General features: G+C 48.8%; 2 protein-coding genes and 1 long non-coding RNA gene across 7 annotated transcripts in view; 2 read left to right on the top strand and 1 right to left on the bottom strand.

The window, feature by feature from the left end:
- The window catches only part of Rtn4rl2 (reticulon 4 receptor like 2), a 15,914-nt gene extending 2,344 nt beyond the window's left edge, over positions 1-13,570 (top strand). For both annotated transcript variants that reach the window (XM_034495828.2, XM_034495830.2), the window contains exons 2-3: positions 3,814-4,295; positions 12,180-13,570. In XM_034495828.2, the coding sequence (XP_034351719.1) occupies positions 3,814-4,295; positions 12,180-12,929 (1,232 nt within the window). In that variant the 3' untranslated portion in view covers positions 12,930-13,570. The remainder of the gene's footprint in view (positions 1-3,813; positions 4,296-12,179) is intronic.
- Positions 13,571-21,192: 7,622 nt separating this feature from the next.
- On the bottom strand, positions 21,193-54,707 carry Slc43a1 (solute carrier family 43 member 1). 4 transcript variants are annotated; one of them, XM_076928987.1, is made up of 15 exons: positions 54,521-54,707; positions 52,988-53,154; positions 41,862-42,039; positions 41,710-41,765; positions 41,505-41,581; positions 38,736-38,828; positions 36,780-36,913; positions 35,646-35,824; positions 34,370-34,516; positions 34,220-34,255; positions 33,868-34,021; positions 31,598-31,739; positions 31,262-31,335; positions 29,708-29,831; positions 21,193-21,892 (listed from the first exon to the last, which is right to left on the bottom strand). In XM_076928987.1, the coding sequence occupies exons 2-15, from the start codon at positions 53,139-53,141 to the stop codon at positions 21,746-21,748; spliced, it is 1,695 nt and encodes a 564-aa protein (XP_076785102.1). In that variant the 5' UTR covers positions 53,142-53,154; positions 54,521-54,707; the 3' UTR covers positions 21,193-21,745. The 4 variants fall into 4 exon arrangements, with proteins under 4 accessions (XP_076785102.1, XP_034351718.1, XP_076785103.1 ...); XM_034495827.2 differs by lacking the exon at positions 54,521-54,707 and adding an exon at positions 54,331-54,465; XM_076928988.1 differs by lacking the exon at positions 54,521-54,707 and adding an exon at positions 53,498-53,625.
- LOC143441357 (uncharacterized) lies at positions 53,643-55,198 on the top strand. Its single transcript, XR_013108674.1, has 2 exons — positions 53,643-54,257; positions 54,359-55,198. It is a non-coding gene; the product is annotated as an uncharacterized LOC143441357 (long non-coding RNA).
- The last annotated feature ends 1,099 nt before the right edge of the window (positions 55,199-56,297 follow it).

Raw genomic sequence — 56,297 nt, 5'->3', positions numbered from 1 at the left:
TACGTCCATCCTGTCCTGTCCCCACCCACCCTCTAACCCTGACCCTGAACAGCCGAACAGCTAGCATTGTGATTGTCCCAAGACTGAGCATCTGAGCACAGTACACCTATGTTCCCTTTACCTCTAGGCCAGCATCTCATATCCAGAGGGTGTGATGGGGGAAGGGGCTCTGAAGGAAAGGTCAGAGTGGGTCCAGCTCTAGATCCCACATTACACTTGGACTTCATAGTGAAATCTTCCTCCCTTCCTAGAAAGGTTGGGGCCTTTGTACTATTGATCTCCCCTGGGGCCATGATAGGTTGGGTTCTGTGGATAAAGAGGGCGGCATGCATGAATGGAGTGCTAGCATGCAGTAGGTGCTCGATAGCAGATCGAGTCCTCTGGTCCCACACTCCATTCATGTTGGGGGGCTTAACAGAGGGTGAGGGAGGCTTGCAGAAAAGGCTTCCCTCTGCCTTTACTGCAAGGCAGGGAAGAAACCAAGGATTCTGAGGACAGAAAGAGGCTTTACCAACCAGAAGCCCACTTTTTTGCTTTCCAGCCCTCGGTAATTTCCTGACTCACAAAGCTTTGTTTTCAATGGTGGCTGAGGATATCCCAGTCCACCTCTGACACACTGTGCCTGCCCAGGACATGCATAAGGGAACCTAGAGTTTAGATGTGGTCCTCGGGAGGGCCTGGAGGGGCTGTGAGGAGGCAAGAGAAGCAGGCCTTAGGGGAGGAGATGTGGGAGAAGGAGAATGGTGTAAGGGGCGGCGGGGGGGGGGGGGGGGGACACGGTGCTCTCTCCACCGCCTACCTTGCCTCTGCCTGGAGTGCCCACTCCAACCCAGCCCGGGGGCAGAGAAGCCCAGAGCCCACCACCTCCCCCTCCCCCTTGCCTCCAGTGAGAGCCGCAACCTGAATTATGGATGAAGCTCCTTGGGTTACAGCTGCTTTGCACGGCAGCGAGGGCCAGAAATGGCATCAGAGTCACTGTTACGCAGCAACTGCCTCGGAGCCCCCCCACCAGGGTCCCTCCTCAAAGGGCCTGAAGGGAATACCACTGAGAAGGAGGGAAGTGAATCCCGCTGAGAGAAAGGCGTGGACGGGAGAGCAGGGAGGCAGGGAGGGCAAAGAGGAGGAGCATTGAAGGAGTGAGGAGTCAAACAGGGAGTCTGGGCAAAAAAAAAAAAAAAAAAAAAAAAAAAAAAAAAAAGGTGAGGGAATTTGCCAGCCCCTAATGAGCTTGACCTCAGCTTGGGACCTGGGGCCAAGGGAATAGCATTCTGGGTTTGTAGCCCTTCCTGCTTTCTCTCCTCGGATAGCAGTCAGTCAACCAGCGGGAGGCTGGAGGAAGAGCCCCATAATCCTGGGGGATGGGGAGGTTGACCGCCATGCTGCTGACACTGTCGAGCTTGTGCATGGGGGTGGGATTAAGGGATCAGAGAAGGATCTGGCTTCCTTTGGTGTAAAATCCTCAGTGAGGCAGAGCTCATAGGGCGACTCTGACAGGAACAGGAGTGCCCTACTGGACACCAGGCCGATCTTTTTCTGGTCCTTTTCTTGTCCCACTTTGTAGTGTGTGACCTTGGATAAGTTGTTCGCCTTCTCTGAAATACAATTGTCATTCCCATAGGCCTTATACAGCTCTGAAATTTCCAGTTCTAAACCCCAGCCCTCGGTGCTGGGGAAGCCCACCCAGGGTCCCCACTCTGGACTTCCACACCCCACTCCTTCCTCGTTAAGATCAGGGGTGAGAGACGTGCTCCTCCACCCCACGTGGCTCTGAAAAAACTCAGAAGAAAAGTAATCGTGAACCGCCGCACGGGGGAGGGGTGAGAAGGACCGAGAAACGCGGAGGTGGTGTGAACGAATGGAACAGCCGCGCTGTGTCACTGAATATTACATCACACCCAGCCTACACACGCACGGGGCCCAGCACTCACACACGCAGAGGACCGCCAGCACATGCTCGCTCACTCAAGCACCAGGAGGGGCCATCGACACACACAATCAGGCTGAGTTGGCCTTGGGAAGTGCCTTAAGAGCTGGGGGGGGGGGGGGGGAAGGCACCCTGCCCAGGGGCCCAGGAAACTGTCAGTGGAGCTCCCTGAGAAGAGATACAGGGATGTGTGCCTGATACAATGTTGCCTACCAGGCTGCTAGCACCTTCAGTAGTGAGCACCTGTCTCACACTGTCCCCCGCTAGATCACAGACACCTCAGAGCACCTGGAGACCTCACACTCAAACCTCAGCTGGCAGCCTTAGAGATCTGGCACTCAAAGTTACCCATCTCTCAGCTACACCTCCCCACCCCAGCCATGGGGACCTCCCCCCCAAACCAGGCCTTCCTTTCTCTGACTTCTGAGGTCAAAGGAATGGCTCCTAGCCTTGTGGATGCAAGCTCAACTCTCCTCATGGGGAAACTTCCCAGGAAAATCTCAGACTTTCTGAAAATTCTGATAGAACTAAGGTCAAGAGGATTCATTCCAACTGGAGCCTCTGTCTGCAACATTAAGGGCTAGGGCTCCGGGCTCCTTGGTGGGGCAGAAAACACAAGCACCCATTCTGGACACTAGTTGTTTGTTTATTTGCTTGTTTGTTTTTGCTTTCCTGACTGTATTGTAAGAAGAATAACCCATGCCCAAACTCCAAAAGTTACTTTGGACAAAGAAACGTATTTAAAGACTTTGAATGAGGAGAGCCTGAGTTGATTCTGCAGCCTCACCCTGTAACCACTTCCTAGGTGGAAAGGCTAAGATTCTTCCAAGGCCTTCAAGGAGAAGGAGGAGGGTGTGGGTCACCCTGCCACCTACAAGCCTTCTAGCCACAACGGGTCTCAAGTTAGTGTCTAGCTTTCTCGTGTGGGCTGGTGTTGCTCCCAGAGGACATGTGGCAATGTCTAGAGACATTTTGATTGTCATAACTGGGGGCAGGGTGCTACTGGCATCTGGTGGGTAGAAGACAGTGCTGTAGTTTAACACCCTAAAAAGGGTTGTCCCTATCCCAGAGAACCCCCGGCCCGGCCTCAGTATTAAGGAAAGAAAACCCTGACCCTAGTCTTAGACTTTTGACCCCAACTCTAAACAAGGTCAAGCACGCAACAATTAAAAAGATGCCTGCTCCCCAAACAAGTTTAGACATTTCCCAGTGCTGTCTACAAAATCCACCAAGTGTTTGGGGGTACAGGCCTACCTCTCCCCAGGCAAAGCTCCCCAGGCAAACCTCAGGGGCCTTCTGGGGATCCTGACAGAGGGAGGATGTTCTGTCTTTATCTGCTCTGTTGAGAGGTAGAGGACAAAGGACAGGAGGGGTGAATGAAAGAGGAGCCCTCACTCTTCGATGCTAGAACACAAGTGTCCAGTCTTGCCAAACTCTAGCTCCCAAAAGAGAGGTTTGAAACCTCTCTCTGTCTGTCTCTAACCCCTGTTTGCCTCTGTCTGTCTGTCCCTCTCTGACTTGCCTCCCCATTGCATCTCTCTCTGCCTTGCACAATCTCAGTCTTGTAGCTGATTGTAGCTGAATTGGTGGGGTGCCTGCCTCACATGCACAAGGCCCTGAGCGTCATCTCCAGCACTGCATAAACTAGGCATGGAGCACACCACTATAATCTCTGCCCTAGGAAGGTAGAGGCAGGAGGATCAGAAGTTCAGAGTCATCCTCAGCTAAACATTAAATTGGAGGGCAACCTGGGCTACATAAGACCATCTCAAAAAGAAGAAAACACAGACATGAACACACAGAGAGAGAAAGAGAGAGAGAGAGAGAGAGAGAGAGAGAGAGAGAGAGAGAGAGAGAGAGAAGTAAGCCTCACTCTGTTCTCCCCACAGGTCCTGCCTCAGCCTGCCTACTGCTGACACTCCTGGCTCTCCCTCCGGTGACCCCCAGCTGCCCTATGCTCTGCACCTGCTACTCCTCTCCACCCACCGTGAGCTGCCAGGCCAACAACTTCTCCTCAGTGCCGCTGTCCTTGCCACCCAGTACACAGCGACTCTTCTTGCAGAACAACCTCATTCGCTCGCTGCGGCCAGGCACCTTTGGGCCCAACCTGCTCACCCTGTGGCTCTTCTCCAACAACCTCTCCACCATCTACCCTGGCACCTTCCGCCATCTGCAGGCCCTAGAGGAACTGGATCTCGGTGACAATCGGCACCTGCGCTCCCTGGAGCCCGACACCTTCCAGGGCCTAGAGAGGCTGCAGTCACTACACCTGTACCGCTGCCAGCTCAGCAGCCTACCTGGCAACATTTTCCGAGGCCTGGTCAGCCTACAGTACCTCTACCTCCAGGAGAACAGCCTGCTCCACCTACAAGTGAGTCTCGGCCATCTCCCCTAGGCCTCTTTCACCTCTTTCTCTCTGGACCTAAGTACCCCTCCCGTGTTTCTTTGTCTTCTTTCTCAGTGTTCGTCCACCCCTCTTTCTCTGTATCTCTCTAACCCCCATTTGCCTCTGCCTATGGGTCTGTCCCTCTCTGCCTGTCTCCTGACTCGCCTCCCCCATATGCACGTCTCCCTCTGCCTCTTCTGTCTGTCTCCCTTCATGCACCCACTCAGCACACTCCCCAAAGTCTGTAGAGCTCTCCTTTCTCCAAGAGCCTCAGCCCAGAGGCCTTTGCATGATCTTTTCCCATCCACCCCCAAGCCCTCCCACTTGTCATGCAAGCTGGACAAAGGGTGGAGTCACTGCTATGGAGGGGGTTGTCTCATAGAAGTCACACTCTTCCCTGATCACACTGGGGAGTAAGAGAACAGGGGAAAACCTCACCCTTTCTAGATCCAGTTCCTTAAACCCATTGTCTCCGGTAAAATTCTGCTACATAGCTGAGGGGTGAGGGGGTGGGAGTAAGAAGGATAATTGTTATTCATTGTTATTATTATTGATCTCATTATTACTTACTATTGTTGTTATGCTGGCTGTCTGGCAGTTAAACCCTCACCTCCCATTTCCCCAGGAAGCAGAAACATGCCCTTCTAACAAACACCCAGGAAGGTATTTCCCTAAGAGCAGAGGCTTTGGCTAGAAGCGGGTACTTCCCACCTGATGCAGAAGGCCCTGCCTTCTCCCCAACCCGGGCTTGGTCATCAGTGTGCCTGATGCTCCTCATAACAATAGTGATGGCAGTTTATCAATGTATTGAACATCCATGCTGTATTCAAATGAAAAAGAGAAGGGCAGAAAAATGCATAGTGACTGGAATAGTATGTCTCATTATTGCTGAAAAAACAACAATCAACTTAGCAGGCGCATAAGTATACATTTTGCTGGGTTCTGGGCAAAGCACTTTATAGACATCAACACTACCATTTATAAGCATGTGGCAGTTTTCAAGCCTCAGTTTTCCTGTCTGTGAAATGGGAGTAATATGAGCATCCGTCACCCAGGGGTTTTGTAAGCACTAAATGCATGAATAATTTGTAGCACACTTAGAATAGAGCTTGGCATATATAAGAGCTATATAAATGCTTGTTAAAATGCCATGTTTTTTTTAATGAGCTTTATTTAACATTGGTCTCAGGGATGTGCCCCAGCTTGAACTTCATCTTAGAGATCTGGGTCAACTCTAAGGATTATTCTGAGGCCATGGATAGGATCCAAGACACACCTCCTATTTCTCTTCTTCCTGAATTTGTTGGGAACCACGGTTACAGAGCACACTTCATCTCATGCCTGGAGGCCTTTCCAGGCAGAGGTTTTCACCAGAGTGCACACTGGGGAAGTATGCACTGGGGAATCCCATGGGTGTGTGGAACATATGTCCCTGAAGCCACTGTCCCTGTGACTGGGGCATTACTAGTCTCCCCACCAAGCTGAGCTTCAGATTGCCTGGCAGCAGGGACAGACCTGGCTCCAAGGACAGAATGGAAGCTTCTACAAGTAGTCAGCTGGGGAAGGAGGAGCTGACACTTGGCCGGCCTGATAAGCCATACTTTCCAGGGCCAGTACCCCGAAGTACAATTGAGTAGGCTAGGAGTTTCTGCTAGTTTGCTTAGGTTTTGTGTCTGTGCGGCTGGTTGATTAGCTTCTGTTTTTGTTTTAAGATGAGTTTTCTCGAATCCCAGGCTGGCTCTAAACTTACTATGTAACCAAGGATGGCATTGAACTTCAACTTCCTCCTCCTCTTCCTTCTCTTCCTCCTCTTCCTCCTCTTCTTCTTCCTCCTCTTTCTCCTCCTCCTCACTTCTTTCTCTTCTTTTTCCTCTTCTTCTTCTTCCTTCTCTTTTTCCTTTCCTTCATATTTTTATTTTTTTTGAGATTCATTTTTATGTGTATTTCTCTTTTTTGAGATTCATTTTTATGTGTATGGGCATACATCTGTGTACAACATGTGCACAATGTCTGATGAGGCCAGAAGAGAAAGTCAGATCTTCTGGAGTTGGCATTACAGATGCTTGTGAGCTGGTCTATAGGTGCTAGGAGTCAAACCTAGGTCCTCTGCAAGAGCAGCCAGTATTCTGAGCCATCTCTCCATCCCTGACCTTGAACTTCTTAATCACTCCTGCCTCTGCTTCCTGAGTGCTAGAATTACACATTCATACCTGAATGCCTGGTTTATATGGCAGTGGATGGGACCCAGGTCTTGGGGTATGCTAGGCAAGCATTCTACCAAGTGAGCCATATCCCCAGCCCTGTGGGTTTGTCTTTAAAAGCACTTTCCAGCCTCTCATCTTTTCCCTGGCTTTGCACACACTATTCTTTCCATCCTCTCATCTACATCCCTGAGTTGGCACCTTACTGATGTTTATCTAGATTGTTTATCCGTATTAAATGAAAGGCATGTAGCACAAGCTACACTCTAAGATGAAAGCACCATAATTGTTGCAGGTTGAGCACCCTGATCTGAAGAAGTGGAGATCAGATGTGTTTGCTTCAGAATTTGGAAGATTTGTATACACATAATGAGTTATCTTGAAGGCAGGACCTAAGTCCCAGCACATAGCTCACCCATCTCTCCTATATACTTGTCCACATAGTTCCTCTGTATCTCCTATACCTCTGGCCTCATAGCCTAAAGGAGGTTTCATACAAACTTCATAATTCGAAACAAAGTTTCCTGGTGGGGAACTCTCCACTAGTGGTGACAAGTTATTTTGCTGCTCTGAAAGCTTTGGATTTTAGAGGATATAGGATTTCAGACTTTCTGATACAGGGTGTTGGGCCTTTGTTTTTAATTTTTAAATTACAGTTTTTATGCTTGTAGCTGGTAGTAGGTACATATGTCATGGCTCGTACATGGAAGTCAAAGGACAACTGGGGGGGGGGCGTTGGTTTTCTCTTTCCTTCATGGTCTCTCTTCCTTCTTTCCAATTATTGAACCTAGGTCATCAGGCTTGGTGGCAGACAATTTTATTGGCCAACTTGCTAGCCTTGATACTGTTTTAATTACTACTCCTAAGATCCTGACCTCTGCCTCAGTATCTAGACGGTATTCGTTATTTGGCTTTAGGGAAGGTACCTTCCCTCTCTAAGCCTCTGTCTCCGCTTCCTAGTGGGGAGTCACATAAATGATGCCTTCCACAAAGACAGGCTGTGAGATGCTAGTAAGTCAAGGTGTAGAGTACATAGCTTAAAGTTTAATAAATTACTCTTGACCCTCGGGCCACAAGCACTGCCTGTGCCTGGAGTCAGCTAAAGCCCAAGTCTAAGGAACCTTTAGGTGGTCACTGGGGTCTTCTGGATTTGGATCCGTTTTTCTTTTCTGAACAATGTTGGCCTGAGCAGCACCGGGTGTCATAGGAAGGAAGCCTCTTCACACCTGGTCCTTTATAGAGAAGGAAAGAGACAGCCTCTGTCTGTGAAGTACCTGATGGAACTAGGCCAGGAGATGCCACAAGCAGGTGAGGAAACATGTGGCTCAGTGAGATCCTCAGGAGCAGGTGTGACCGATGGAGGATGGAGCCCAGCCTGCCTCAGGAGGCTTCTGGAGGAGGCCCACTGTTAGGATGTGGCGGGTGCCCGTTGGAAATGGCGGAGTTTCTCATGGAATGTCTGCTGAGGGCTAGGCGCCGTGCCAGGCCAGTTCATTCACCAGCAGACTCCTCACTGAGCACCTACTGCACGCCAGGCAGCATGCAGGGTGCCAGGGATTCCAGGGCACAAAAACAGTATCCCTGCTCTGCCGGAGCCTGTTGGAGGGTGGCCAGATGGTAAGGCTGCTTCTCTCCTTTGGTTACCACAGTGGCTTACTTGGTGTTTGCAAGAAGTGTTTGAGCTCAGGCAGACCTGAGTTCTAATCTAAGCACTCTCTAATTGCTGTGCCCTCCTGGTCCTGGTCCCATCTATGACGCTTGGGGTAGGAAGAGCTAAAGGAGATGATAACTTGGAAAAAAATACGGGAGCAACATCACTGAATTCACCAACCTTAGTGTTGCCAGGGTAGAACTAGCCCAAGTCTATTAGGTTCTGCAGCGCAGGTGTTGAGCATTCTGTCTCTGGAGTTCATGCCCATGTTAGATGCTGGGTCTTAGACAAGCGGCTCCCTTTCTCTGATACCCTCTCTGTTAGTCTCCAAATAGAGATAATCATAGCATCTGCCTCATAGTGTTGATGATTAAGATACTATCAGGATCTGTGCCATACAGGGTTTGGCATTCAACGAGAACTTGGCAAATCACCTGCTGACGCCGATGATTATGACACCTGCCATGGATGGGCAAGCACCATGAGCGGGGGGGGGGGGGGGGTGCCTAATGCAGCGTGCACACACAGAACAGCTTTGCTGAATGAGTGAGATCGACTCCCGGGCTCACTGAGTCAAAATTAGCAAACGCTTAGGGGACCCAGGGGATCAGCCACTCCAAATCACTTATGGCACAGATTAAAAAAAAAATCAAAAACACTGAGGCCCAGAGAGGTGCCTGGAGCTGCCCAAGGTCACACAGCCTGGGTGGCTGAGAAGATCAGTACCAGTGCCAGGTGCTGGAAGGTTGGAGGAAGGCAAGGTTAAGAATAGGATGCTCTCAGGCACGGTTGGGAAAGGGTAGGGATGCTGCATTTAGATTCCAAATGGATACAGAAAGCTGTGAACCGGCCAGGCAGGAGGCAAGAGAAATGCGGTTTTTGAAATGGAAGAGAATGACTTTAGCAGATGTTCCAAGCCCAGAGGGAGGGGGCGTGCAAGAAGGTGATGGGGGAGGGCAGGGTCTGTGAAAGTCAAAAGCTTATTAATGCACAGAGAAAGGTTTTAATGGCGGAGAGAGGAAGGAGCAGGAAGGACCGGATTTGAGAGCTTCAGCCCAGGAAGTGGTGATGAGATTTGGCTATAACTTGGGTTGGGGGAGGGGAATGGACCCCAAGGCTGAGTCTCAGAGTCAGGAGGAGCAAGACTTTTAGCCAAGAAACACAACACAGAGGGAGGAAGGCTGGAATACAAAACTGGGCTGTGGCTGGAAACATCTGGGCTCCCTGGGGCGTCTGAACCCCCAAGTCTCCAAAGATGTGCCGTTCTCCTGTCTCCCCACACTGATTCTCTGAACATACTTCCCTGGGTGTGACCTCCTATTGCTGACACTCTGAAGAGAAACCCCAAGGGAGGGGTTAAGCAGAAAGGACTCAGGCTCCATCTGAGCCTGGCCAGGACAGGAAAGGAGAAACTGGAAGGGCACACCAGCAAAGCTGAGGCTCCTGGGTTGAGCAGGTCAGCGTCAGCGGGGGACCTGAACAGCCATTCCTGGTGAGGGCTTCAGAGGGTGGAGACCACTGTCCTGGTGTTAGAGGTAGCAAGAAGGTTGAGAAGGACTGATCTCAATGTGGCCAAGAGGAGGGTTCCTGGCAGATTCAGTTCCTGTAGCAGAGAGGGCGGAAGGCGTATGGGAGGAGGTGCGAGCACAGAGGAACACAGGAAGGTGGAGGCTTGGATATGAGCTGGGACTCATATCCACCCGCCCTCCTGAGACTTTCAACCAGGTGCCCAGGTAGCATGAGGAAAGAACCATCTCCCCAGGTACTGGGAGAGAGAGAGACAACCAGGGTTGGGGAACAGGCCCAAGGTGAGCTGGCTTGGGCAGAGAAGGGGGCTCTTGTCCTATTAAATCACAGCTTCTGGAATCTACCGATCACAACAATTTGGGGAGGACCCTAAGGTTGTGGGGTAAGAAGAATGGGGTTCTGGCTCTTTCTACAGCATAGCCTTCATCTCTGAAGCAAACTGTACTTTTAAGGGGTAGATCCTAAGTTTTAGCTCCCAAATCACACTGTACATGGGTCGGAGCCCAACTCAGGCTCTTGACCATTGGTTGGCAAACATTCTACAACTGAGTTACAGCTCCACACCAGCTCACCACCAAGGGCTCCCTGGCAGGCTGGTTAAAATACAGAGTCCACTCCCCATGGTCATACCTACATCTGTACTCCTGAGCCATAATCCCATGGTTCTCCCAGTGATGGCTCCTGAGATGTCTCCCAAGGTGACTTCTCCACCCCAGGGACTGTCCCCACACTGTAAGAGGGACAGTGATACAGTCCCTCAGGGACTTCGGCTTCTTCCCTCCTTTTCTATGTCTGGAATGTGGAGCTGACACTGGACCCTGGGTAACTCTGCCAGGAGGACTGCTAGTCCCCAAAGAGCATCTCTCTTAGAGGAAAATGGATGGGATGGGATTCTAAATGAGCCCCTGCTGTCATGACAACCGTGAATTATGGATGGTTGACTCTGCTTCTGTTAGCTGCTGTACCCTCAACAGCATCATAACATCTAACCTTGCTTCAGTCTGTTGAAGAATCTTCTTTCCTTTTATACTGAGGAAACAGGGTCTCAGTGGGGCTAAACAACTTGTCCAGAAGCTAGGAAAAGGAAAAGCTGGGGTTTGTGTTGGTGCTTTTACCTCCAGAGCCTGTGGGCTTCATCCCTGGACCAAAACTCTATCTGCAGGAACTGTACCCAGCACTCCACCCCATGAACCTTATGTGAATGCTCTTCCTGGGTCCTCAGAACAGACCCAAGAGCTAGAAACACTCATTTCTACTTTACAGAGAAGAAAGCATGCTTAGAAGTAACTTGGCCAAATTAACAAACACGGCTAATTCACATGATGTCTGCCCACGTTAAAATCCAAGCATCTTAATACATGCTGCTCCATTTCTTCCCCACATTTTACAGGGAACGAATCTGAGGCACAGAAAGAGAGAATGACTTTTCCCAGGCATCTCAGTCAGTTCATGACAGATCCATGATCTGACTCTCAAACTCTAAGCATCATCTTCAGGCAACTTCATCAACATCTCTCGGGAAGGCAGACTTCTCAGGCTTCCCCCTCACCTGCCAGATGGCCAGCACTGGGAAGTTACTGGAATCTGACAGGGACTGGGATACACTCTAACTCTAAGAATCAGGCAGTTGAGGTGGCATTATCCCTCTGCAACGGTTAGTATTGACTGCCATCTTAACAGGATCTAGAGTCACCTAGGACTAGCAAGATGGCTCATCAGAAAAGTAGTTATTACCAAGCATGGTGGCCTAAGTTCTATCCTGGAAACCTTTATAATGAAAGGAGAGGACCCACTCCCTTGTGTTGTGTACGTGCATGTGCGCACGTACACACACACACACAGAGGCCGGGATACGTTAAATAAATAAGTAAATTTTAAGACCCAGTGATATAACCGGGTATTGTGTTACTGAGTCAAGCTACTGAAGAGGTTGAAGCATGGGAATGACAAGTTCAAGATCCACCTAGGCTAAACAGCAAGTTCAAAGTCAGCCTGGGCAATTCGATGAGACTCTGTCTCAAAATACAGGTGTAAAAAGAGCGCTGGGACTGTAGTTCAGCGGTAGAGTTCTTGCCTGGCATTGTTGTACTGGGTTCAGTCCCTTGTGGCCCTGAGCAGCCTGACCCACTGACCTCAAGTTGTGTAGCTTTTTTCCATAGGAAATAGATTAGAAGATGGGGGTGGGGGGTGGGGTTCAAGTTCAGGGCTCAGACTCAGTTGATATGGTGCGGTCTAGCTTGTTCGAAGCCCTGGGTTTGATCCCCAGAACCACATTAAACTGTTTTGGTAGCACAAGCCTGAAATCTCCGGAATCAAGAGGTGGAGGCAGGAGATTAGAAGATCCTCTTGGTTACACAGCTGGGATACGGATGCAGATGCGTCAGCCCTTTCCCACTCTTCCACCCTGCCATTATGCCTTCCCCTAGGTCCTGGAGTGGAGTCTCCGACCCTGTCTCAAGCCACTCTCTTCTGTCTCCATCCCCCACTCAGGATGACTTGTTCGCGGACCTGGCCAACCTGAGCCACCTCTTCCTCCACGGGAACCGCCTGCGGCTGCTCACGGAGCACGTGTTCCGCGGCTTGGGCAGCCTGGACCGGCTGCTGCTGCACGGGAACCGGCTGCAGGGCGTGCACCGCGCCGCCTTCCACGGCCTCAGCCGCCTCACCATCCTCTACCTGTTCAACAACAGCCTGGCCTCGCTGCCTGGAGAGGCGCTGGCCGACCTGCCGTCGCTCGAGTTCCTGCGGCTCAACGCCAACCCCTGGGCGTGCGACTGCCGCGCTCGGCCGCTCTGGGCTTGGTTCCAGCGCGCGCGGGTGTCCAGCTCCGACGTGACCTGCGCCACCCCGCCGGAGCGCCAGGGCCGGGACCTGCGCGCGCTGCGCGACTCCGATTTCCAAGCGTGCCCGCCGCCCACGCCCACGCGGCCGGGCAGCCGCGCCCGCGGCAACAGCTCTTCCAACCACCTGTACGGCGTGGCCGAGGCGGGCGCTCCCCCCGCAGACCCGTCCACGCTCTACCGAGACCTGCCTGCCGAGGACTCGCGGGGGCGCCAGGGCGGGGACGCGCCCACCGAGGACGACTACTGGGGGGGCTACGGCGGTGAGGACCAGCGGGGCGAGCAGACGTGTCCCGGGGCCGCGTGCCAGGCGCCCGCAGACTCGCGTGGCCCCGCGCTCTCGGCCGGGCTGCGCACCCCTCTGCTCTGCCTCTTGCTCCTGGCGTCCCATCACCTCTGACTGCGGTGCTCAGACGGAAGAGGCCACGGCCTTCGCCCCGCTCCCCTTCTCTGCCCCACGGAGCCTGAGCTCCATCCTCGCCCCTTGTTTGCGACCCGGCCTGGTACCTTCCCTAGGCCTCCTCGCTCTTTTTCTTGTCCCCCGGACCAGGCTGCCTCATTTGCCTTCTGGGCTGTTGTGACTTATGTATGGCAGCCCCTAAGACGGTGTAGAAGGTGGCTCGGCCCCATTCGCCCTGATTCTAGCCATTAACTCTTCTTCCCCTCCATCCCAAGCCTGGGACGTGGAACCCCAGGCAGCCGTTGCTCCTCTCTCCAGGGCCCCACAGTGGACTCGGAGGGGCTTTTGTCTGCAGAGCACCTTCCACCAGCAGAGCCTTTGAAAGCTCCCCCTGGGAGCCTCCCCTCCTCCCCCCCCGGATCTTCGAAGGGATGTCTCAGCAAGGGCCAGGCTGTCCCTGGACCCTGCTTGTCCTGATCCCTTCAGCCTCCTGACACCGGAGGAATACTTTTCTCCTAAGTCTACCCGGGACACTTTTTAGGGTGCCTGGAGAGAGTTTCCTCTCCACCATGGCCCCTGTGTGGTGAAGATCAAAAGAAATTGTTTGGGGGAAAAATTTATTAAAAAATTCTATTATTTTATCTCCTGTAAGGCTTTTTTGTTGTTGTTGTTGTTGTTGTTGTTGTTGGTTGGTTGGGGTTTTTGTTTGTTCGTTTTTCCTCAAGGCCTCAAAGGCAGCGAGGTGGCAGATCTCTGTGAATTCGAGGCCAGCTTGGTCTACAAAGAGCGTGTCAGGACACCCAGGGCTGTTACACAGAGACCTCAGAGCTCAGGCCACCAGCATTTCCTGCTGAGCAGGTTCACCCACTGCACTGACCTCCCTTGACCTGGGCCTCAAGGTCATTCTGATCCTCCCAAAGATTCTGTTTTTTGAGTTACCTGGGTGTTAAGGACTTGTGCTAGTGGCACCAATTTGCCCAAGAGAAGCAGCTACGACCAGTCCTGAAGTGTTTGATACCTGAACAAGTGGGGTGTCTGAGAGCCTGCCTTAAGAGGTCTCCAAGAAAGAAATGCAGCCCCCACCTTCCCCCACCAGGAGGTGTTATAACTGAGATATCCATGGGCACAACCAGCCTAAACATGTCTTTGGGCCTCTCTGGAAAAAGGCAGGTCTTCCTCGGGAGAGCACAGTGGCACCACAAAAGGCTGAGAGAGCAGAACCTAAAACTAGATTTCAGCTTGTGTTTGCCTGCTTTGTTGAACGGCCCCATATGAAGTATTCACCATATACAGCTCTTCTCAGTACCTGACAGCCATCTGGTCTTTCTCTCTTTGCTCCAGTGAGATAGAAGCCTTCACAGGTGGATCCAGCCAAGGAAACAGTTTTCTGAGCCGATTAGAAAAGGCTAAGAGGTTAAGAAAATCAAGGGATGAGGATTTCACCGTTGGGGTGCCTTACACTGCAGTGTGGCTAGGAGCTCCCTCTCCTAGGCAGGTAAAGAGGGTGGGGGCAGGGCTACCATGAAGCTTAGCCTTGAGGCTCATCAGATGGAAATGATGTAGGATCCAGAATTAAGGATGTAAGCTGAGAGGTGGGGATGGCAGAACAGGAGGGATCTGGGGGCTAGGGTTTCAGGACTGAGCTACTACTGGGATCCTATAAGGCTGACCATCGATGTGCAAGGACAGTTAGAAGAGGGCTGGACACAGGGAGGATCAGGTATCCAAAGCCTGTAGCCGATGGACTTTAGATGTGAATGTGACATGCATAAGAGACCAGTGAGAAAGAGGCCAGAACCAACCGGAGAGCTCTGGGCTGAGGGTCTTATAAGGGCCTGTGTTAGGCTGGCTTTGGGGAAGCTCATAAGTGAGACTGGGGGAGAAAGGGGGTGGAGGTTAAGGTTGAGGGGGAAGGGGAGATGTGAGCTAGGAAAGCACTTTGTTGGAGGAGGGGCTTCTGGGCCAGGGCAGGGTATGCTGGTAAATCAGAGGCAGGCTGTCCAGGTCACAGAATTATCATTGTGAAATATTCATGGACCTTCGGTCCAGATGCTATTTCAGAACAACGAGAGCAGGAGGAGTGTGTGAGAGCATCAGGAAGAAGCCTAGAGCAATACTGCTCCCCACTGGCCCCCACCACAGCCACTGCTAGCCCAGACAGACCAAGGGACGCCCAGCACGTGCACACCCACACTCTCTAGCTCTCCCTCATACACGCGTAACACGAACACACACACACACACACACAAAATGGAGCTTTGCGGCAAGTGTAAGCACACCAGCCACCCACGGATCCCACAAACAGGCAGATGCACCTCAGATATATGGACGTGTACCCACACCCTCTCTCTCACCCAGGACCCCACCCTCAGCAATCTCACAGGCTCAGATCCCCGGCTTCTCCAAACAATCCAGATTGACAGCTGTGAGCCATATACCCCAAAATAGAAGACATGGGCAAGACTATGTATCTCAACCCCCACTAATGTCCTGATAAGGAAACTGAGGCCAGAGGGTCCAGGAATGGATTCATCCATGACTCCCCTAACTCTTGAAAGAAATAAAATCCATTCACCTCCCACATTCCGTGAGTGTGCCTCCATTCTGGATGCTTCGGGTTTTTTTCAGACGCCTAATGTGGTTGGCGTTAGCTCCTTCTTTCTTTAATCTCCTGCATCTACTCCGTTCCCAAGCCCCCCTCCTGGCCCCTGTCCATGTTCTCCTTCCTAGCCCCTACCACCTCCCTGCTGAAGCTCCTCATTACCTCATGCTTAGAATATAAATGAAAAGGGAGGTACTCTCTACTCAGCTTTTTCTGCACTCAGTCTCCCTCCCTCCAACCCAGCCTGTTCACAGTGACCAGAGCCATCTGGCCAGACTGTGCACTGTGTCACTATGTCGCTCTGGAACTTATCATGGCTCCCCATAGCCTCCAGACTTAAGGTAAAACACCTTATCCAGGGATCAGAGAGGTTTCACTGTCAAGAAGCAGCTGCTAGTCAAACCTTCCCACCCTGATGGCCAGCAGGCAGCCTTCTTCTCTCTAAAGCTTGAGTGTTTGTGGCCACCTGGCTTGGTATGCCAGAATCCCCAGAAATCTACTTTGAATTCCTAAAGTTCCTTCATCTCCCCCAAACTAGGAAACTCCTCCCTGCTCTCCTCAGATCAACAGACTCCAGAGCTCTTCCTCAAAGCCAGGACTGCACCTTCCTGCCCATAGTCAGGGCCCTTCACTGCCTTTCAAACAACAGAGATGAAGTAGCTCAGAGGATGGCTGCCCCCTACTGGCCATCACGGGAAGCACAAGCAGGCTCTATCACCACAAACTGCCGAGTGAGCATGCAATCTCCCGGGGAGAGGAATAGAAGGACGCCAGATGACAAGCTTTTTAAGCCCTTAAGCTTCTCAGGTTCTTACACCCAGACTGGGGGTGAGGGTGTTTTCAGCCCGGTTTTCTGAGCAGCTGGCTCCCCACTTTAGATCTCTAATCTGTTAGAGAGCTCTCTCTTTTACAAAACATGAAAAACGGGGCTTCCAGGACCCTTTAGAAGGGAAAGTTGGCCAACAACTTCTGAGAGGCCACAAAAGCAGAGCCAGACCAGGTGGCAGGCCTAAGGTCCAGCTAGGGTCAGGTTTCTCTATGAATTTTTAATGCTTCCAGCCAAACCTGTCAGATGTCCTGAAACCTGAGTATCCATCTCCTTCCTTCTGTACCAGATGCCCTTGTCTGTCCCACTGTTCCTGGGGAGTGGGCCAGAGAGGGGTCTCTGGGGTCGCTATGTTCAAGGAAGGTGGTTTGGGGGTAGTAGAGGGTTCTCCTACTTCCTAGCTATGTAACTTTGGCAAATTACTTCTCCTGGTATCCCTTTTTGTTGGTATTGTTGGTTTGGACATCTGGGTGGGGGAGGTCCCGATATAACTGAGTTGAAGTGGGGAGCAAGCACCCAGCAGGCCACAGGAAAGGGGGAAATGGCCTGTGTTTGTCGGTACCACCTTCCCACAAGCCCTGTCTCTTCTCCTCTTGTTTTCTTCCACCCCTAGAAATGGCTTCGCTTCTTTGTTTTGAAGGTGGGACTCTAGCTGCTTTCGGTGTCCCCAATCACCTCCAAATAGCCTGAGCCTCAAATGTCTCCCAGGAACTACAGATTAGAAGAAAGGGGGAGGTTTGAGCAAAAAGTAAACAGTAGAGCTGAAGTGTGGGGAGAAGAGATGAGACAAGAGAGGGAAAACCACGAGTCTGGCGAAAGGGGGCCGCCCATTTTAGAGAAGAGCCAGGTGCAGACTCTCCCTTTATCTCGGATTCCTCCCCTCCCCCTGGCCTCCGCTTCTTTTTCCTCTTTGCACCTTCTCCATGCCAGATATCATCACACCAGAGACAGCCACAGTGTGCAGGGGGGGAGGAAGTGGGTCCCCATTTTTCCAGTCCATTCAGCGTGTGCACTGTGTTTCAAAAATAAGGACTTTTCTGAGTAAGTGGGAAACCGATTCCCGAGCCCGCCGCTGCTGGATCAGATAGCTGGGGGTTCCAGGAATCTGCATTTTTTTTTCAAGCAGAGATCCACTGTAAGTGCGCTCAAGACTGGGAATGGGCTTCTTGGGGGGGGGGGTGGGGAGGGGGGAGAGGGGAGCAGACAATGCAAAAGAAAGTCAGAGGTTCCCAAACATACACACTCGGAGGACGCTGTGAATGAGAATTCTGTGTAGAGGACAGTGGGTACAATAAAAGATGGAGGATGACAGCCAGAACGTGCTTGCCTGTAATCCCAGCACTAGGGTGGATGGGGCAAGAGCATAACAATGAGTTCAAGGCCAGCCTGGGCTATATAGGGAGTTCCAGGCTAACCTGCGCTACAAACTGAGGTCCTACTTAAACAAAACCACAAAATGGATACTATGATGAGTGGGAAAAGAGGGACCCAAGTCATGGGGAGGGGAAAGTGGCCAAGATGAGTCAGAGAAGCAGCCAGAAGCAAGACTTTACACACGCAGGTATGACCACCCACCCTTTCTCACGGCCACCTGAGATTCTGCATTGCTGGACCTAATATTCAGAGAAGGATAATCACAGACAAACCCTCGCTAGCTTTCTGAGAAGGAGGACCAGAGAGCAAGCGTTTCATTCCCCAAGACCAGTGCACCTCTATATGTGATTCCTCTGAATTACAGGAATCTGTGGGTCCGCGTGTGTCACCTCCTTAATCAGGGCCCTCTGCACCCCCGGGGATTCAGCTGTGTCCAGCATCCTTCTGACCTGTTCTCTCCGGCCTTCCCCAGCCCCCAGTGCCAGCTAATCTGCATAAAGTTCCAATTAACACGTTTCCCAGAGCTGTTTGCGATCCCTGAACTCGCTCCCAACCCAGAGCGTGCTTCCTGCCGCCCCCTCGTCCCTGGGATCGCAGTCCCATTAACCCCTGAGCCCCAGGCAGCTCCCCCTGGCCTCTAGCCAGTCCTTCCGAAGGAGCCAGCTAGCCCGGGACGCACCCCTGGGCGGTGGACTGCTCAAAGGGCGGGGCAGAGGCCGGAGCTCCTAGGGAAAACGACAGGCTCTTGCCGGCTCCTCTTTCTGGGAAGAGATGAGGAGGGGGACTTCTCCCGGGAGACTCAGGCGTCGAAATTCCTCGTTCCTCATCCTCCGGCCCCCGCACCCCTCCTCCCGGCAAGGCACCCTCTCCCCTCCCCAGCCATCTGTTCCTCTAGGCAGCGCCGCGACAAACACGGCTCTAACTTGCTTCCGTCCCTGCCCAGCCCCCTCCCCAAACTCCCCCATCCCCAGGAATGGAACAATGATGACACCCCTCTCCTAGAAGGTCCACATGTCGGCCTCCACCTCTCTCTCTTAGCCCCTGCCTCAGCTGGGCAGGGTAGCTGTTGAAGTCCCCTCTCCGGAGGGATCCGTGGGGCTTGAGAGAGAGTGCTTCAGGGGCTGGGGGGCGGGGGGGTCTGGGAAGATGTAGAAGAGACTTTGGGAAAGGACAGAGCAAGCAGAGGTAGGGAAACCGAGGCATAGGTGCCAGAAGTGTGGATTTGAGCGCAGCGGTCTGGGGTTCCCCTCCTGGCTTGCCACCCCCGACTTGGCCACCGTCAAACACGCAGCGCCGCCTGCTGGGCATACTGAGTACCGCTCGCCCACACACTGGGCTTCCAGAGCTTGCCTTCATCAGAGAATCTGTTTGGGATGCCAAACAGGTCATTCGATGGTTTGAGGTTCGCAAAATTAGAGTCCTGGGCAGAGAGAGCAGGAAGACCCCGGCAGGGCCTTTGGGAGCTAGCCAGCCTCACTGACAGGATCTCTCCCATTCTGAGATTTGTGTGTGTGTGTGTGCACAAAAGGCCACATAGAGAGTCAGGAGTCTGCTTAAAGCAACCATCTGCTGCGTGACTTCTCTCCAGACCTCCGTGCGGGTTTTGTCATTTGAAGATGGGTGGGCCATTCTTTATTTATTCCTCAAGAGGAACTCAGAACAAACAGGGAAGCACAGCTTATCTGGAATGTTAGCTTCCAGCCCTAGCATTTGGGGGTCCTCCATGGGGTAGGGGCGGAGAGAGAGGATCTGGACTATTACTGGGGTCACTCCAAAGTCAGAGACAGTGGTGCTAATCTGTTAACCCCGCAGTTGGGAAGCTGAGGCAAGAGGATTGCAAGCTGGAGGCTAGTCCTAGCTATAGCGAGTTCCCGTTTCTAACAAGTCGCCTAGTCCTGAGAACTAGAATGACCCGGGTAATCCTTTCTGACCTTGACTGCTAATGGGGCAGGCTTCTGTAGTCACATTGCTACCTGCCCTTGCCTAAATCCTCTCTGCCTCTGTGTACCACTTGCCTTCACCTCAACCTTTCTAGGTGTTTTCTGAAAACTACAAAGCAGTGCGTTACTAACCTCTCCAACCATATCAGGATGAAGTGACTCACCTCTGTGAGCAGGCATCAGTGGCCCTGCCAGTCTATGACTAACTGCTAAGGCTTTATGTCCCAGGGCACAGACCAGTGATAGCCTGGGATAAACAAGGTCACATCTTCCTGGAATGTTGCTCATTACTTAAGATGGTGTTCTCTTTACATGTGAGTAATTTTAAAGCCTCGCTTTAATGTTTAAAGTAAATGTAAAAATAGTGTAACCCAGCTCAGACTTTGCCTGATGTCTTAAGATAAAATAGGAGGCAACAAACAGGCATTGCTTTCAGCAGGCCCCAGAACATGTCTTGGTGACAGAAAAGTTTCAGTCATTCTTTAATGTCTCTTCTTCCTCTCTCTCTCTCTCTCTCTCTCTCTCTCTCTCTCTCTCTCTCTCTCTCTCTCTGTGTGTGTGTGTGTGTGTGAGAGAGAGAGAGAGAGAGAGAGAGAGAGAGAGAGAGAGAGAGAGAGAGAGACCTGAAGCTCAGGCTGGCCTGGAATTTACTATGTAGTCCAGGATAGCTTCACAGTCCTGGCCATCTTCCTACTTCAGCCTTCTAAGGCCTGTGATTCCAGGTGGGATCCACCACACCTGGCTCTTAATTTTAAGTGTGTCCTCCTTAAGCATTTGGCCCTGGTCTCTTGTATGGCGAAAGGGCAGCTTCCAAGATGTACTCCCAAACCCTGGGGAGACAGAAACTGAACTTCCTTTAGACTCTAATGGTGTGGTGAATGAGAATGGCCCCTATAGGCTCATATATTTAAATACTTTGTCCCCAGTTGGTAGAACCCCTGGGGAAGGATTAAGAGGCAGAGCCTTGTTGGAGGAGGGGTGTCATTGGGATTTGAGGTTTCAAAGGCCCACACCATTCCCATTTAGCTCTCTTTATTCCTTGATTGTTGTCTCAAAATGTGACCTGCCTGCTGCCATGCTCCCTGTCACGGTGGTTATGGACTCTAACCCCTCTGAAACTGTAGGTCCCAACAAACTCTTCCTTCTTTAAAGTTGCCTTGGTGATGGTGTCTGCACAACAGAAAAGACAGATAGCAAGGTAGTACATAGCTGAGGAGAGGAAGATGGCTGGACAACCAATGAACAGACAGACAGACAGACAGACACAAAATGTTGTTTTGCTTTTCAAGACAGGGTTTCTCCATGTATCCCTGGCTGTTCTAGAACAGAACTCACTCTGAATATTGGAGTGTGAGCTGCCATGTGGGTACTGAGAATTAAAATCAAGTCTTCTGAACCATTGCTCTAGCTCCCCTGGCCCCAAGCATCCTTCCTGAAGGCCCAGCCAAGTCTAGGTGAGGCAGAGGGATAGAGTTCTAGAAAGACAACAACACACTCCTCCAGTTACAGATACACACCAGCCAGATTTCACTTCCCTTTTTATTTCCACAAAGACCTGTAAGAAACAGCACCAGGGAGGGAACCCGCCCTCCAGCTCCCACACCCCCTCATGGATACAGCCAGCCCCTCAGTCCCTCCCCTGAAGGAAAGGATGCTATACACATGTGCATGACATGGACGTGTGCACACTTGGCAGCTGGAATCTTAGTGTAGTCTGTTCACTGATCCCATGAGTCTTCAGAAGGCAGTTCCACAGAGGCTCCTAGGCCAAGTGTGGAAAAAGGGCAGCCCCACACTCTGTTTTCCAAGAAGATGGCCCAACCACTGGAATAGGCACTGTCTTCAGTTGATGGACAGCCTTTTGGGGGGAATTTTTTAAGGGCTGTTTTTGGTTTGGGGGTTTTGTTCTGTTTGTTTCCCTTTTTGCAAGTTCCTACAAAAATAGAACTCTTAGTATTTATAAATCCACAGCTCCTGGCTCTATGCACACGACGCAGGTAGAAAACCACGGGCCATTCCATTTGCGTTATCAGGCCTTGATTGCCTGTCCTCCAAGTCTCTTGGCCTCAGGAGTCTATGTAGTCACCTTTGAAGTATTGAGCACCTTCTGAGGGTCTAGCAAATTGGTGGCATACTCTCTCTGCAGACGAGACCGGTAATAGTAGAGGTAGGAAGGTAGGAGAAATCCCAGGAGCGAGAGAATCAGGAGGCCCAGATTCACCTTCAGAACATGGGAAGAAAATCAAAGACAGCCAAATCATTCCTGGTTGGACACATCTTCTTCAGGGACCTGCCTGAGACTCCCAACATGGAGGAGAAGGTAGCTGTCTGTACTCCAGGTCCAGGACCAGAAAAAATATGGTCAGATCTAGCAGGTGTGGTGGCTGTTTTACCAGCATGTCAGATGGATCAGCAATCTGGCAAAGGGCCTGAGGTGAAGTCTAAGAAATAACAGGGGGGGCCCACAATACAACACTCTCGTGAGTGGAGGGACTGATCCCCTTGAAGGCAGGCTCATGTCAGCCAGTAGGATCCCAGTAACATGACAAGAAAAGGCTCTTTGTCATGGTCAAAAGAGCCACAGCCAGCCTGGAGCACGTAGGACTTCATTCCCAGGACCACGACCTTCACGGGCTCCTGGGACTCACATCCTACTCCATGATTCATGTGCGGCTTTGGGCAAAAAGTCTCAGCTCTGAGTTCCTCTTTCACAGCTGGACTGTGGCAAAAACTGAGTGAAAGAAAAACCAGCATGCTCAGTACCACGACTGCTCAGCCAGGTTTCGGGGAGAGTAGTGTCAGTGTTCCCTCAGAAGGAGGGTTCACGGTTGTCTGTCACACAAGCAAAAATAATGTCAGGGAGGTGGATGAGTTCTGCAAGGAAGGAGCCTGATGACAACAGTGGTACCTCAGGAGCAGGCGCTCTGCCACTGAACATCTTCAGTCAGGTGGGGAGGAGCCCTGAGAGAGGGTGCCTCCGTAAGTCAGTGTGAATGGGAACCATGAGGACCACAGTCCAGATCCCCAAAATCATATAAACACTGCATGGGAGTGGTGGTCTGCCTGTAATTCCAGTTGCCTGGAGAAAACTACCTAACTAGACTTGTAGAGTGAAAAATTATAAAGGCCATTTTATGAAATATGTGTAGATTTTTCCGAGTTTTAGAACTCGGAACTGAAAATAAGATTTCAGACCTTCACATTCCAGGTGAAGGACACTTGCTGGATTACATTCCCCAAGCCTCACCCAAGGCAGGAAGGCATTCCTGACTACAGATAAAGATGCTATCACCTAGGTGGGGCCATAGCCCTATAGCCGGAGGAAATGGCAGAATAGGACACAATAGCATGGTGAAAACCACATTTTTGAGAAGAATGAGTGTGCAGAGTGATCTCACATGACTCTAGATCATTTGGGCTAGATTCTCTGAAATGTTCCACTGTTCTTGGTTACCCCTCCCTTGGTCTTCCCAGTGCTATGTTCAAAACAACCAATCATGTGTAAGCGCGCGAAAATGCCTTCCTCCCCCCACCCCATGCTATAAAAGACCCTTTAACCCACCACACGTTGCCAAAAACCCTGCTCTTGGAGCTAAAGAGCTTGTCGTTTTTGACCGCCGGCTCCTCCCCTAATAAACCTCTGCTGATTGCATCCAGGTATGGTTTCTTGTGATCTTTGGGTGGTCGCGATTCCGGAGGCTTGAGGAAGGGTCTCCCGAGTATGGGGGTCTTCATTTGGGGGCTCGTCCTGGATATGCGACCACCTTAATCCAAGAACCACGCTGGGAGGTAAAGGGACACCGCGGTTTTTTTTCTGTCTGATTGTTGTGTGACCTTTTGTATAAATTGCCTGGTTTTTCATGTACTGATTTCTGGTTTTTCATGTGCGGGTTTGCCTAAATCGTCTGATTTCTCGTGTGCTAGGGTTGCCTAAATCGTGTGCTGTTTTGTCTAGGTTTGTTTAAGTTATTTGGTTTCTAAGTTGTTTGTGCCCGTCTATCTGGATTATTTGGTTTCTGAAAAGTGCACTTCGGTTTGGACTGGCAGCTGTTTCTGTCTCCTGAGGGGCAGTAAACCATTCGTTTCGAGAGGGGACAAATGAGTGATTAGCAGACGTGCTGGAGAGTCACTAGCTGCTGCACCCCCAGAGACGTTTGGGGGTTCATCTAGGTGCCGGAGAGGACGTGGAATCCCTCTTGGCTGGCACAGGTTTGCATCTAGGTGCCGGAGAGGACGTGGAATCCCTCTTGACTGGCACTGGCGATTGGGACGGGTTTTTTGTTAGTCTTTTTGTGTGTTAACAATGAAACTAGAGAGAAATGGTCAGAAATGGCCACCATGGTTGTTATGCTCTCATGGCAGTGTGTCTATTTTTGGTTTGTTCATTGCTGGCGTGTTAGAAATCTGGTAGACTTGGTCCAGCATAGGCTGACCAAGCTGTCTGAATCTGTTAAATCTGAATCTGTGAAGACTGACCGCGTTGTCTGGTTATTGGAGTCTTACTTGGAAGGCGAGAGGCCTTCCAGAGGGTCAGGGAATCTGACCGTCAGGTTTCAAGAGCCTGAGCGCTCCTACTTGGGGAGAAGACGCGGAATCCTTCTCCACCTGGGGTCGTAACCAAATGTGGTTAAGTGTTATTTGTGCCACCCGTGGCAGGGGTGAGCTATCTGTGTTTTATGTACCACCCGTGAGAGGGGTGAGCTATTTGTGTTGTTTTTTTTTATATGTGTGTGTCTTTTCTTGGCAAATCATCTGTGTGTTAGCTGTTAATCTACTGTCTTAAACATCTTGAGTTAAAAATAGGTAACATGATTGCCGGCAGAGAGAGAAATGAAGCCGCCGGTACAAGAATACAACTGCAGAAAGGCGGGCAGGTCCTTTAATAAGGGGCAGCTACCTCGGTTCCTGCTCGCGGTTCCTGTTCCTACAGCCCGCCTACCTCATGTAGGGTATGCTTCAGGTAACAGCACATGGAGGGTGCCCTCACCCAGCCCGCTCACCCAGCCCCGCACTTGGCGGGCGACAACTCGTGGTTACCCCGCACAGCAACAGCGTGTAACGGCTACCTAGTTTGGTATTCCTGGCTGTACTGGGTACCTTGAGGTCACTAGTGCAACAAATGGCGGTTTTCCACCTGCCGCCTATGAAGATAGATGAGAACCCAGGTGATAAAAAAGAAAACAGCCGCAGCAAGATTGTTCACCTGAGAGTTACTTAATTTAGTTTAAAACTTACTTGTGAGGCAGTCTTGATTTACACAAGAAAAACTGATAATTTGCCCTGCTCTGTGGCTAGGAGAAAGGCACCAGCAGAAAGCAGAAAAAAAAAAAAGGGGGGGGGGGCAGCAGTTTTTTAGCTTCTGTAATAAGGAAGTTGATAATGATTTTTCCAGTTTAATACGTAAAGGAGTGCTTTTTTCTAAAATTACAGCTTAAAAGTTATAGGCTGCCCTGAGTCAGAAATATATATATATGAGTCAGAAATATATATATATATATATCCTTCAGTTTTGATAAATTTTCTAGCCATTACTGTTTGAGTCAATTTCATTATTTGTATGAGATTTTCATTAAGATTTGGTTCAAAGATGAGAGTTCTGACAAGATAAAATTAAAGAAGTGGTAGAGACTTGTGCTACTTTGTTGTTCTTGTTGTATATCACTTCTACCAAAGTTTCTATTTTGTTAAAAGTTAAATTCAAATAAGTGTCAAATGTAACTCAAGTTGCCTTTTAAAAATTGTTAATACTGTGTAAACCTTTAACATTGTAATAATCCTTGCTGTGAAATGCTATAGATAAGGCTATTCATTCTGATTTGATTTCTTTCTTAGAGCTTCAGAGGTGAGCTCACATTACACCTGTGGACAAGGTACTGTTTACAGACTGAATTAGGTTATGGTCTCTAGTGTGATGTGAACAGCAGTCATGCAGCCTCACAAATGCATCAGTCTACACAGAGTTCAAAGCAATAAATAAGGTAAAAGCCTTGCTTTCACAAGACCTTTGCAGGTTCTGGTCTTCAGATTGGGGACCCCATCAATTGATCAGGCCGTGGTCAGCAGATGTGACTGAGACCTCCATGTGACAGAAGGTAAGGGACACCCAAAGGCCCACGCCAGATTCCGCTGATAGATCTTGAGAGAGAGGGTTATATGAGACCCCACTAAGTTTGATCAGGACATATGAGGTTAAGCAGAGATCAGATAAGTTACCCACAGCCTTTCTAGACTAGCTCATAGAGACATTCTGTCAGTGTAGACAAGGCTCCAGAGGCTACAGAGACTACAAGATAAGTCATTGAAAGATTTAGGAAGTATACTACATATTAAAATGATTGATGGTAATAGCAAGTGAGAGAAGATTTAAAAGAAAGGAATAGAGAAGAGGAATAGAGAAGGTTTAGTGTAAGTCTAGAAGAAAAGAGTAGAGAAGAAGAATAGAGATCAGTTGCTGTGAGTCCACAGGAATAGAGAGGAATAGAGGAGACTAGAGAGAGGTGAAGAAAGAGAAAGGTGACAGGAAAGAATTTACAGAAAGCAGAAAAAAGGGACTCCAATCAAAGAGAGATAAAACTCTTTGAAAAAGACCAGTGTGTGCATCGCAAGTAAAGGAGCCAGCTTCAGGGTCCAAGAGGGGCCTAACAAATAGAAGCCAGGGCCAAGAAATCCCAGGCCTTGAAAAACATCCCAGATGGTGAAGATATTAGCTCTGTGTGAAGACAGTGATTAAGATAGACAGGGTCCTCCTCCAGGCCAATGGGCCAAAATATATTTATGGACTACCCGAAAATGGTGGACTAAGAGATGGGCTGGGTATCCCATTCATTTATGGTCATCCTAGACTGTTCCTACCCTCTGTCGGGTTGAGACTTACTCCCCAGGATTGGGATCCAGACAGGCTGCAACTAACTGACAAGAACTCACGGGTAGAGGAAAGGCTCCTCCTACTGACTCCATCCGGGAGCCGAGGTAACGTGCTTTACAGACGGGAGCAGTTTTCTCCATGCTGGTCAGAGGCAAGCCAGCACTACTGTGGTGGACACAAATGTCATCTGGACTGACTCCCCACCCCTGAGATCATCGGTGCAGAGAACAACCTTGGAACTTGGGGCTGACAAGAAAGCCAACATCTGCATGGACAACAGGTATGCTTTTGCCACAGTCCATGCCTGCAAGGCTATATGCCAAGAGAGGAAACCCTGATGAAACCGGAAGCTGTAAATATTTGTTGCCCAGGTTTGGGGCCTAAAATAGACAATGGCGCACACAAGAAGAGAGAACTATACTCCCCAGAAAGCAAAGGATTTACCAGGCTAAATACACAGATGGACTCTTAAGATATGAGTGCAACCAAGCAGCTAAGAGACTTAAAGCGTATAAGGGACCTTAGGTTCTAAGCCAGAGAAATAATAAGACTTAGAATAGATAAGAAATGCCTAGGAGAAAACAGCCTAGAATAGGGACCTTCTCGAGGTTTAAAGTGTCCTAGGTAATTAGATCAGATAGCAGTTTTAAGGTAAGTCAGGAATTGTCAGAGATTATAGAAGCTCCATTGTTTATACTGTCTCCAAAGCTCAGGACAGGTAGAGAGAATATACAGGACCCTAAAATTAAACTACCCTTGGGAACTGGCGCTGGCTAGAGTGTCCCTTGTTCTTGCTCCATACCCAGAATGCCCATTTTGTGTGAGAAATGATTTTTCAGGCTACTAAAAGACTGTTCCTGGTGCTGTGGACCATCCGACCTCCTTGAAGTTCACCATCACCACCTGTGACTGATGTCAACTGGAGAAGATCCAGATGCCTGAACAACCCCCTACTCTTTGGCTCCAGGTCTTCTGCTATTCTACAAGGCTAAAGAAGCAGCAGGCCTTGACTCCTGAGACCACCCCAGAGGCACAGGGAAAATGCTGCCTTGGAGGGTGGGACTTAGTGTGTGTACACCCAAGGTTAAATGACAGCTTGTGATTACAAGATTGAAGTTGAAATGTGAATCTAGAGTTATATAGATTTGTTCCTTTTGCAATTTCTCTTTATTATATATGTGATTTTATGTATATGTAGACAGCTATGTGCCACAAAATGTGGAAAAGTCAGAAGACAACTTTGAAAGTGTGCTACAAAGAAAAGGAAATGTTTTGAAACCCCTAGTCAATAGAATAGAGCCCAAGAACCCCTGCTAACAGATACCTAGTGCCTAAAATTGATAAATGGTAGACTTACAGCTCCGGGTTAACACCATGTGTTTCCACTGCTATCTTTGATGAAAACAAAGATTATTGTGTACTTGTCCAGCTAAATCCCGCAGGTACTCTTGAACTGAGTTTGAGATACACCCTAGATGGATGATTCTGCAGACAGCCTATTTTCCTTGACTCTAGCTGTTACATTGTGACTAGGAGTGGCCATAGGTATAGAGACAGGTGTAACTACATTGATACAGACACCTCATTACTTTCATCAGCTGAGAGCTGCCACTGATGTGGATTTGAGAGCCCTAGAACAGTCAGTAACAAAGTTAAGTTGTTACTAGACTTGCTGTTTCTTAAAGGAGAAAGTCTGTGTGCTGCTCTAAGAAAAAATGTTACTATTATGTAGACCATTCAAGAGTGACCAGAGAGTAAATTCAGAGAAAGGTTACACCAGAGACACAGAGAGGCACAACAATGTTGATTCGAGAGTCAGTTCAATCCTCCCTTGCTGGACCACTTGTGATTTTACTTTTGCTTTTAACCATAGGCCCCTACATTTTAAATAGATTAGTAACTTTTGTTAGAGAGAGAATAAATGCTGTTCAGCTTTTTGTGTTGCACCACCAATGTAAGACTTTGGGTCAAGAAAATGGTAATTATTATGACACTGGAGTTTAAACTTTTCTAAAGATCCTAATCGGAAGAAGTGGGGTGAGAATAGACTTATTAATAATTGAGTTTTTATGATTAAAAACATAACCAAATTGGAAGAAGTGGGGATGTAGAGTGAAAAATTATAAAGGCCATTTTATGAAATATGTGTAGATTTTTCCGAGTTTTAGAACTCGGAACTGAAAATAAGATTTCAGACCTTCACATTCCAGGTGAAGGACACTTGCTGGATTACATTCCCCAAGCCTCACCCAAGGCAGGAAGGCATTCCTGACTACAGATAAAGATGCTATCACCTAGGTGGGGCCATAGCCCTATAGCCGGAGGAAATGGCAGAATAGGACACAATAGCATGGTGAAAACCACATTTTTGAGAAGAATGAGTGTGCAGAGTGATCTCACATGACTCTAGATCATTTGGGCTAGATTCTCTGAAATGTTCCACTGTTCTTGGTTACCCCTCCCTTGGTCTTCCCAGTGCTATGTTCAAAACAACCAATCATGTGTAAGCGCGCGAAAATGCCTTCCTCCCCCCACCCCATGCTATAAAAGACCCTTTAACCCACCACACGTTGCCAAAAACCCTGCTCTTGGAGCTAAAGAGCTTGTCGTTTTTGACCGCCGGCTCCTCCCCTAATAAACCTCTGCTGATTGCATCCAGGTATGGTTTCTTGTGATTTTTGGGTGGTCGCCATTCCGGAGGCTTGAGGAAGGGTCTCCCGAGTATGGGGGTCTTCAGACTATTCACACTGTCACGCTCTAAGTTCAACTGAAAGGCCCTGCCTCAGGGAATAAGGTGGAAGACAATCAAGCAGTGCTCCCTGTGTCAACCGCGGGCCTCCACAGGCACGCATACACGCGCGCGCGCGCGCACACACAATCATGGATACAGTCATACACACTCACCACGCGCATGCTACGGCTTAATGAAATAGGATACAAGCAGACTGTTGGAACCAGCTCAGGAGAGAGACTGATCTGAGACGCGTGGTTTTTAACACTCTGGGATGGGTTCTGACGAGCAGCCAGCCTCACAGAACCGGATTAGGTATCTCCAAGGCACCTCCTGGTTGAGATGCGAGGAGTGAGGGGTTCTAACAAAAACCAAACCCCTCCCTCTTCCCCAGAACTAGGAACCAAGTCCCCTGGGCCCCATGTTCAACCCGCTCTCACCCAGAAGGGATCTCCATGCAGGGGTCCCACCATGGCCATGAAGAGTAACTGCTGCAGCAGAGCAAACACGGCACTGATGAGGGACTGAAGACCTGTCAACGTCCCAAAATGATTGGACGGGAACCTATCCAGAGGGACATCCAAGAGTCAGAGGCAAGACCCCCCAGTACCCAGCACCCATCCCCATACCCAGCACCCTCCCAAGATGTCACTGTGTTAGCCAGGAGGATTGTTCCTTGAAGAATTCAGGCTCTGTTGTATAGCCCTTGGTCCCTGCCCTCAAAGGTATACGCCACTCCCGAGCCAGCAGGCTGGGTTCAGTCACCTACTCTCTGCGTGGTCATTGTCTGTGGCTCAGCCTCTCTGTATCCCACTTCCTTCACTAATAGCAGGGAGGGGACAAGCCTCAGTAGGTTACTCATGTTCTTCTTTCCACAAATGTTTACTGAGCTTCTCCTATGTGCAGACGCCATTCAAAGTGCTTAAGAAAAGCAATGAACCAACAGATATCCCGCAGCTGTGGTCTAAGTAAGATAAATGCATAGCATTTTAATGCTAAGAGCTAAGGAGGGAAGCTAAACAGACAAGTGGAGAACTGCATGGAGACCAGGGTCTTACAAATGGAGACCCTGAGGTGACCAGAGGTGGCCATGACAAAAGGACAGCTGGATAACTCGTGATCCAGCCCATGTTAAAAGGAGAGTAGGCGGGAAGGCATAGTGGCGCACGTCTTTAATCCTGACACTTGGGAAGCAGAGGCAGGCAGATCTCTAAGTTCAAAGCCAGCCTGGTCTACAGACAGAATTCCAGGACAGCCAGCGATACACAGAGAAACCCTGCCTCAAAACGGGGGTGGGAGCGAGACACAAGGTTACTAAAGGTGATGTGAATTTGCAGTGATCCACCCTGGAGATGACACTAGGTCGGAGTGGGACTTAAACAAGATGGGGGAACGTGAAAGGTGGAGCCAAGAGGATTACAGATACCCTGGATATGAGTGTTCAGAGAAAAGACATCAAAGGTGACTGACAGGCATAACTGGGACAGTGTAGAAGCAGAGGAGCTGCCTTCTGCTAAGATGGCTCCAGGGAGCATTAGCCAACCACGTACCCAGAGCTTTCCCATGAAGGGGCCCTGCATGACGTAATCCATGCAGAGAAGTATCTCAATAGCGCCTTCCGGTTGGAATGAAGGGAGAAGGGAACCAAAGTTGTTCACTGGGACACTACAAGAAATCTCTACAAGACAGGCATAAGGAGCAAGGCCACAATCCAGCCCCAGGGGCAAAAAGTTCATCAGAGGAGACTCCCATTTTCTTTAGGAAGGACATCATGACGTTGACATCTCTGTGTGTGAACTACCTGTAATCATTGAGTTCCTGCCATGAGATATGAACAGCCAGCTTCCACGACCACATCCCCCTCTGACAAGCCAATACTGACAGGAGGCCAGGAGCAATGCCACATTAGAGCACTGGGTCCCTTTCAGCTCTGGCTAAGCACCCCTAACTATGCAGGCAAAATTCTAGAAGGAGGTTTGGTCCACGTGACTCACACTGCAGCGTAGAGACCTCCACAGGCCGAGTGGAAGAAACCACGAACTATGGTGTGCAGGACAAAGGCCACGAACTGAAATCCAAGACAAAGAGAGAGAGAGAGAGAGAGAGAGAGAGAGAGAGAGAAGAGGGTCAGAAAGATCAAGGCAGAAAGAGGAGGGACCCAGGCCTTCCTGGGCCATCTACAGTTCTACCCTGACCCAACCCTCACCGACATGATCTAATAAGCATGCCTCCTAGAGAACCCAGGAAACAGACATGGAACAGAGCCATGCTTCTAGAACATCCCTAGGAGGAAGTCCTAGAAATGGAGAGGGGTGGAGGAGAGTAGATACCTGCAGCTCTAAGTTCTTGATGAGGCAGGTGATGCCAAAACCCACAAGCAGGATGTTGGTCAAGGTGAAGGCATTGATGGCATTGGTGAGCTTTTGTATCTTGTGGTAGCGTGGTCTGGTGAACTTGGTGATAGCCCCGTCTCTGAAAAAGAACAGACAGTCACTAGCCGCTGCCTAGAACTCTGTGGGAGCTCCTTGGTACTAGCCTGGCCCCACCCCCTGCTGGTATGCCTGTAGATAGGAAAAGCATCAAAAGCAGAAAACCGTTTCTCCATCGAGAGAGATGACTTCGTCAGTGAAGTACTTGCCTTGTAAACGTGAAAATCTGAGTGTACCCACTAAATGCCATATATATTTTTTTTTCTAGTTATTACTAAACAGCATGGTGCACGTCTTTAATCCTAGCAATTCAAGGCCAGCTTGGTCCACATATTGAAAGCTAGACTGTATCTAAAAGTGGTATATACTTGTAAACTCAAGTGTCAGGGAGGTATAGACAGGTGAATCCCAGGACCTCACTGACCAGCCAGTCTAGTCTACTGGGCTAGAGGTCCATGTCAATAAGAGAACCTATTTCAAACTGAAAACCATAGACAATACCTGAGGAACAACAGCCAAGGTTGTCCTCTGCCCTCTACCCACATGTGTGCATGTACACACACACACACACACACACATTCATACTCATCTGCAAAAGAGAAAGCCATTTCTCTATAAGCACGTCTTCCTCGTCTAACTAGATAAGCACCAACCTGAGGTATAAATCTACAGACCTATCCCCAGAATGCAGAATGTCTGGAGGCCCAGGAAATCAGCCTGGCAAATGTCCCAAGCGTGTCTCACACACACTGAATTAAGGAGATCATAGATGACAAGGCAGGTAGAGCCGGGATTCCTCAGACCAACTGCCCCACCAGCCTGAACAAAAGCAGATGCCAATGTGGGACCCCCATCTGGAGCCGGCTCCCACAAATCTGGGCACAGCTCGACATGACTGCCCAGAAATCTCCCCTTTTGGCATGACCAAGAGCTCTGGGGCCAGCCCAGGAAAAAGAAGGTCAGGCTGGGGTGAGCTCAGGCTGTTCATCTATCCTGTCAGATGGGCTCTGTAAATGGGCTTTGACCATCAAGAGTAGAAGGCTGGGCTCCAGAAAACAAAAGAAAGCCTCTGGGTTCATCCTTAAATACCTTTTCTCCTAATCACCCCTCCCACAGTCTCAGGGCAAATGGATTTGCAAAGGGCAAAATTGCCAGGATCCCTGAGTTCAATCCAACTTCAATCTTCAGCCAACAAGATGCCCAGGATAACCCCAAGCCATCTTCCACTACACCATCACTCTGAGTGAGCACAGGCCATGACAGAGGTGACCGTAGGTTACTACTAAGACTACATTACAGAAGACACAATGGCTTCTGCCTTCACCTCTCTCCTCTCTCAGAACTCTTTGTCAGGAAGCCATCTGCCATATCTAAAGTAGTCCTAACACAGGCCACGTCATGCTCAGTCACACTAACAAAGCTGGAAGCAGTTATCCAATCCAGGCAGCGCTTTGGACAGCACAGCTTTAGCAGGAAGCTAGAACATAACCTTATGAGAAGCCCCAGGTTGGAAACATCCAGCCGAAGTATTCCCAGACTCCCTGCCCTTAGCAGAAGTGTGAAATAGTGAACATTTGTGATTTGGGAATAGGGCAATGCATTCCACAGCAACAGATAACTAATAAACCAACCCCCCACCTTTCCTTAGCCTTTATTTTGAAATTGTCTGGGTCTCGCTCTGTAGACAAAGTAAGCCTAGTACTACCATGTAGACCAGGCTGGCCTCAAACCCATAGCAACCTCCTGCTTCGGCCCACTGCTTAGATAAAAGGCATAAGTCCCCAAGTTCAGACAAGCTTTAGAGGGTATGCTTTTTGGCACTGGCTCAGAAACCTGCTGTGTGTGTGCTCTCCGGCTGGTTATTTAGTGGTACAATGCAGGTCTCAGCTTCCTAGTCTGTCAAAGGAGGACCATCATGAACTCATCTTGTAGAGATGCTGTGGGACTAAAAATTGTGCGAAGTGCCTAGAGCACACCCAGCCCGCAACTAGAGGTACTTTTTATGCCAGACAGGCCATGCCTTCTCTAGACAGTTTCCCCAGCTGTAAAACAGGGAAGTGTCTTGCTTTCTCAGACCTCTTAGGAGACTGAAATAAGATGCTATGTGCACCAACAAAGAGGAACTGGAAAGTGTTGTCTGGGCTCCTGTCAGCACCATCCCTACGGGTCACCTGGCATCTCCGAAGGAAGCACTCTCATTCAGGGTGCCCTCCGCTGGAGCATCCACACAGTCCTTGATGCGCCAGTCCATGATGTAGCCAATGAGGGGGCAGGTGAGAAGACACAGCAGCTGCATGACTCCAAAGATGGAAGAGTAGAACTCGACTGGGCAAGAAGAGACGTGGGGTCAGGATGCCAGCAGCTGGCTGGGCACTGCCACCCACCTCCAGCAGAAGACTGTGCTCAGACAGCCTTCCTTTGATCCAAATTCTCAGGACCCCAGGACTATGAGAATGAGTCCAATCCAAAAAACGGGACGTGTCAGGGTAAGTATGGGCCCAGGCTCTCCTTTTATCTCCCTACCTGTCTCTTCTACCTTCTGTCTCTGCTCGTTCGTCTCTGTGGGTAGAGGAGAGACATGATGAGCAGAAGCCTAGCCAGATGATCCTCTGAGCTGCATTGCACACACACACCATGTTCCCACCCCTGCACAGGGTTTCCAACGAGCCTTACCACATTCCTTGCCACCAGTGACAAGGAACTCCAGGATCTTGTTCATGGCACCCATGTAGAAGATGACCCGAAGTTGGGTCATGCCCATGGTGACAAGGCTCCACAGGAAAATGGGGGAGCAGAGGCTCTTGCGAAAAAGGACAGGCTCTGAGGAGACAGTGGGTGGGAGGTCAAACCCCCGGACCTTCCACTGTTCAGCTTATATGGGAAGAGTAACTAAAGGACTCTTCAGAGACAATAAGGTTCAGGTACACTATACACTAAGCTCCTGCCAAGTTCTACAACAGCCTCCAAAGCACATTTTCAGGGGCCCTCTAAATGCTTCCTATGTCTGTATATTAGCAATATTTATGAAGCAATTGCTATGCAACACAATACCTGATAAGCTTTATTTCCATTAAGTCAATTTTGCAACAATCTTCTCTCTCTCTCTCTCTCTCTCTCTCTCTCTCTCTCTCTCTCTCTCTCTCTCTCTCTCTCTCTTTTAGCTAGGCTTTCCCACAGTGAGGAAGCTGCTGTTCAGACAAGTAAATGGCAGGGGGCCTGGCTCAGGCTCCCACTCTCAAGCATCCTCCTGTAAGGATGGGCAGTGGGGATAATTACTATTATGGCTGGACCCATTGTACACCACATAAGAGCTTTCCTGCTCAGTGAGTCAGGCAGTCCTCGTAACTACCCTCCCCGTTGGATGATGGTTTAAGACATGAAGAAGGCAAGGGTGAGGACCAGTGACAATGTCAGTCAATGGAAAGCAGGACTCAGATTCTCACCTTCTCACTAAAGAGTCCATGCTCTATCCTCAATCATGTAGCTGAGGCCCGGGGGATGGGGAAGAAGGGAAGAGTAAAGGAGGGAGGGAAGGAAGGAGGGAGGGAGGAAGAAAGGGAGAGAGGGAGAGAAAGAGAGCTAAGGTATCTTTGGAAAGGAACTTCAGCCTTGTGCATCTCCTCCTTTGGCCAGCAGGGGGTATAAGTATGCCAGACAACAGAAGGCCCTGCCCCCAAGCTCCCCAACTTGGCAGTACCTGATGCAAGAGGCAGGGAGATTGATTTTAGGTGGGTTGGGGGCAAAGCACCAGCTGCCTCATGGCTCAGAAGATTTGCCCTATGCTGGAATCTCCTCCAGAGGACCCAGCAGGGTACCCCTGAATCTGAACTTCCCACTGGGCTTTGATTTCCCCATCCACAATATCCACAGAGGGTATTATGAAAACCAAGGTGTGATGACATTGCACCCTCCCTGCCCCTCAAGGTTAGAAACCTGACAAGACACTCACTTTCAGGAGTCTTTTCTGAGGTACCAGGAATATCCGGGGATGAAATAAAGGTATCAGCCCCGTCCTCCAGGCTGGGGGTCTTCTGACTCAGCCGCTGACCCACCATAGTTACATGGGTGTAGAAGCGGTCACCTGTGACCTTGTGGTCCAAGGCTAACCCAATGAGTTTGATCTTCTTCCTGCCAACAGTCAGACCACAGTATGTGAGAGCTAGCTGTGCAGTCTAATGTCAAGCTCTAGGCACCATTCCAGACTGTCCCAGGGTACCGAGCAACCCTTTATCTGGCCCTGACATAAACTCCCTACTGCTGCCCCCATCTCTCTTGCTCAGAGCCTAGCTTAGGCAGCTGCCTATGCAGATACCCAGGTAAATGAAGGGCAGATGAATGTTTTTCTTTTGGTCTATTCTCATGGAAGAAGTGCAGACATTGGCTCAGCCAGGTCCCATCCAAACTTCAACTCACCTCTTCAATTCTAGGACCTTTATCAAGTCTCTGTCATTTACAGAGTTGGTAACAGCATCTATATCACACAGCTATTTGGCAGTAAGTACAGTGTGTGGCATACAGTAGTTACTCAATAAATGCCAGCTATTTGACTATTACCACACATAAGTGCTAGGCTGTGCAGTGCCACCTCTGGCTGTTACTAAACTGAAAAGGGGCTGGGGAAAGTTGGCAATCAGTTTGTTCCCCTGCCTCCTACCCCCCCCAAAAAAAAAAAAAAAAAACCAGTAAGCTAAATTTCTTGGCAGCCTTTTGTTTGGGTCCATGTAATATTTGCTACTTTTCAGGGATGGTGGTGAGGTCTCCTACTCTAACCTTCTCCTCCAAAGCCAAAGAGATTATTGACATTAATTATAAAAAGTACATGTTGACCACCTATTATGTGCTATCGCTGCTATTTTAAAAACACGTGCAAACAGGTGGCTCAGGTGCAAAAGCAGAGCTGGGAAACTCGAGGCCATTTGCGAAACTGAATTCCAAATCCAAGTCTAAAGCCAAAGCCCATTCTGTCAATCACATCATCATAGCCCTGGCCTTAACCCTCTACAGCAGGGGCCAGGGGCCAGGGGTCAGGGGTCAGGGGTCAGGGATCCACTTCACACTCCAACCTCCTCTCCCAGCCTCTCACGTGTAATCAACTTCCTCAGGGGCAGGAAAGGCTTCTGCAGGCCAGTTGAGAGCACAGTTCAGAAAGATAAGACAGGCCAGGCCAGACCATGTGAACATGATGACCGTGAAGGGGACTCCAGCATCGTAGATCAGCTGTTGGGGAAGGACAGGCTATAGAGGAAGCCAGCTTGCCCGGGCCCCACAAAGGCAGAACCCTTGGAGGACTGGAGCCTCCAAGGTCTCCTGCATCCTGCTCCTTATACCCAATTTGAAGGTGGGGAAACCAAAGACAGAAATTAAAAGTCAGACCAAGAATGCCTGCCATTCCCTTCCTTCACCCAAGCCCCATTAAAGGAGTGTGGGGCCGTTCTTTAAAAGTATTGAAGGTGCCTGCCCCTTCCTCCACAAGCCTAGGGACTCTCAACTACTACCTTGGAAAGGAATGCCAGTTTTTGCCAATGACTCCGTAAAACCATTATTTTCTCTCTCTCTCTCTCTCTCTCTCTCTCTCTCTCTCTCTCTCTCTCTCTCTCCCTCTCTCTCTCTCTCTCTCTCTCTCTCACACACACACACACACACACACACACACACACACACACTGACTTCATATTATATGCACAAGGGAAATTAATGCTCTGAGCTTACCCTTCCTCTGGCTACCACACTTCCTCATGGAGAGGCAAATCCAACCCGAGAAGCCTTATCTCAAGGTTCCCCAAGAGCACACAGTTACACACGCCCCAAGGAGGTGGGTTGACCAGCAAGTTTCTAATTCCAGAACAAATAGGTTCTAAATTGCCTTGGGCTCTTGTGCAAGTGTGTCAGCCCCTCTGATAAGAGAACTGTCTCCAATTGTCCTCCCTAACAGCCTCCTGGTGAGAGCCCTGGTCACTGTGTGGGGAAAACCTCCACCTCTTCCAGGAACTTAAAACTTGGACTCTTTCCTTCTGAAGGTAAGACAGAGCTTCTATAAACAGCACCCCTTAAGCATATAGGGGTAACAGAGGATTCCTCAAGCTCACCACTCCAAACTCCTTTAGAGAAGGTAAGCAAAAATGTCCATGAAAGCAATAAGCTGCCCAAGGTCAACTCTGAAGAACGATAGCGTGGTCCAGTGGAAAGAGTGCTTGGGACCATTTGACAGAGGAAGAATCCGAGTCCTCCAGCCTACCCCAAGCTTAAAGCTTAGACCTTCCTCTTCCAGGACCACCAGGCTAGCCTGACCAAGATCTACTCTGGCATAGGCTTACTTTGTAACCTTAGACAAAGTTACCCAGCCTCTCCAGTAGGAAGATTTAGCCGAAATATCTGGCTTTCTGGACTCAACACCACCACTTACCCTGCCCCATCCAATTCCTGTGGCAAAGCAAAAAGACAACACAGAGGAGCAGGGAAATGAGTCTGTGGGTTAAGTTTAGATCTCCATCACATAAGCAAAGGTGGGATGTGACAACACACATCTGCCACCCGGGATGGGCTGTGGTGTGAAAACAAACAGATCCCAGTGGGCTTACTGGCCTGCTAGTCTAGCTAAAACTGCAAGCTTCCTGTTCAGTGAGAAACAAAGAAACTAAGATGGAGTTGGTTGGGGATGGTGCACACCTTTAATCCCAGCACTTGGGAGGCAGAGGCAGGTGGATCCCTAGGAGTTTGAGGTCAGCCTCATCCTCTACAGAGTGAGTTCCAGGACAGCCAGGGATAACCAGAGAAACCTTGTCTCAAAACAAAACAAAAACAAAGAAAGAAAAGAAAAAGATAGAGAGCAAGAGACTAAGACCCCACATCAACCTGTGCTGCCATAAGCATGGAGGAGCCCAACTGTATTATGCACACATACAAACACACAGTGAGGGGGAAAAAGACAACCTAGCCTTTCCCAGCCTTCTTCCCCAGCCTTCTTCCCCAGCCTTCTTCCCCAGCCTTCTTCCCCAGCCTTCTTCCCCAGCCTTCCCCAGCCCTACGAAAAGTACCATACCTTGATTCCAGGGAAAGTGATGGCAGAAGACGCATAGGAACCAATCATGAGGGCCATGAAAGTGGATCGCAAATTCCCAAACAGGTTGGGCAGCTGAGGGAGAAGAACAACTCCTGTGAGCTGGTGATATGATAATCCCATCCGGGGCTTCCCTTTCTTAGCACTCTATAGGAAAGCTCGGAGGCATTTCTCAAAGTGAACTCCAGGAATGGCGGCCCCAGGAAACCTACAGAAAAGTCCCAAGGTAAAACCCATTGGGGAATGTTTTCATTCTGACCGCTCTACCACACCCTCAATGCACACGGGCAACTAACAGTGTTCCAGAAATATTCTTAGAGAGAAGTTTTAACTTTGTCTCATCCCAGGGCTACCCAGGATTTTTGTTCATGAAGCCCCTTTTATTCGGTGACACCTCTGGATAATCTGCTGGAGCAGGTGTTAAGAAACACTGATCAAGCCAGGCGGTGGTGGCACACGCCTTTAATCCCAGCACTTGGGAGGCAGAGGCAGGCGGATTTCTGAGTTCGAGGCCAGCCTGGTCTACAGAGTGAGTTCCAGGACAGCCAGGGCTACACAGAGAAACCCTGTCTCAAAAACCAAAAAAAAAAAAAAAAAAAAAAAAAGAAACACTGATCAAGGGACAGGAGAGCTCACAGATATTCAATAACCAGTGAGCACCCACACAGTTTCTCACAACTGTTTATAGCTCTGGCCTCTTCTGGCCTCTGCAGGGCAACAGGCATGCATACGATACACTGACACATGCAGACCAAACACACATGCAAGTAACATAAACAAAAAAGAAAGAAAAAAGCACTGGTGTGGTCCAACTCATTTCCAAAATGAGAAAACCAAAGCTGTGACAGAAAGAAAAGCACTCAAGTTCCCAGCCTTAAAGACTTCCTCCTGGCTTCATCAAGGCTACAGCCTCGGATAACCCTCTAAAACAAAGGGGACCTTTAATCCTCTCCGAGGCCCAAATACCATAGTCTACCGGTTCATAGGAAAGACCGGGACGGTAAGAATGAAGCTGGGGTGGCTCTGATGGGCAAAGCAGGCCCAGAACACCAACCAGGAATGAATTCATTGATCAATTATTCTAATAGTGAGCCAGGCCCTCGGGGAAAGGGAAGGCAAAGTCCTCCCTTCATCCCACTGTCTTCCACTGTTAGATACCATAGGATAGGGCCTTAGATGCCATACGGAGACTAAAAACTCGCCACCAGAACAGAGGCTCAGTCAAGAGACCTCAAATATCAATGTGAGAGTAAAGCATTTAAACAGAGAAGGGAGCTGTCGCTGACCCAAGAGAACACAGTCAGGGAGACCAACTAGGCTCCCACTTGAACAAGGTTTCCTAGTGCCCTCTATCTGTTATGTACACTGTTAAAGACACCAGGAAAGGATCCCTGTACCTCAATGGTGGAAGAGGCTCTGTCTAAGCCTAGCACTGGCGAGAGCTAACCATAGGGTGACCAGGAGGTAGTTAGAGCTCACAGACTTCTGCAACAGCAAAAGGCTCTCGGTTAGGCTTGTCAGCGGGGGGCAGGGACAGCAAGTGGTGGGGCGGGGCGGGGCTGGCGTCAGGCCCCACTATTGGCTGGATATCACCAAGGCGATGACCGCTGAAGAGTAGACTGGCTGGCCCTCCAATCCCTTCTACAACCCAGGGCAGGGTCCAGGTCAAGCCTCCTGTTCCAGCCAGAAGAGATTTAGAGACCTGAGCCAATCTGCACAGCGGGAAGGGGTTGCTGCACAGAGGGGTGGATCAGAAGGGACCAGCTTCCTTGAAAGTTGTGAAATGTCCCCAGCTGCAGTTAACGGCAGCTGCTGGGATGAGAAATTCGGCCAAAACACCCAGTTTGGCCGAATACGAGATAAACAACCAAAAAAAAAAAAAATAAAAATAAAAAAGCCCAACAGTAAATTCCCTACCCCACCCCCCACCCAGCTAAACTTTTAACCCTTATGCCCACAGACATACATAAACATATACAGTAAAACAAACACACAGAGACGTAATAGGTTGAGCCACATGAAAAGGTTAGTTTAGTAGGTCGAAGACAGTCAACTATTGGCAAATGCACACAGTACAACCTCGCAGATGCATTTTCCATTCAAGCCCTTTTACACACACTCCCCTATAATGTGGTAAAGGTCCCCGAAGCTCAGTTGCTCCTTGGCCCTCGGGACCACATTACCCAGTTGAGTTCTCTTCCCAGTATTTATGACTGCTGACATGATTTATTAGTCTGCTTGCTTATTGGGTTTTCTGTTTCACCCCTCCCTAGTCCCTCATATGGAAGCTTCTGGAAGATGAGGCCATAGTCCTGTTTGTACTGTAGGCTCAGTGCGGGAATGGATCTCAGCTGACATTACAGGCTCAGTACACACACAAAGTCTCACCCACGCACAGCTCCGTGCCTACCCTTAGTTCCCACCCGCAGAGTCTCACACACAAGCACTTGATCTGAGACACTCTTCATCCTTTCTCGTGATTCTAAAGTTGTTTTTATTTATGTGTATGAGTGTGTCTGGGTGTGCCTTGCGTGCTGTCCCCTTAGAGGCCAGAAGAGGGTGTTAGTTTCTCTGGTGCTTGAGTTATAGGCAATTGGAAGCCCAGGGGTCCGACAACCCAATCTGGTCCTTTGGAAGAACAGCAAATGTTCTTCACTACTGAGCCCTCTCTTCAACCCCCTGTCACTCATTTCTAACCCCACCCACTCCCAGGTGTCTGGATGGCTGCCAGGGCAAATCAGTAATACTCACAGTAAGTGAGGTAAACGTTAGGCAGATGCCAGCAAACCCATTCAAGGACAGTGCCAGGAATATCAACGGAGACAAAACTGGGAAGAGAAAGAAGGGTAGATGAGGGCATTTGTGGAGCCGTGGGAGCCCACAGGCAGCAACCGGGGTCAATGTCCACCTTCATCGTGCCTATTCTAGAGAAGGCACACGAGGGCGGATGGCTTACCTTCAGTGTCCCGGGAGGCCAAGGCCATGAGAGTGCAGGATGCAGCAAAGCAGGCACTGTAAGGACACAGAAGAGTAGGGCATGAGTTTTAACCTCCCCTCCTCTGCATCACCTTCCTGGCCCTGCATCTCCCTACAACCCAGCCACCTCACCTGCCCACCAGGCGCAGGGGCCTGGGCCCAAAGCGGTCCATGAGAATCCCCAGAGGCAGTGTGGTAGCACTCAGCAGGAAGGAACCGATGGTGAAACCCAGATTGAGCATCTTTTCCTGCTGGTCACAGCTTGTCCACTGATGCTGTTCATCTTGGGTGGTGTTGGTCCTGTTCTCAGCTGAGGAGGGAAAGGGAGGGCTCAGCACATACAACAGAATCAGGAAGCCTGGCTCAGAGGTCCTGCCTTCCAATCCAGGCCTCCGGCTTGAACCAGCCAGGTGTCCCTGGAAGTAGTATGCTCTGTCTGGGGTAGGAAAAGAGCTCATGAATTATAGCCATTAGGACCTGGTCCTGAGAGAATCACATACACTCACAATCTGAGGCTTCAACTAACTCAGTTGAGAAAGTGGACATTACAGTATGTACCAAGTTATTACAGTCACTGGAGAGCACCAGTGGGGAACACCCCAAATCTGTGACTGGTTCTCTAATGTGTGCAATAACAATACACATAAAAAGTAGAGAAAGCCTTCTCAGTAAGTGACATTCTGATAATAACAGCTCGTATTATTTAGCACTTAACTATGTTCTGGACATTGTTCTGCACAGACCCTATAAGTCACAACAAGCCCCCAAGAGTCCACTAATAAAGCATCCCATCCCCCACATGAAGACACCAATGTGCTGCCTTCCAGGGGCCAAGTTCAGCTGTGAACTTGGGGGTTGTAACAAGGTAAAGGGGACAGAAGGTGACTTTACATACTGTGCACTGAGCCATGAGGCGGTTGCTTCCAAATTGTTTCTGGGTGCCTGGGGAAAACAGGGCATTACCTGGGAAACAGGCTAAACAGGGTCTTTATTCTTATCGTCCACCTGACTGGCTATGGACCAAGGAAAGTCTCTTACTCTGTGCCTCAGACCCTTGTCTGCTAACAAGGGCAGCCAAGGAGCAGCCTCAGCTGGAGACAGTGAAGAGAGTTCTGCAGAGTTCCTGGCCCAGGGGAAAGGGCTGAGGCACATTCCAGAGCTCTTGAAATAGCTGACAGTGAGGTTGAGCCCAGACCCACAGATCGTACCCTTAGCTCTGCAAAGGCTCACGATGAGGGACAAATGGATGCTGATTTTTAGGGTGAGGTGAACTGTTTATGATGACTCATGCATGAATTCCCAGCCCTCAGGAGGCTGACAGGATTGCCTTGAGGTCAGCCTAAGCTACATAGTGAGTTCCAGGCCAGCCTAAGCTATGCACGAGACTCTGCCTTGAGAGAGAAAAAGACAGAGACAGAGACAGAAAGACAGAGACAGAAAGAGAATCGTTAACTAAAAATACAAAACTAGTGAGTTCTGTAAAGAGAATGGAAGGATACAATTGTGCCTGGGAAAGAGGGTGGTTATTGACCTCTGACTTCAAATAGCCTTAAACTGGCACAGGACCTACAGGTAGCAGGAGGTAATGATATCTGTGTGTTAACATAAAAAAAGAACATAAAGAGTATATCATAAAAGCAGACTACAAAGAAAGGAACTGCCTTGGGCAGTACCAACTACCCGGGAAGCTAGGGAAAGGACTAAGGCACCTAGAGGAAGGAGGCAGGAGGTTAGACCGCTCAGCCTTTGAAGATGATGCTAACCCTCTTACTTAACTGTCTTTACGATCACCATCCATTTCGCCACTGGGTTTGTCCACATGGGTCTACTGTACACCTGATTACTGGACATTTGCTATCCACCAGCGTTGTGTTGGAGAAAGACAAGTCAGATCAAAGGCCACAAACCACCACTGATTCTCTCCCTGCCCCTGTTGTGCTGGGCTGGCAGTAGATCCGGTTGAGTGTCACTTTAAGTAAAAATCCAAACTTCTAGTTCATTGACAATTTGGGCTCTCAGCTGTGGCATGGTGGTGTGCAACCACAGTCCCAGCTACTCAGGAGGCTGAGGTAAGAGCCCCCGAGTGCAGGAGTTCTGAGCCGACCAAACCTGAGCAACATAGGAGAAAGAGAAGGAGGGAGAAAGAGAGAGGGGAGGGAGGGAAAGTCAGGAAGATCTAGCCGTTCCTACTGAAGAGGGCTGTCTTTGAACAGGTTTCTGTCTAACTCATAGCTCCCAGATGCTGGCTATCTTAACCCTGCCCTGCTTGCCTTCTTCATTATCATCTGCCTGCCCTTATATGACATTTGAATTTGTAGCCCCGGAGTTAGAGACTGTCCCTACCATTAAGTCTTTCATAATCAAATGACAAGCTCCCACTTAAGTCATTCCACTAGCTTGCAGCTAACACCTGCTTTGTGCCAGGTTGTTCAAGCAAAATCTCAGTTAATCTTTACAACAACCCTAAAGAGCTGAGACAACTGTCTTGATTCCAGATGATGAGGTTTCCGGAAGCATGAGCACTCAGCCACCCAGCAGCCTACAGTGGGCTCCAATTCAAACTCAGAAGAATCTCCAAAGCCAGCAGAGATTCACCACACCACCCACCCTAACTGTCCCACGGGCCAGATTGAAAACTTCCTCAAGTATATTCTATGCCAGCGAATTTGTGTTCTCTGGTACGGAACCCAGCCCAGCGGACTGCTAACGGTCCACTAATATGTAAGTTCTCCGGGTTTAAGCAATCAACTTCTTGTGAGGTCAATATGAGCTAGCTCCTAAAGCCTGATCACCGAGTGGCTGGTTAAAGGACCTGCATCCATGGTAGTCACAGCAGAGTAAGTCGTTGGGATCCAACTGCCCCACTTCCACAGACAAAGGGGACATGGGGGAAAAGAGAATGTATTCAGTAAGTGGAATATACTCAGCAGCTGGGTTAAGAATCAAGGATTGGAGAGATGGCTCAGTGGTTAAGAGCACTGACTACTCTTCCACAGATCCTGAGTTCAATTCCCAGCAACCACATGATGGCTCCCAACCAACTGTAATGGGATCTGATGCCCTCTTCTGGTATGTCTGAAGACAGGAGCAGTATACTTACATAAAACAAATAAATCTTAAAAAAAAAAAAAAATCAAAGAAAAGCACATGACCAACAACACTGCACTCCAGCCCTTATCTGCTCCTGCTGGGCCACCTTAGGTACATTACATTAGCCATACATACTACATGTGAAAGTACATACTCAAAGTGGGGCTAGGTAGTATATGGAATGACTTCTGAGGTCTCAATTATTGGTTATTTGTGCATTAAAAACACAAGAGCAGCCCTTCTGGTCTGCGCCTGTGCCCAGAGCAGTCCTAGGGCACCAGCTCTGTACCCAATCCCCCAAAACCCAGAGGTGGCTGGACTCCCAGGAGCTCTAGCACACCCAGGATTGTAGGATGCTGAAGGAGCATGGTGGCTGCCAGAGCGACAGGTGAGACATGCTGATGCCAGGACAAAGAATGATGCTGACTTGTGAGCTTGCTGAGTGCCCTGACAATGGTGACTGGGAAGCTGTATTGGACATATGTTCCCGACCCACCTTTGCTTACCTAAACCCCTGATGGGACAAGCTGCCTTGCCTCAAGTTTTTAGACCTTGTATAACAGAGAATCAAAAAGAGAAGATAATGACTCTTGTATTTTTCTTAAATATAACCAGTTATTCAGACTCAATCATGGACTGGTCTAGAAATCAGTTCAATATTGAAAATAACAGTCTTCATTTGGAAAACTGGTTCTGGACATTTTCAGAGACATATTTGGAAGTTAGCTGCAGTTCTCTATGATGTTATGTTAGCAAGAGATAAAGTGTTAGTACATGTGTTACGGCTCTTTTAATTGCCAAGTTAAAATTACTTTTGTTTCTTCTACAGTATTTAATGTAAGTTGCATTGGTTGTACACTTTCTTTTTTTTTCTTTTTTCTTTTTTTTTTTTTATTAGATATTTTATTTACACTTCAGATGGCATCCCCTATCCCCATTTCCCCTCACCCCCCTTAGGAAACACCTATGCCATGCCTCCTTTTCCTTTTTGCATTTATACATTTTTTTTTAAAAATGTTAATCACAGGCTTTATAAGTTTGGAATTGTTCAAGATTGTACACTTTCTAATTGTGTTAGTGTGTTGAAACCTGGCATGTCAGTTATGGAGATCTATCAACCAGCTTTTTTTTTTTTTTTTTTTTTTTTGGGTTTTTGGTTTTTTTGTTTTGTTTTTGCCCTGAGTATTACAAAACCTTGGTCTTCTGAAAAAAGCTTGCAAGTATTGGAAGAAGTGAGTCAGGCTTTAAGCAGAAGCAAGAAGGTAGTGGGCTTGATTATTGCTGGTATAACAGCCTTAATTACATTAATTGCTAGTACCACTGCTTCTGCAATTGCTTTGATACAAGAAGTTAAGGCAGCTATTTTTGTTAATCATTTAGCAAAAAATGTTACTAATGTGTTGAGTATACAAGAGGATTTAGATAGGATTTGGAACAACAGATTGATGCTCCTATTCAAATTATTGGAAGGATGTGCAGAATTTAAGAGTAAGAAGCCACCGGTCAGCGGTGGCACACGACTTTAATCCCAGCACTTGGGAGGCAGAGACAGGCAGATTTCTGAGTTCGAGGCCAGCCTGGTCTACAGAGTGAGTTACCAAAAAAAAAAAAAAAAAAAAAAAAAAAAAGTAAGGAGCCATCTCGAGTGTCATGCCAAACACCATTGGATTCATGTTAGTGTTAAAATTTACAATGATAGTCATTATAATTAGAAAAAGTTTAAAGATACTTACAGTGTATTTGGCATAATTCTAACTCATCTCTGGGTGTTTTAACTTTGCATAGTGAGATTATGAATTCAAAGAATGCTGCTCTGCTGAGCGTTGATTCAGCAGATACTGCTGATAAAATTACCCATGACCTGAGGTCAGTATTTCTATTTTGGCCAAGCTTCAAGAATGGCATATATAGCTTGATCATGCTAGCCCTTTTAGCCCTGGGAATAATTTTATTCCTGCCCATCGTGTTAAAGCTTTAACAACATCAACATGTTGGCAGCCAAAGTACTTGACGTGAAACTGAAAATGGACCCCCAGACAGAGTTATTAAATTAACAGGCTGGCAAGCCAAGGATGGGTAAGATTCTGCACAGAGCCTTACCAACCTAAGACAGAAATGCATTGCTTTTGTTAATGCATATTCCACAATGGGTAAGAAAGGATCTCTTGGCAGAACAACCTAAGACAGGCTCAGTCTTGTTTATGAAATAAAACAGGGTGAGAGGTGGAGAGCTTTGGGGGCTGCTTGGCAAGAATCTAACTCAGGCCAAGGACAAGGAAATGGGCTACTTGGCAGGAATCTGACATTAGGCTAGAACAAAGAAGTAATTTCAGGCAGGAATCTAAATATTAGGCTAGAACAAAGAAGTAATTTCAGGCAGGAATCTAAATATTAAGCTAGAACAAATAAGTAATTTCAGGCAGGAATATAAATATTAGGTTAGAACAAGGAAGTAGGCTTCAGACATGAAAATGACTATGGGCTAGGACAGGGAAGTTGGCACAGATATTTTGGTTATCCTGATAAGCCCTTAGTGATCACGGGAGTATTCATGGAATTTTGTTTATTGCCTTTCTTGTTCTTTGACTATTTGTGTTTATTGTCTTGCTTGTTCCTTGACTATTTGCATCTATTGTATTGCTAGTTCCTTAACCTAGAACTGACCTTAATACTTGCATGTAATTAAAATGGTATAAAAACAAAAAGGAGGAGGGGGATGGGATAGGGGGTTTCTAGGGAGGGAGAAAGAGGATGCCATCTGAAATGTAAATAAATAAAATCTCCAATAAAAAAACCTTGGGAATATATGTATTTCTTAGGAATATATATATAAATTGATACCTGTTTATATACAACATCAAACCCAAGGCTGCATCACACTTTAAATAACAATTACTATGGAATTCAGAAATGAGAAAATTACAAAAGTGGCTTGTAGATGATTCTGTCTAGGAAACCCTGGATATTAGATCATGGTTAAGCATGCATCTCTAGTCAAATCTTGGCTTCACTAGGTAATGCTGCTAAAATTTTCTAAAGACTTGCCCCACCTTTGAAATGAGGACAGTGACCTGAAACACCTGGATCTGACAATGGCCTGAGTCCCGTACATGCAGAGCAAATTTTAAGTGATTTGATTTGTCTCCTAATCCATGTTTGCTTCCTCATGATACTTTCCTGGTGGTGACATGGTCATACCACCAAAACCCCTCAGGACAAAGTTCTAGCTGGTAAGGTCTTAACTATGGCCAAAGGGAAGGTAATGTTGGAGCCAAGTCCTCTGCTCTGAGATAAGAAGTTTTAAGAAAGGCCTGATGCTAAATGGGGAAAAAAGGAGTGGGCTCCAAAGAGTGAGACCCTACCCAGCCAATCCTGGAGCCTGTGAAGGAAAAAGACCCGAGGGATTCAATACCTAAAAAGCATCAAACAGTCAAAGTTTATGCAAATGTAATTCCAGGAGGGGCCCAGATTCCAGCCCCACCAGGCAAGAAAACTTGGCAGCTTCGACCTGTGGTTAACGAAAGATGATTGTAAAGAGACTGCAGAATCTTCCTTGTCAGTTAAGGAAAGCCACTGAGACCAGGTGTGTGGCAAGAGCCTCTCCATGGAGGCCCAGAGAGACCATTTCATGGAGCTGTGAAGATGAAGCCTAGATTGCACTGGAGACCCTAAAATGTTAGATGAGCCATGGGCTGTCTGGCAAGGAGAGCCACCAACAGGCTGTGGAACAAGCCCAAGAGAGAGGGAAGTGTGTTGCAGTCAACCAAGTTAGAAGGAATGGGAGATCTGAAGAGCCTTTGATAACTGACATGAAGTAACAGGATTGGAGTTTGCCCTGCTCCACTTCTTGCTTTGATCTAGTATTTCCTCAGTATGCTTTTTTCCCCATTTTTGGAATGCTAATGTATATTCTGGGCCACTGTATGTTGAATTATGCAATCTGATTTGATTTTTACAGGACTTACAGTTAAGAGATTGCTGAATCTCCAAAGAGGCTTTTTTTTTTTTAAGTGTTGAGACCATTATTGACTATGGGGACTTTGGAAATTGGACTAAATGTATGGTGTATTATGATGTGCCTATAAGCTTATGGGGGCCAGGGGATAAAATGTGGTAGTGTACATGAGAATGGTATCTGAATGTTTGATTCCAAGTTGGTAGAATTACTGAGGAGGTGTGTCATCGGAGGTGGGCCTTGAGGTTTCAAAAGCCCATGGAAGACCCAGTCTATGCCTTCTGCTTGTAGATCAGACATAAGCTCTCAGCTACTACTCCAGTGCCAAAACTGCCTGTCTGCTGCCATGCTCCCTGCCGTAATGGTTATGGATTCACCCTCTTAAACTATGAGCAAGTCTCCAATTAAATTTAGCTTTCTTTTTATAAATTTACTTGGTTATAATGTTTCTTCACAGCAAGAACAATATCTAGGACAGCTGAACTGCTCCAGAGCAATCCTTAGCCTTTAGTGGTTGGGTCACTTCAGCTTTTCCCATGAGGCTTAGTAACAAAGTTCTAGGGTCACTTTGTGTCCTTCTCACAAAGGAGGATGGAGCCCACGACTTCGCAGTTGTCAAGGAGCCTCTGCAGCAATCCTTGCTCTCCTTACCACCTGAGTGACCGTAAGTACATTGCATCTCTTAGGTTTCGGTTTTCTGTCCCCCAAAATGCGGTTATAATAATACCGACATCACAGATTTACAATGAGATCTAAAGACCTAACAAATGGTAAATATTTAACAACCGTTAGCATTCTTTTGTTATTTTGTTAGTGTGTTCCAAACTGAAATGGCCCTGATTAAATTTTGAGTAACAGTTCCCCATTAGCTCTTATGCTGGAGTACACATGGCAGGGAGACCCTGAAAACAGACTGTTTGACCAAGGAACCCCAAAGCCTATACTAGTGTCAACCTCAGTAATAAACTTCACATTCACTGAGTTCTTCAACTGTTTGTTAAATAACATCATCTGAGACTTGCAATGCTCTGTGACAGAAAAATAACAATTATCCAGATGGAGACCATTAAAGAAAATCACAACCACTCAGGACTCAGAGGACAAGTACCCGTGTGGTGCCTAGCCCCAACTGCTAAGTCTACTGTATAACACTCCTGGACCTAAGGCAGAAGGATCATAATGGAAGAAGGAACAGGAAGATTGTAAGAGCCAGAAGAAGAGCAAGTTTGCGGTGAGACTGCATCTCCTAGAAATGTCAGGGAAGACTCATGATGAATGAGGCACCAGGAAGCAGAAAGGGCTGTTTGTGATCAGATAGCATGAGCAAGACAGAACAGAAAACACCATCCCATCCATCAGCCTGCAGGGCCCCTTAAACAAGGGGGCGGGGAGAGATGCTGTGCACCGCTTTCCAAAAGTGTACAAATATGTTCTGGGGGAAAGGACAAGAGTTCACTTAGCTCACCACAGCCAGATTCAACGACACACCCACTTTCAAGTAACTTAAAACATCAGGCCGGCACCTCATAAGACTGAGGATCAAAACTTAAAAGGCCAAACCACAAAACTAAGAAAACACAGGTGCAAATTTTTGTGACCTTAAATTTAACCAACAGTTTCTTAAACAGGATGGTGTAGCAGAATAAAAATTAGGCAAATAAAATTTTATCAGCATTAAAAAAGGATACACACCAGGAAAAAAAGAAAGAAAGAAAGAAAGAAAGAAAGAAAGAAAGAAAGAAAGAAAGAAAGAAAACTATAGAAAGGACTTAGATGTGGTAAAGAACCCTTACACTTCAATAATGAAAAAGGAAGACCTCGGTAAATGGTTCAGTGGTAGACTGTACATTTGCTTAGCCGTGTAAGGCCCAGGGTCCAATCTCCGAATAAATAAACAAGCAAATAACACAACTTAAAAAGCAGAAGTAGCTGGCTAGATGTTATTCCAGAGAATATGCCAATAAAAACACATGAAAAAATATTCAACCTCAGTAGCCATTAGGGAAATGCAAATTTAAAAAGACAACAACCAGTGCTGAGGTTGTGGAGAAATTGGAATCCCTCATGCACTGCTGGTGAGAATTTAAAATGTGGTAGTCATTTTGGAAAACGTTAGTTACCTTCATGACCCAGCAAATCCATTCCAAAATAAATACACAAACACAGGAGTATCATCCTTAATAAGCTAGATACCCATTAACTAATGAAGAAAATGTAGTCAGTCCACATGATAGTGAACCACTCTGCTATAAAAAAAAATAAGGCTTATATGTGGAATAAGGATGAACCTAAAAAAAAAAAATCATTATGCTAAGTGAAAGAAATCAGCCACAAAAGACAAAAGTCCGTTTATAGAAAACGTTCCAAATAGGTGTAGCTGGTATTTGTCATAGCAAGCCTCTGACAGAAAGCAGACAAGTGGTTACCTAGGGAGGGGACAGGGGGAGGTGCTGGTAATGGTACAGCATTGCTTTTGGAGATAAAGTATGTGCCCTAAAATTTGTGGGGATGACTGTGCAATATTGAATATTCTAGAACCTATTATGTCGTATGTTTTAAATGAGAAATCTACACATATCACAGCCCCTTAAAAGTTTTGGGGGTGGTAGAAATGCTGTAACTATTGGCTGTTGTGATAATTGGCTGGAGTGTATGTATTTGTCAAACATCACCAAAATGAGCAAGGTAAATTAATTTCCACTGAAGCATTCTTAGCGAAACTCATTTCCTCCAGGCTCAGAAGGCAGGGAAAACCACTGGATGGGTTACGGCAGACATCAAGGCCCCCAGACACAAGGGATAATTCTCTCTAGTCTCCAGAGAAAGCTCAGAGGGATTTGAGTCTTCTGTGAGTGGGGGTCCCTAAGGACCCACTTGGTCCTCTCAACCATCCTGAAATGCATACCTATCATTCCATCTCAGACCTCTTCCTCAAGGAATCTGCCCTGCCTTCCTAGGACTCATGCTAACTCCATCATCTCCAGTCCTTGCCCTCTGTAACTGGGATCAAGCACCTGGGCAAAGTGCCATAGTTGGGTGCAACCCACTGCTTCCTTACAGATAACTTCGACAGGGGTGTGGCAGCCCCATGGTGTAGCTGGTGCTGGATACAGGAATAGATATCAAGAGCGCCTCACCTCCACCCTCGAGGAAATGGTTTTCCATCCTCCCACACTCACAGGCTAAGCTATGAGGCAACAGGTTGAGCTGAGGAGCCAGGAGAAGCCAGAAGGACATTTACATGTGTGTTGAGACACAGCCATCCCAAGAACAGATATTACTATTGTTCCCACGCAATAGACACCCAATTTGTAAGGTGCTCGCTGGTTAAATGAGATGGAAGCTGGAATCCAAATCCCTGCTGGCTTTTTCCCACAACATGAATGTGGAGACAGGGACAGGAGAGGCACCAAACTGCACACCACACAGCTCCTTCACTGAGCACAGCACTCTCCTTTCCAAAGTAGAAAAATATGCACCAAGTCCCAACCCCCAAGTGAGGCACTCCCTCTCAGATGGACAGATGCAGACAGGCAGCCTTTGGCTGCACTTACTGTTCTCAAAGAGTTTAGGATTCCCACTCCAGGTTGGGGTCACTTTACACAAGACCAAGATGATCGGTTTGGAAAACAGAAACAAACACTCCACAAATATCCATTCTAGAGGAAATAATGTTGTTAACTTTGTACAAAAGGGTGATTTGTAGAACGGGGAACTCCAAGGTCCTGAAAAGGCCAAGAGTATAGGTCCGTCACATTAATAATCCAGTTTGTGTGCTTCTGCTTGATCTCATTAGGAAACTCCCTGTGTATTGGTGATGCAGCTCAATGCTTGCTAGCACACACAAAAAAGACCTGTTTAACTTGAGAATTCCTTATCCAGGTAGGTGCAGAACTTCTAAGAGTCTACAGACTACTCTAGACATAAGGTTGTCATAGCTATCGGTCTCAGGATATGGATGCCTAGTAGGACATCGGCATTCAGTGACTACCAACCAGATCAGAGAATCCTGACACAGTGGCACGTCAAGTGTGAAGAGATCGTGAAGTGAACCTGTCCAACTTCTAGCTGCCCAGCGTTCCAGTCTTGGACAGCCCTGCTTTGTCGCTTTGTCTGTGCCTGACCACCTGTCCTTGTTTTCCAACTTCCTGCCTCCTCCTTCTACCGTCCCTCGCGGTCTTCACCTCCCACCTCAAACCCTTCTCGGATATACCTGGGCACAGGCTGGAATAGAAGCCTTCCTTCTTGAGCATGATCAGCAGGGAGGCCCAGCCCAGGAGCACCGCGGAGAAGAAGAGGTTCTCCACCACAGCGGTGCAAGCCATCCACCAGCGCCTGCGGTACGCCTGCTTCAGCGTGGGAGCCATGGTGGCTGAGACTCTGCAGAGAAACAGAGCGCTCAGAGAAGGGCTTCCTAGCGGTCCTTGGGAAGGGTACTCCATCATGGTGGCTCCTGAGACCCCTGGAGCCAACGAGATGGAGCCTTCATGGAGGCCCCATAGAGCCCGGTGCTGCGGAGCTGGCTCCGCGCGCTCTGGCAGTGCCAGGAGCGAACGCGCCACTAGCTCGCAGGGCGCTATCAGGAACCAGAAAGGTTTGGTCTGAGAGAAGCAACTTCCTGGCGCGCTGCCGGGCTTGCCTACCCGGGCCAGGGCGCCCCGATCCCGCTCCAGAGACCAACCCCCAAGTTCCCAAAGTCTCTCAAAGTCACCAAGGGGCAGACCGTGCTCTGTAGCCACCTCTGGCCCACAGTTAGCCAGCCTCTTGGCGCCAGATCGGATTCTCAGAAGTGAGCAGGAGGCGGAAAGGGAAGTCTGGGGCTACCCCGAGACCCTCTATTCTAGTTACGCCTTTCATTCTACTCCTCCTCTCCAGAGCCCGGGCAGAAAACCTCCTCCCGCCTGCCACAGCCGGCGGCGCTCGTGTCCCTCCGGTCTCCCGGGCCAATCCCACGGCTGCCACGTGGAGGGAGACCCTGGGCGGGCCCCGTGGCGCCCCGGCGCGCCCCTCACTCCGTCGCGCGCCTGGGAACGCGCCAGCCCTTCAGTCCCGGGGAGGGGGCTCGGGCTCCGGCAGGAAGTCCGGTGCCTGCAGCCTTTATAAGGACATACTTTATAAGGAGGCGGATGGGGTGGCCGGCGGGCGGGTGTGTTTACCAGAGGCAATAAAGAAACCCGAGCCCGCCAGGGCCGCGGTAGCCACCGCCAACAAGGGAGGCGATCTGACGCGAGGACCGGGAGCAAGACCCCGGCCAGCCGAGAGGAAATGGTCAGGGGAAGAGCAAGCAAGCAAGATGAAGGGGAAGAGACCCTACCCGCTTCTCTAGGGGGTGGCTCAGCCCCTCATCTGTGAAACGGGGCTTTCGAATCAGGGGTCCCCGAGTTCCCTTCCCACGGTGACAACCGTAGTTCTAAACAGAGTGGAAGAGAAGAAGGGGAGAATGGAGGGGTCTGACAGAGGGAACAATGTGCCCAGCGACTCAGGTAACGGACAGACGCTTCGCAGGGACCTGCAAGTGTTGTGGCTGGGTGACTTTGAGCTGCGCTAGCTGCTCACCTGTCCCCGACAAACTTGCCTCCCGCAGCTGTTGTCACCCAGAGTAACACAGAGTCTCCGCGACGCTTCCACACACCGGATCTCTGGAGACCCAGGATCCCAATTCCAAATCGCATCCACGCGGGGTTCTTAACTGTGTGCCAGACCCAGCGGGCCTCGGAGCTTCAGCTCCACAGCCCGCCGGTCTCACCTCGTCTGCGCCCTCGAAAGAAGCGGTGGATCTGGGAACCGTCCGGGCGCCACAGACGAATGAAGCAGGGAAGCCAGGGCATGGACTACTCGATCCGCTGAGTTGATAGCTGTATTTACAGGCGTTGGGAGCAGCGCCCCAAGGTGGGGGCGGGGGTTCCCGTCCCTTCCCCACCCCTTAGGTCGAGTTTCATGCACACGTGACTCGCCTGTTGGTCCCCAGATACTCTTCTTACCCAGTACGCCTGGGGCGCCTAAATTTCCACTATCGACCCCCAGCTTCTCTGTTGACCCCCTGAACTAACGTTTGACAGCATTCGCTGCATCTTTGTTCAAAACAACCAAAGACTTGGCTGGAGTTAGACTACATGCTGCAGAGTCTTGGGTGGGGTCTTGAACTGTGAAATCGAAAAGGATTGTTTTCTGAGAGTCAGAACTCTTATGGAGTTTATATGCTCCAGTTAAGAGTCTGCAATTTTGAAAGCTGTCTAGCCTGAGTTGCCTTAGGCAACTTAACCTCTCAAAGCTTGCTTCCTTCTCTCTAAATTTGGATAGCAGTAGAATTTGCCTGTCTGTCAAGAGGAGATAGAATTAGGATGCAGTTGTGATGCTGGGTACCCTTGACATGGTGAGCATAATAAACATTCATTGTTGCGGCTGTTGTCATTATTTCACAAGATCAGGTGCTTCCTGTCGCTAAATGATTGATCTTTTGGTAAATCATTCAGCCTACCTGGCCTCAATTTCCCCATCTGTAAAACAAGGAGGGTATTCAGTACTTATTTGGACAATGGCACAGATTTAGGAAGTAATTATGCTGAAGAAAAATACAGATATGGGTTAACTCGGTGCATTAAGAGTGAAAAAGAGCTGGCGGTGGCGGCGCACGCCTTTAATCCCAGCACTTGGGAGGCAGAGGCAGGCAGACAGAGAAACCCTGTCTCCGGAGAAAGAAAAAAAAAGAGTGAAAAAGAATGGCCTGAGGTGGCGGCGCATACACTTTATCCCAGCACTCAGGAGGGAGAGGCAGGCAGATCTCTGCGAGTTTGAGGATAGCCTGGTCTTAGGACAGCGGACAGCGGGAGTTGTTACACAGAGAAAACCCTGTGGTTGGGGGACGGGGGGGGGGGGGGGACGGGGGGGGACGGGGGGGTATATAGATCTGAAGTACAGCACAAACCAGGGTTAGTGGTGCATGTCTCCTGCGGTAGAGATCAGGAATTCAAGCTGCAGGAGGCCAGCCTGGGCTACATGAAACCCTATCTCAAAAAAAAAAAAAAAAAAAAGTGCTGCAGGTGGTATTCACAGATCTCTGAAGGAGCCTGAAACAGTGCAGAGCGTTCTACCAAGGTAGCCACTAAGGAGCTCCTGAACTCCTGAGCAGCTGAGTCACCACACCAAAAAAGGAACTAACATTGCCAAGTGACTACGATGTGATGGGCACTTTCCAAAACAAAAGTTATTAAATATGCAGCTCATCACAGTGTGCTTCAAGCCTCATGAGTTATCACAGAAAGTAAACAAGGTTTGCAGCTAGACCACAGAGACTGGAGACAGGCCTGTCTGGCTTGTAAGTTTTCTGGTGTTTTCATTCCTGTGAGCCAGGTGAAGGAACAGCAAAGCAAAAGCTTGGCAGCAGAAAGGCACAGGAAGTTCTCTGGCGAAAGCACATGTCGGCCTTTGATGGTTTTACTTCTTAAAAGGCCTTGCTGGCTGCAGGGTAGGGAGTGTGACTGAGCAATAGAGCTCTTGCTTATGTATGTGTTTCAATCCAGAAA

The sequence above is a fragment of the Arvicanthis niloticus genome, chromosome 2, assembly GCF_011762505.2.
Source record: "Arvicanthis niloticus isolate mArvNil1 chromosome 2, mArvNil1.pat.X, whole genome shotgun sequence".
Taxonomy (NCBI): Eukaryota; Metazoa; Chordata; class Mammalia; order Rodentia; family Muridae; genus Arvicanthis; species Arvicanthis niloticus.
The sequence above is the reverse complement of the archived record's forward strand: the minus strand, read 5'-3'. Positions and strand labels throughout refer to the sequence as shown.

Bases quoted from the DNA above. Each gene is read 5' to 3' on its own strand.
- Slc43a1 (XM_034495827.2), bottom strand. From the start codon at position 54,446: ATGCGATTTGGAATTGGGATCCTGGGTCTCCAGAGATCCGGTGTGTGG. The intron at 53,155-54,330 runs GTGAGCAGCTAG...GTTTCTCTGCAG, and splicing joins GGCAAGTTTGTCGGGGACAG to AGTCTCAGCCACCATGGCTC. The intron at 29,832-31,261 runs GTGAGTCACGTG...CCCTCTGGATAG, and splicing joins GGAGGTCTCTACGCTGCAGT to GTTCCCGTCCAATCATTTTG.